Source organism: Staurois parvus, unplaced genomic scaffold, assembly GCF_062004578.1.
Source record: "Staurois parvus isolate SC_StPar_1 unplaced genomic scaffold, SC_StPar_1.0 ptg000769l, whole genome shotgun sequence".
NCBI lineage: Eukaryota > Metazoa > Chordata > Amphibia > Anura > Ranidae > Staurois > Staurois parvus.
In genome coordinates, this window is record NW_028318565.1 from 1257 (window position 1) to 73345 (window position 72089).

The 72089-nt window shown below is 49.0% G+C and overlaps 4 protein-coding genes across 4 annotated transcripts; 2 read left to right on the top strand and 2 right to left on the bottom strand.

Annotated features, from left to right (window-relative positions):
- Window positions 1–10090: 10090 nt before the first annotated feature.
- LOC149444813 (histone H2B 1.1) lies at window positions 10091–10547 on the bottom strand. Its single transcript, XM_089654427.1, has one exon. It carries the CDS (start codon window positions 10532–10534, stop codon window positions 10154–10156), a length of 381 nt encoding a protein of 126 aa, XP_089510553.1. The 5' UTR covers window positions 10535–10547; the 3' UTR covers window positions 10091–10153.
- Window positions 10548–10827: 280 nt separating this feature from the next.
- On the top strand, window positions 10828–12463 carry LOC149444814 (histone H2A type 1-like). Its single transcript, XM_089654461.1, has one exon. It carries the CDS (start codon window positions 10851–10853, stop codon window positions 11241–11243), a length of 393 nt encoding a protein of 130 aa, XP_089510587.1. The 5' UTR covers window positions 10828–10850; the 3' UTR covers window positions 11244–12463.
- A 117-nt stretch (window positions 12464–12580) lies between these two features.
- Window positions 12581–12911, bottom strand: LOC149444815 (histone H4). Its single transcript, XM_089654462.1, has one exon. It carries the CDS (start codon window positions 12907–12909, stop codon window positions 12598–12600), a length of 312 nt encoding a protein of 103 aa, XP_089510588.1. The 5' UTR covers window positions 12910–12911; the 3' UTR covers window positions 12581–12597.
- Window positions 12912–43783: 30872 nt separating this feature from the next.
- LOC149444816 (histone H4) lies at window positions 43784–44095 on the top strand. The gene has a single exon (XM_089654428.1). It carries the CDS (start codon window positions 43784–43786, stop codon window positions 44093–44095), a length of 312 nt encoding a protein of 103 aa, XP_089510554.1.
- The last annotated feature ends 27994 nt before the right edge of the window (window positions 44096–72089 follow it).

Genomic DNA, 72089 nt, shown 5'->3' on the forward strand with positions numbered 1-72089 from the left:
GGGAAGAAACTCGTCAGTTTCCCTGGTGATCCAGGGGTTTTGCGGCGGCGAGGCATGGCTGTGAAGGGTTGCACACCCTTCATGAGTGATCCGGTGATGCTCGGTATCCTCAGCTTTGGTGAGTGCCGCTATTTCACTGACGGCGGGACGGAGCGGGTCTCAGACCGTGACCATCCGCTTCGCCGGCCGCGCATGCGCCCTCTGTCTTTGTACTATCTTTAGAGCCACTGCTGCGTAAACTCCGTTCTAACCCAGATATTAAGGGTGTTTCCGCACCGGCTCAAGAGTATAAACTCGCCGCCTATGCGGATGACATTTTGCTGTTTCTAACGGAACCTCGGACCACCTTGCCCAATTTGCTTAAAGATTTCTCACTTTTTCAATACATGTCGAACCTTAAAATCAACCATTCAAAGTCATACGCCCTCAATGCCTCCCTCCCTTCTGACGTAGTCTCATTTTGCCGATCGCAGTTCCCGTTTGGATGGGAAAGTGAGACCCTCACTTACCTGGGCATTCAGCTTACATGCAACCTCTCTGACCTTTACGTCAAAAACTTTATCCCAGCACTTAAATCCATTCAGGAAGATCTCACTAAATGGCATCGCCCATGCTTTTCCTGGTTCGGCAAAGCTGCTATACTGAAAATGAACATTCTCCCCCGCCTCCTCTATTTATTTCAAACCTTACCTATCCAATTGCCACCCGCCTTTTCACTTCATGTAAGAGAATGTTCTCCCTCTTCCTTTGGAACCACAAGCGCCCGCGCATATCTTTCTGCCAATTGGTTCTCCCCAAATCTAGGGGTGGGATTGGGCTCCCAGACCTCAGGCTATATCATTGGGCCTGCCATCTTTGCAGAATTATAGACTGGAATATTCATTCGACTACCAAAGACTGGGTGCATCTGGAAAACTCCTTCTCCTGTAGCATCGATCCCGTGGCTCATGACCCAACATACCCCCCAGGCCCTTCTCACTCATCCACTGATTGGTCTTACCTTGAGCATCTTCCGCTTGACATGCAAGTCGGCCTCCATCTCGGATGCCCCCAACCCTTTAACCTCCCTTCGCTTAAACCCGGATTTTCCTCCGGGCATGCACAAGGCCTGCCTGTCGGAACATTGGCCGCATGGCCAGGTGAAAGCGGAACACTTTTTTCATAAAGGCCAATTGAAATCCTACTCCTCTTTGGCAAGCACCATGAAAGATCATACCTTCCCCTTTTGGGCCTACCTTCAAATCAGGCATTTTCTCACATCCTCTGCTCATCGCCACAAATGGACTCGTCCTCTCACCCCCTTTGAATCAATTTGTTCTAAGGCTGAACCCCAGCGGCATCTAATCTCATCCATGTACCTCCTTTTAACCGGTGATGGGAATCCTAACTCGCTCCCCGCTTGCCGAGCTTGGAGGAGAGACCTTTATATAGATCTTTCTTCCTCAGATTGGGACCAAATTTTTACGTACTCCCACAAATGTTCGCTGAATGTATCGACCCAAGAAAACGGATACAAGCTAGCTTCCCGTTGGTACATTACCCCATCCAGAACTCATCGTTTTAACCCCTCGCTACCCAATAACTGTTGGAGATGTGGAGCACCTGATGGGTCCCTTCTCCATATTTGGTGGTCCTGTCCTATCGTCCTGCCCTTCTGGCAGGAAGTCCACAGTATAACCTTGTCAGTGTCCACTTTACCTCTCAATTTCTCCCCGGCCCAATTTCTCCTCCACAATACACCGCTCCCCAAACGTCTATACTTCCAATCCTTAGCCATGCATATGATTAATGCTGCTAGACTCTGCCTTCCTGTGCTATAGAGATCTTCTCACCCCCCCCTCAGTAAAAGATTGGTTCACCCGTCTAGGAAGAATTGCAGAGATGGAGGAGCTGATTGCTTCCTCCCAAGATAACCCGACTAAATTTTCCCATATTTGGTCGTGTTGGATTCACTTCCAAACGACTCCCGAATACCAATCCCTCATGGGTCTCTCTACCTGACTCTGAGCCAGACCTGTGGCTTTATATTACACTCTGTATTGTATTGACTCCTCGACCCTTGCTAGGCTGTTGATAACACTTTTCTACTACATCCCTTTCACCGATTAGGGAGTGCGACACTCCTTTTCCCTGGTGCCCGATTGTCTGATCTATGTCTCTACCCCCTTGGGGATGAGCACACCAGCTCTGTCCTTGGAGCTTCCACTCATATGACATGTCTATCCATACCGCCCCCCCCCCCCCCTTAGTCTCCTTCCCCTCTGACCCTTAACCCCCCCCCCCTTTTTTTTTTGTTCTCCTTCTTTGGCTCTCTAGCTCCTCTAGCTTTTTATCCCCTCCTGACTCCTTCCTCATTGTGTCCTGTACTTGCCATTTCTGTCTTTCCTGTATTTCACATCTTCTCTACTTCATTTTTCCTTTTTCTTCCTACACATACGTTTATTTTTCTGTCCATAGGCAACCTAATCTCACACCCAGACTACACTTGCACATGTGCCTCTCCCAATCCACGGAGTTATTTTCCTACGCGTTGGCTACCTTTGAGTGGTACCTTTGTTGCTCCTCATGGATAGCACCGAGCTTTCTATATCTTCGCAACTTCTTCCTTGCACTAGAAGCCCAGCACCTTTAGCCCTCTCCCCTCCCCCCCTACTCTGCTACTCTACGATAAAAGATATATGGGGGAGCAAACAAATGACCCTGCCCGTTTGGTGATATTTCGTACGCTGTGTGGTTGTTGTGATTAGTGTTTGCCTTTTTTTTTTGCTGTGTTCTCGTGTTTTTTCTCCTAGTTCAACTAAATTATTGTTACCGGTGACACGAGATGGCTTTATAATTTTGTTCACTTGCGTATTTCTTATTGTTTGGCATATGCGTTTGGTGTTTCACCGCGTTTCTCTTTGGCACATTGTATTACTTTGTACAATTTATATGTTTTGAATTTTTCTCAATAAACTTTTTGGAACAAAAAAAAAAAATATCAAAGTGATTATTGGGTTTCAGGCTCCTTTATGTGGGTAGGCTCCCAAGAAGTCTCATACATGTGGTATCCCCATACTCGGTAGAAGTAGCAGAATGTATTTTGGGGTGTAATTCCACATATACCCATTGCTTGTGTGAGAAATATATTATTTCAATGACAACTTTTTTGGAAAATTCCATTTTTTAACACAATTTGTGGAAAAAATAAATCTTCCATGGACTCAATATGCCTCTCAGCAGATAGCTTATGTTGCCTACTTTCCAAAAAGGGTTAATTTGGGGGTGTTTGTACTGTCCTGATATTTTAGCACATTAGAAGTTTGATGGGCAGTCAGAAAGCAAAAGCTGTGTAAATTCCATTATCTATACCATAGTTTGTAGATGCTATAACGTTCACACAAAGCAATCAATATACAATTATTGGGATTTGTTAACCAAAAATATGTAACAGAATAAATTTTGGCCTAAATTTATGCCTACATTTTAGTTAATTGGATAGTTTTTTTTTTATAGAAATTAGAAAATATTTTTTTTTTTCTACATTTTCAGACTTTTTTTGTTTATTGCACAAAAAAGTGCACAGGTGATCAAATACTACCAAAATAAAAAGCTATGTTTGTGTGAAAAAAAGGATATACATTTCATTTATGTACAGCATTGCATGACCACACAATTGTCATTTAAACTAATGCAACTCTGTATAGCACAAAATGGCATAAATTGCAGTATGTATACCATAGATTGTAGATGCTATAACTTTCACACAAAGCAATCAATATACACTTATTGGGATTTTTTACCAAACACATGTAGCAGAATACATTTTGGCCTAATTTTATGACTAACTTTGAGTTTACTATATATTTATTTTATAGCTGAAAGTATTTTTTTTTTTTTCTAAATTTTCAGTCGTTTTTGTTCATAGCACAACAAATAAAAAGTGCACAGGTGATCAACTACCACCAAAATACAGCTCTATTTGTGTGAAACCAGTACGCACATATTGTTTTGGTACAGCATTGCATGACCGCGCAATTACCAGTTGAAATAGTGCAGCGCCGAATAGCAAAAATAGGCCTGGTCAGGAAGGGGAGTAAATCCTCAGGATAACAAAAAATCGTTACATCAATGTAATCCATCGGCAGTCACGTCGTCCGGTATTGCCCTGATGATGCCGATTTGCCAAATTAAAACAATTAAATTACGCCCGCCCACCTGTCTGCACCCGCTGAACACTCTTTGCAATAAGACAGGATGACAGTTGCCGGTCAGATGTAAACAATTGGGAAGAGAAGGTGGGGATGTCACCCATAGCTACTTCTTTTGTTTTGGTTTGTTTTAATTTTTGTGTGTCGGCGTCCTTGTGACAATGCTGGACCCCGAGATTGACAATAAATTACGATGGAGACATTTTTATTTTTGTTTTAAATTATTATTATAGGACTTGTCAAAATCGGTTTTGTTTTTGTTTCACTTAGAGGAATTTTTCAAAAGATTGGTCTTCTCAGAACCACCCACATCTACATACACAATTCTCTAAACCTCCTCTTTATCAACCGATTCAGTCTCAGGGAGGAAAATCAGGAGATAGGAAAAAGGAGGAAAGCAGGAACTGACCATAGTAGATGTATGGAGTGGGTCCTCCCCCAAGTCGATCATCCTCAAGTTATGTTGTTGCACAATCTAAAATAACTAACTTTTTGTATTGGTTGTTATAATTTAAATGATAAAATGGTATAAATATTTTATAATATATTATACATGTTAATTATGATGACAATTATACAATAATAATAGAAAATGCATTCAGTGTGAGACTCTGGGAAATGACATCTTATTCCAGGGACTGATCTTATCCGCCTTCCTTTAGCTGTGATGAGTTTCTCCTGAAGATCAGAGATCATTCAATATATACCGAACAACGATCCTCCCAACTGAGGGAACAGATCTCATCACCTCCTTCACACTCCACATAGAAAAAAAGATGTTTTACTATCTGAAATAAAAGTCTATAACTGTCATTGGATCCACTTTCTAATTGCTTCATTCAAATCTCCCGCCGGAATTCTATGTGACGTCACAGACAATCCGCCCTCTTACCGCCAAATCCGATACGGAGAACCGACCGCATCCATTTACCGGTTTATCTGGGAAGATCGATCAACCCTTCCATTCATTCCAGACTCTGCGATCAGTCAAAAATCATAACATTGCAAATATTCATCTAAAGCACATGTATTAAGATTTATTTTTGTATCACTCAAAACCCTCATAATACAAAATCCGATATATATATATATATATATATATATATATATATATGGGGCACAGTCTCTGATGGGGGTGCTGCTTCAGATTGAGTGCGGCTTAGAACGAGTGCATAGAAGAAGCAGTTAAACACAGCAGTTGAACTAAAGCAGGAGAACTTAAGCAGCAGGAAGACACAACAGCAAGAAGCCCTACTGCATGCTGGAAGACTGCAAGCAAACACCCTGGGAAACCTCTTACATGCCTGAGACCCACTCCATGTACCTTTATATAATACGCCCCTCTTCTCCTTATATTACTATCCTCTGTTCCCAAATCTCATTTCTTTACCCCTCTGCTCCACCCCACAACCTGTACATCTCCCCCTCACTGCTATCATCTCCCTACTATTGCTCTCTTCACCTCCCCAAAATGCCTCTTCCACTCCTCCTTCTCATTTTCCTCTCCTCCATTCCCAAAATCCATTCACTATATCCCTCTGCCCCTCCCAAACAAGTGTATATTGTGTCCTCACTGCTTCCTTTGCCCCTCTATGGCACCCACCACCTCCTCCTATTACTCCACTCTCCCACTGACCCAAACACCTCCACTAGTAGTTTCTCACGCTCCTGCACATCCCGCTCCCATGCCACCTTTCTCACCCTTCTCCTCCTCCTAGCCGCGGGGGACATCTCCCCGAATCCTGGCCCTCCACCTCCCTCACCCGCTCAACACCCTCCCACCTCCATGTCCTACTGCAACCCCCACAACTTAGTATCTGTCCCCCTGCTCCCTAAAATCTCCCCCCCGTTTTCATGTGCACTCCTGAACGCCCGATCGGTGTGCAACAAGCTTACCGCCGTCCACAACCTCTTTGTTTCCCGCTCCCTCAACCTCCTAGCGATCACGGAAACCTGGATCCAGTCCACTGACTCTACCTCCCCTGCTGCACTCTCCTACGGAGGTCTCACCTGGACCCACTCACCCAGGCCTAACGGTCGTAAAGGTGGTGGGGTTGGTCCGCTCCTGTCACCGCAGAGCACCTTCCGAGTCCTCCCAAACCCCCCCTCCCTATCCTTCTCCTCCTTCGAGGCCCACTGCGTCCGACTATTCTCCCCAAACCCCCTTAAGATTGCTGTGATATACCGGCCTCCTGGATCCATACCCCGCTTCCTGGAAGACTTCTCCTCCTGGCTACCCTTCTTCCTCTCCTCTGAGCTACCCACCATCATCCTTGGGGATTTCAACATCCCTGTCAACCTCGACAACCCGGACACAGCCCGTCTCCTCCACCTAACCTCCTCCTTTGCACTTGCACAGTGCATACAATCCACCACCCACTCCGACGGAAATATCCTGGACCTTGTCTTCTCCAACCGCTGCGCTCCCCACAACCTCACTAACACCCCCTTCCCTCTCTCTGACCACAACCTGATCACCTTCTCTGTCTCCTTGTCCTCCAACGCCTACCCCTCCAAATGTCACACTACTACCAGCCGTAACCTCCGCAACCTTAACCCTGCCCCCCTCCACTCTGCAGCTGATCAACTCCACGACCGCATCCTCCCCCTGTCCTGCCCCGACTTGGCTATGACCGCCTACAACAATGCACTCTCAACAGCCCTTGACTCACTAGCGCCTTTAACCACATGCAACATCAGACCCCGACCGCTCCAGCCCTGGCAGACTGATCACACCAAAACCCTCAAACGACAAAGTCGTGCCCTGGAGCGACTATGGCGCAAAACCAAATCCCAACAAGCCTTCACCCACTACAAATCTGCCTTCCACACCTACACCTCCTCCCTCCATGCTGCCAAACAGGCCTACTTCTTGACCCTCATCAAGGCCCTCTCCTCCAATCCTCGCCGACTCTTCTCTGCCTTCAACTCTCTACTCTCTCCACCCCCACCTCCACCCAGCACATCACTCACTGCCCTTGAGATTGCCAATCACTTCAAAAACAAGATTGACACAATTCGCAAGGACATTGCCGCAACTCACACACCCTCTCAACCCGTCCCCTCTCACACAGCTACCCCCTTATCCCCCCTCCCCCTCGACATAACCCGCAGGGACTTCGTCGCTGCTCAAACTCTATCCAACCCCTTCACACTCACTCAGCTACCCCCTCATCACTCCTCTCCCACGGCCCCACCTCTGCTCTGACCTCCTCTTCCACCCCACCCTACATTCCTCATACTGAAGCTCCCCCCACACTCCGCACCTTTGACCTTACTACCATCGAGGAAGTCTCCAAGATCCTCTCTGATGCCCGCCTCACCACCTGCCCCCTCGACCCTATCCCCTCACAACTCCTACGACCTTCCTCCTCCTCCATCCTACGCTCCCTCACCCACATCTTCAATCTCTCCCTCTCCTCAGGCACTTTCCCCTCCCCTCTGAAACATGCACACATCACCCCCATACTTAAAAAGCCCTCCCTGGACCCCAATGACCCGAACAACCTCAGACCCATCTCCCTGCTCCCATTTACATCTAAACTCCTCGAGCGCCTAGTCTACACCCGCCTATGCTCTCACCTCAACGACAACAACCTCCTCGATCCCCTACAGTCCGGCTTCCGTCCCCTACACTCCACCGAAACTGCCTTACTCAAACTCTCCAACGACCTGCTAACCGCCAAAGCTATTGGCCACTATTCAGTACTCCTACTCCTTGACCTCTTTGCGGCCTTCGACACAGTCGACCACCCCCTCCTCCTCAAAAAACTACACTCCCTCGGCCTCAGAGATTCTGCTCTCTCCTGGCTCTCATCCTACCTGTCACAACGCTCCTTCAGCGTTACCTATAATGCTACCACCTCCCCCTCACTCCCCCTCTCTGTTGGGGTCCCCCAAGGCTCTGTCCTCGGGCCCCTTCTCTTCTCCATCTATACCTCCTCCCTTGGCCAACTCATACACTCTCACGACTTCAACTACCACCTCTATGCCGACGACACACAAATCTATCTCTCAACCCCCCACCTCACCCCCTTGGTCTCAGCCCGAATCACACACCTACTGAGCGACATATCAGACTGGATGTCGCTCCACTTCCTTAAATTGAACCTCTCCAAAACTGAGTTTCTTGTCTTCCCCCCAGCCCGGACACCACCCTCCATTGATTTCTTTGTCACATCCAACAACGCTACCATCAAACCCACCCTGCAGGCCAGAGTACTTGGTGTCATTCTGGACTCCAACCTATCCTTCCAGCCCCAAGTCCAATCTTTAACAAACTCGTGCAGACTCCACCTCCGCAACATCGCCAAAATCGGCATGTTCCTAACCCCAGAAACCACTAAACAGCTCATCCACTCCCTCATCATATCACGACTCGACTACTGCAACTCCTTCCTCACTGGCCTGCCTCGCCGCTGGCTATCCCCGCTTCAGTCGATCCTGAATACGGCTGCCAGACTCATTCACCTTTCCAACCGCTCTGTCTCCGCCACCCCCCTCTGCCAATCCCTCCACTGGCTTCCGATTACGCAACGGATCAAATTCAAAATCCTAACACTGACGTACAAAGCTGTCCACCATACTGCCCCGAACTACATCACTGACCTAATATCCAAGTACCGCCCAGCACGCACACTCCGCTCCTCACAAGACCTCCTTCTCTCTAGTTCCCTGGTCTCCTCCTCCCATGCCCGCCTCCAGGACTTCTCCAGGGTGTCACTCATCCTCTGGAACTCCCTGCCCCAACCCATCAGATTATCACCTACTCTCCTCTCCTTTAGGCGCACCCTGAAAACCCATCTCTTCAGGGAAGCCTACCCCACCCCCTGCTAACTTGCCGACCTCCTCCACTCTTCCTACCACTCCATCCCCCACAGCTATCTCCTCCTGTGCCACCACCCCCTCCCTCCTAGATTGTAAGCTCGAAAGAGCAGGGCCCTCGAACCCCTCATGTATTACATTGTATTGGTATTGTTCTGTCCCCCTTTGTAATGTACAGCGCTGAGCGAACTATTGGCGCTTTATAAATACTGTATAATAATAATATATATATATATAGTAAGCCAATGTTTGTCCAGCTGATGGTCTGAGTCGTGTCTTCCTACGATTTAAGTTGGGTGGATGATGGTGTATATATGTCCCATAGTTAGACTCCCATGAATGTATGACAAAAGGGAGACAAATGACAGGGATGTGTCAGTAATAACTGGAAGCAGATGAGCCCTAAACTAATCCAAGTGTGTCCAGAAGTCCCCATCCTGACAATGTCCCCCATCCCCCAGCAGCATCCCCCTGTATACTGACAATGTCCCCCATCCCCCAGCAGCATCCCCCTGTATACACGTCTCCAGACATGAGCCTGCTCTGTGCATAGTCCTACATATGTCATCAAACACAAAGCGAACCTGTCTCCCCCCATGACCCCTATAGATCTATATTCCTGGATACTATAGGATCGCCCTCCATAGGATGGGAAATACTGACTTCTGTATCGGGGAAGATATACAATGCGATCGGGCGGTTTATTTTCCGGCTCCCACTAGCAGACAATATTTAATGTACAAATGAGAACCTTTACATCTCCAAGAGAGAAAACATCAGAAATTCCGGAATAAGGGGAATGTGGGACTCGGAAGGATTTCTTGTACCTAGAATACATCTTCAGATTTATACCTTCCAATCAGATTGTACAACAATGACCGATGTCATGACCCATGGAAGGCCGGCCATACATTCTACAACCTTCCTGTAGATTCCCCCAAACCAGGTGCCCCTCCAATGTGTATCCAATGAGGGAGGCCCTTGTACTACAGAATGACGAATGTCCAGTGTAAGTGTGACGTGTGTGGGACCTCTAGCGGCAATACAATGTGATGACAGCTCAGTGATTGGAATGGTGGGCGGCTCTTAGAAGAGCCTTTGTGTCCCCTTGTTGGGATGATGGGGCCCCGGCGGGGGGATTACTTGGCGCTGGTGTACTTGGTGACGGCCTTGGTGCCCTCGGAGACGGCGTGCTTGGCCAGCTCTCCGGGCAGGAGGAGGCGGACGGCGGTCTGGATCTCCCGGGAGGTGATGGTGGAGCGCTTGTTGTAATGAGCCAGGCGGGAAGCTTCGCCGGCGATGCGCTCGAAGATGTCATTGACGAAGGAGTTCATGATGCTCATGGCCTTGGACGAGATGCCGGTGTCGGGGTGGACCTGCTTGAGCACCTTGTACACGTAGATGGCATAACTCTCCTTCCTAGTCTTCCTCCGCTTCTTGCCGTCCTTCTTCTGAGTCTTGGTCACGGCTTTCTTGGAGCCCTTCTTGGGCGCCGGCGCAGACTTGGCTGGTTCAGGCATGATCCGGGTTCACCACTACTTGGCTGGCTGCGGGGAAAGTGTGCTGGAGCCGCCCTCATGTGCTGCTTTTATAGGCGGTCTATGCAAAGGAGCCTCATCCCTCCTCACTCTTTTATTGGAGAACTCTGTCATGTGATAGAGAGTGACGTCATGCTTTCAATCCTCGAGCACAGATTGGTTTAGAATCAACTCTGACCGCTATTGGCTGTACTGAAAAGCAACCAATCACAGCGTGTGACATCAGAGCATGGAGTGTATAAAGGAGAGGAAGCGGCTACTGGGCCCTATCTGTGTGTGATTCGTCAGTCATCCAATCATGTCTGGTCGCGGCAAACAAGGAGGCAAGACTCGGGCTAAGGCCAAGACCCGATCGTCCCGGGCCGGTCTGCAGTTCCCCGTCGGTCGTGTTCACCGTATTCTCCGGAAGGGCAACTATGCCCAGCGGGTCGGGGCCGGAGCTCCCGTCTATCTGGCCGCCGTCCTGGAGTATCTAACGGCTGAGATCCTGGAGCTGGCCGGCAACGCCGCCCGAGACAACAAGAAGACCCGCATCATCCCCCGACACCTCCAGCTGGCTGTCCGCAACGACGAGGAGCTCAACAAGCTGCTGGGCGGCGTCACCATCGCCCAGGGAGGAGTCCTGCCCAACATCCAGGCCGTGCTGCTGCCCAAGAAGACCGAGAGCCACAAGGCCGCCAAGAGCAAGTAATCCCCCCACAGGATCCCCTTCTATCCGCCAACACAACGGCTCTTCTCAGAGCCCCCCACATCTCCATACAAAGGGCGGACATACGGCTTCTATGGACATGAATCCCACACTCCTCTCTATCTCCCGCTTCTTTGGGATTCTCGGGGGTGGAGGAGGAAAGTCGGCGACTTCTTCCCTCCGTCCTGCTCTGTAGATGTCGGATTAGTAAAGGACGTTCTGGGATGGAAGCTGTCACGTGTTTGTAATGACAATTCGAAAAGGTGGAAATCCTTCCCGCCGTCCGGACAGTAAGTCTCCTCTACATCCGGGTGTCATCTCTGCTTCTCCATAGGAAGAGGTTTGGACGCCGGGAAGGATTTCTATGTTGAACTTTCTGGGGAGAAAGTGATCTCTCGGCGCCCCGGGATTGGGCGGGTTATTTGTAGCCGATAACCGGTTTTCACATCCGAATTCTAAAAGATAATTTTCTTAAAATCGTTTATCAATCCTGATCAGATAATTTACTACCAAACAATTTGTCTCTATTAAACGGTCATTGCTTCAATTGTATAATAAATTCCACTTTCCCGCCTTAGTTCTATGGACCGTTACAGACAATCTGCATCCATTGACAGTTATGTCCGGGAAGATCGATCAATCCTTCCATTCATTCCGAGCATTGCAGATATTCATGTGAAATGTTTTTGTACTGAAAACCCGACAAGATGGAGTTCTCAGTTTACTGATTTTGTTGAACTTCCAGCATTATATTTTTTTTTTTCTCGTAAGAAATGCTTTACTGGCTGATGGAGACAACGCCCACAGCTGTGATTGGCTCAGATTTCAAATTCTGCCGCCGGAATTGTGTAGATCGTTCCAGAGAAATTACAGTATTTATAAAGCGCCGATAGTTCACTCAGCGCGACAGAACAATACCAATACAATGCGATACACGAAGGATTCGAGGGCCCTGCTCTTTCGAGTTTATTATATCGCCAAATCCGAGCCGGAGAACAAAGATCATCAATGACATTTATTGGCGCACAAACACCACTTTCCTGACTAATCGATAAATCTGCTTGGAATGAAAGTCTGCAACTGGATTCTGGTTACCGAATCCTTTCAATATCAGATCTATTAAAGACTTGCAGCTGTTACAGGTCTCACATCTAGAATATTGACGAAATGATTGTTAGAAATAACTCCTAACACTGAAAAATAAATATGTACAATGAAAAGAAGGTTTGAGTTTCTAAATATTCCCCGAGAGATTGATGATTTCGAGGTTTCTATCAATAGCCCTTTGTATGAGAAGGTGGGCGGCCCTGAGAAGGGCCTTTGTGACGATGAAGGGGGGGGGGGCGGTTGTGAGGATTTATCCTCCGAATCCGTAGAGAGTGCGTCCCTGTCGTTTGAGAGCATAGACGACATCCATGGCGGTGACGGTCTTCCTCTTGGCGTGCTCGGTGTAGGTGACGGCATCGCGGATGACATTCTCCAGGAAGACTTTCAGCACTCCGCGGGTCTCCTCATAGATGAGGCCGGAGATGCGCTTGACTCCCCCTCTGCGGGCCAAACGTCGGATGGCGGGTTTGGTGATGCCCTGGATGTTGTCCCGGAGCACCTTCCTGTGACGCTTGGCGCCGCCTTTCCCCAGACCCTTCCCTCCTTTACCGCGACCAGACATGACGATTCTTCTCTGCTATAAACACCGACTGAGCTCTGGGCTGGGCCCGCCTTCCTTTTATAGAGCCTGAGCGGACCTGATGGGAACCTTCCTGGGAAGAGGAGGAGTCACACCCATTCTTTACACACAATACAATTGGATTCATTTGTAACCATGATACACATTTCAAATATATAAATCCATCTCCAGGAGAGAAATCTCTTCATTCTTCTCAACGGTTTTCTATTTCTTCCTCGGAGATTACACAGAAACATTCATTTCAGAACACAAACCATCACCAGTTACTATTGTTTATAATAATGTCAAATGTATAAAATAATACCGTGAACAGGAAACCATATTCTGATAACCCACGTGTCTGTTTATAATTCCGAGCGGACCTGATGGGAGACTGAAATAAATAGGCGGGGCCACAGCAATGCAGTCCTCTGCAAGGAAAATTACAGCTGTGGGCGTTGTCTCCATCAGCCAGTAATATTTGTCTTACGAGAAGTCCATAGAAATGTATCCGGAGATCTCGGTGTCGATGTTTCTAGTGCAGGAAGTGTTTTCTTGTTCTGTAGACTTTTCATTGATCTCTTCTCTACAACTAAATCAACAGACTAATAACTAGATCTTGTCGGGTTTTGTATTCTGAGGGATTGGAGTGACAATAACACATTTCATATGAGTATTTGTAATGCTCCTATAATGATTTTTGGCTGATCGCAGAGCCTGGAATGAATGGAAGGGTTGATCGATCTTCCCAGATAAAACGGTAAATAGATGCGGTCGGTTCTCCGTATCGGTTTTGGCGGTAAGAGGGCGGATTGTCCGTGACGTCACATAGAATTCCGGCGGGAGATTTGAATGAAGCAATTAGAAGGTTGATCCAATGACTGTTATAGACGTTTTCTTTCAGATAGTAAAACATTTTTTTTTCTACGTGGAGTGTGAAGGAGGCGATGAGATCTGTTCCCTTTCAGTCGGGAGGATCGTTGTTCGGTATATATTGAACGATTTCTGATCTTCAGGAGAAACTCATCACAACTAAAGGAAGGCGGATAAGATCAGTCCCTGGAATAAGATGTCATTTCCCCAGAGTCTCACACTGAAAACTGTTTCTATTATACTTTCTATTAAATTCATACAATTTTATAACGTAATTATATTTATAAATAAAATCCGTTATTTTAGATCTTGCGAGAACGTAAGGAAAGGATCTCCGACTTTAGGGGGGACATCACTCCACAGGACTTGGTGTACGAAGCATATATATATGGAGGGAATGGAGGAAACCAGTCACTGACCGATCCCAACATTCAACATTCAAACACTGAAAATACCGGCATTAACCCCCCTTCTTCCGGAGAACATCGATCATGAAGGGGCCCTTCATCTCGGGCAGTTTAATGGACCAAGAATAGGAAATCCGCTGGACATCTTCATGTCAGATCGGTTCCGGCTTCGATTTGTAATTCAGAATACAGAATCCGCCCCGCTATAGAGATCAATGGAAAGTCTACGGAACAAGTATTTTCTGGGCTGAAGACGGAGACAGATCTCAGGACTCCTAATTAGAAAGTTATTATTGGCTGATGAAGGGAACGCCCACAACTGTGATTGGCTCAGATTTCACATTTCTGCTTTCAGATTTGCCCGTCAGAATGGTATAGATCGTTACAATTAAACAGTCATAATTATTATACCGCCAAATCCGACCCGGATAAATATATACAATGGATTCATACAGAAAATGTCATGTCTGGAAAAGCAAAACATACCAGATCGTTCACCTATTTGTAACTAGAAATCAAGAAAATGTTTACAAGGCTCAAAGTAAGGGAATCTCTCTGCGGAATATTACATTGCTGTGACCCGCCCCTTTTAATGAGTCTTCCATCAGGTCCGTACAGGCATATAAACAAATTATTATTCTGGCCAATGAAATCAATGAATGCGGCTTTAGTCTCGTTGTTTAAGTTGTTTTTTTTTTTTAAACCAGGAGCAAAGGGGAGGGGGGAGAGGGAGTTCAGTGAGTATAAAGCATTTTGATCCCATCTAATGAATATACAGTCTTTAATTTAGCAAAAAATGTGTATACCGAAACAGTGTTTCCCATAGGAAAGCATTGAAACCAATTAATCTTATCCGAAGGTCAGAAAAAAGTAAATGCTATTAAACTACCATATAAGTTATTTTATTAAATCATGCGGTATTTTAGTAGTGACAACCATGTGTTAATGTTTCAGCTTTCAGTGGGGTTCCCCAATGACAGCTGAATGTAAAAGAATTGCGGGCAATTAAAAAAATAATTTAAAAAACGGCGTGGGGTTCCCCCTTCCATCCATACAAAACCCCTTGGGTCTGGTATGGATTTTGAGGGGAACTCCCACGCCAAAATGAAAAAAATAAAAAAAGGCATGGGGGTCACCCCCAAAATCCATACCAGACCCTTATCTGAGCATGCAGCCCAGCAGGTCAGGAAATGGCGGGGGTGTGAGCGCACTCCCCCCCCCCCCCAACCATACAAGGCCACATGCCCTCAACATGGGGTTAAGGCGCTTTGGGGCAGCCCCCCCAGAGCACCTTGTCCCCATGTTGATGGGGACAAGGGCCTCTTCTCAACAACCCTGGCAGGTAGTTGTGGGGGTCTGCGGGTAGGGGGCTTATCAGAATCTGGAGGTCCCCTTTAACAAGGAGCCCCCAGATCCCAGCCCCCCCCCCCCCCAAATTGATTGAGTACGGAGTACATGGTCCCGATACTCATTAAAAAAAAAAAAGTGTTGTGTGAAAAAAAGACAGGACACCGTCTTTGACAAGTCCTTTATTAAAAGAAAAAACTAGGTGGCACATGGTCAGAGGCTGAAGATTGCGGTCGCACATTGACCTCACTCTGCTTCTCCGCTCTCTCTTCCAGCTCCTCCAGAGCTAACATTAGCTAATTACAGCAGAGGAGCACAGGTACCGGACTCCGTATCACTTGCAGATCCCCATGGGCAAAATTGGCCTTCACAAATACCCTCCATCACCCGCCAAGCATTTGCAGCCTACACATATGGATAAAGAAGTGTCACGAGCCACATCCCTGGCCTCGAGGGACCACACAATCCCAGCGGCAGAATCGGCTGATCCGGCAGGTCGTGATGGCGGAGGTAACACATCACATTGCTCTATATCCCCCTTCTCCTATCCCCTACCTTACAGCAGACATTCTGGATGATAAGTTACATGGTCTTCTGCAGGGTTTGCCCCATACTATTTCTGTGGCAGTGGGGAAAATAGCTCAAGAACTCAGAGGGGAGATAGCATTGGTGCAAGAACGTACAAATCACCTAGAAACCAAATTTGATGACATGGTGCAGTATGTACACGTACTGGAGGAAGACAATCATACTTTGAAACAACAGATTTCCCAGCTACAATCCCTACAAGAAGATTTGGAGAATAAGGAGTGGAGACAAAATCTCTGTAAATGTGGTGTTCCTGAATCAATAGGAGACGCAGATCTGCAAGATTATTTACAGGGGCTGTTCATCGCATTGACCCCGACGGTTCTGGACATAGATTGGAGAATGGATAGGGCCCACCGCTCTCTTGCCCCCAAACCTCCATTGGGTGTGAGACCTAGAGACTTCATTGTCTGGTTTCATTACTATTATAGTAAGGAATCTCTGCTAATTCTACAATTAACAATGTCTTGGTTGACTTTAGAGGGGAAAAAATTCAAGTCTATAGTGATTTGTCCTCTATCACACTGTCTAAGAGACATGTCTAATCTCCTACTTCAGAAGCATCACATCCTTTGCTTTATTTATTTTTTTTGTGGGGGGGGGGGTCTCTTTGCTGGATGGGCTGTCTCTTCGCTGGACAGGCTGTCTCTTTGCTGGATGGACTGTATCATTGCTGGATAGGCTTTCTCTTTGCTGGATGGGCTGTCTCTTTGCTGGGGGAGTTGTCTCTTTGCTGGGGGAGCTGTCTCTTTGCTGGATGGGATGTCTCTTTCCTGGAGGAGTTGTCTCTTTGCTGTATGGGCTGTCTATTTGCTGGATGGTGTCTCTTTGCTGGATGGGGCTGTCTCTTTGCTGGATGGGGCTGTCTCTTTGCTAGATGGGCTGTCTCTTTGATGGATGGGCTGTCTCTTTCCTGGGCGGGCTGTCTCTTTGATAGATGAGCTGTCTCTTTGCTGGACGGGCTGTCTCTTTGCTGGAGGGGTAGTCTCTTTGCTGGATGGGGTGTATCTTTGCAGGACGGGCTGTATCTTTGCTGGAGCAGCTATCTCTTTGCTGGATGGGTTGTCTCTTTATTGGACATTCTTTGCTTTATTTATTTTTTTTGTGTGGGGGGGGGTCTCTTTGCTGGATGGGCTGTCTCTTCGCTGGACAGGCTGTCTCTTTGCTGGACGGGCTGTATCCTTGCTGGATAGGCTTTCTCTTTGCTGGATGGGCTGTCTCTTTGCTGGGGGAGTTGTCTCTTTGCTGGGGGAGCTGTCTCTTTGCTGGATGGGATGTCTCTTTCCTGGAGGAGTTGTCTCTTTGCTGTATGGGCTGTCTATTTGCTGGATGGGGCTGTCTCTTTGCTGGATGGGGCTGTCTCTTTGCTGGATGGGGCTGTCTCTTTGCTGGATGGGCTGTCTCTTTGATGGATGGGCTGTCTCTTTCCTGGGCGGGCTGTCTCTTTGATAGATGAGCTGTCTCTTTGCTGGACGGGCTGTCTCTTTGCTGGAGGGGTAGTCTCTTTGCTGGATGGGGTGTATCTTTGCAGGACGGGCTGTATCTTTGCTGGAGCAGCTATCTCTTTGCTGGATGGGTTGTCTCTTTATTGGACATTCTTTGCTTTATTTTTTTTTTTTGTGTGGGGGGGGGTCTCTTTGCTGGATGGGCTGTCTCTTCGCTGGACAGGCTGTCTCTTTGCTGGACGGGCTGTATCCTTGCTGGATAGGCTTTCTCTTTGCTGGATGGGCTGTCTCTTTGCTGGGGGAGTTGTCTCTTTGCTGGGGGAGCTGTCTCTTTGCTGGATGGGATGTCTCTTTCCTGGAGGAGTTGTCTCTTTGCTGTATGGGCTGTCTATTTGCTGGATGGGGCTGTCTCTTTGCTGGATGGGGCTGTCTCTTTGCTAGATGGGCTGTCTCTTTGATGGATGGGCTGTCTCTTTCCTGGGCGGGCTGTCTCTTTGATAGATGAGCTGTCTCTTTGCTGTACGGGCTGTCTCTTTGCTGGAAGAGTAGTCTCTTTGCTGGATGGGGTGTATCTTTGCAGGACGGACTGTATCTTTGCTGGAGATGCTATCTCTTTGCTGGATGGGTTGTCTCTTTATTGGACAGACTGTATATTTGCTAGATTGGCTGTCTCTTTGCTTTACAAGTTGTCTCTTTGCAAGAGGTGCTGTCTCTTTGCTGGACAAGCTGTCTCTTTGTTGGAGGGGCTGTCATTTTGCTGTACGAATTGTCTCTTTGCGAGAGGTATTGTCACCTTGCTAGACAAGCTGTATCTTTGCTAGAGGGGCTCTCTGTTTCCTGGATGGGCTGTCTCCTTGCTGGATGGACTTTATCCTTGCTGGACAGGCTGTCTCTTTGCTGGAGGGACTGTCTCTTTGCTGTAGGAGCTGTCTCTTTGATGGAGGAGCTGTCTCTATGCTGGATGAACAGTCTATTTGCTGGACGGGCTGTCTCTTTCTTGTAGGAGCTGTTTCTTTGCTGGACTGGCTGTCTACTTGCTGTAGAAGCTGTCTCTTTGCTGTATGAGCAGTTTATTTGCTGGATGAGAAGTATCTTTGCTGTACAAGCTGTCTCTTTGTGGGAGGGGCTGTCTCTTTGCTGGACAGGCTGCCTCTTTGCTGGATTGCTGGCTCTTTGTGGGGGGGCTGTCTCTTTGCTGGACAGGCTGCCTCTTTGCTGGATTGCTGTCTCTTTGCTGGAGGGGCTGTCTCTTTGCTTGAGAAGCTTTCTCTTTGCTGGATAGCTGTCTCTTTACTGGAAGGGCTGTCTCTTTGCTGGAGAGACTCTTTGCTGGAGGGGCTGTCTCTTTCCTGGATGTACTGTCTCTTTTCTGGAGGAGCTGTCTCTTTGCTGGATGGGCTGTCTCTTTGCTGGAAGGGCTGTGTTAGGTACCGCCCGGCGGTATCTCTAGTGAACCACAGAACGGGATTCCCCAGGGCGCGGAGTCTAAGCCCCAGTCTGCTTATTCACCAGTGCCCCTGATGGTGGGGATGGACTTGGAGCAGAACTGAGACCAGGTCGCGGCCCCTGGGTACGCCCAACCATGGTATAGAGGACTGCCGGAGGTATGCACAAGAGGAGAGCCTGATGTGAAGAGGCTGGCAGGCCCTGGACAGTAGTGACTGGATCCAAGCGGTATGGATGGATGGGTGGATGACAGTATGGAGTATAGCTGGGTCAGACAAACCAGGTCGGTAACAGCAGAGGCAGAACGGTACAGGGCAGCAGGCAGAGAGTAACTGGGTCATGAGCAAAGGTTCGGCAACAGGAGGTCAAATAAGTCAGGAGTAGGCAGAAGAGTAATCAGGGACGAGTCAGGGATCAGAGCAGGAGAAGGGTAACGGATCAGGGTCAGCAACTAGCAATCTCTCAGGAGATAACACAGGATAACAGGAAAAGCAGGAAAGACCATACGGCAATTTGAGTATTGCCAGAGTCTGTTTAAATAGTGTGCCCTGTGCACTCATTGGTGCCAGGCTCGCGTCCGCGAGCAAGGTGTAACACCTAAGCTATTGTTCCAGTGTTTAGTTAGTTTTCTCAGTCTGTCTGTTCGTTTGCGGATAATATGCTGAAGAGAAGGACAGTTTGATTTCCAAACCTTTGCACAAGGCCTTCCAAAACTTTGAATTGAACTGGACTCCCCGATCTGAAATTATATTCTTCGGCACTCCATGGAGTCTCACTATTTCCTTAATGAATACTTGTGCCGTTTCGGAAGCAGACGGTGTACTTTTCAATGGGAGGAAATGAGCCATCTTAGAGAGACGGTCCACCACTACGAAAATCGCAGTATGATTCTGCGATGGTGGCAATTCCACAATAAAATCTATAGAGATCATGCTCCAAAGTCTGTTGGGTCCCGGCAAGGGTCGCAACCGACCCCAAACCTTGTCCCTGGTGGGTTTGTTCCGGTTGCAGATAACACAGATCTTAACGTACATCTCGCAGTCTTTGGCCATACTTGGCCACCAAAATGTACGCCGTACTAACTCTAAGGTCTTGTGTGTTCCAAAATGACCCGCCGATGGATGGTCGTGGCAATAGCCCAGGACCAGGGTCCGAGCTTCTTTGGGTACCAGGATCTGCTCCCTCCTCCACAAGAGACCTTCTCTGCTCTGTATAGAGACTCCAGGTAGGTTGGGGGCCCTTGTGGATGCAGCCTGTAACTTAGACAGGAGTTCAGACTGTAGCAATAAGAAACTACCTGCCGACAAGATGGTATCTGGCTTGGGCGTTTCTTCAGGGTCTTCAAACATCCGGGAGAGAGCGTCAGGCTTGGTATTCTTAGACCCAGGTCAGTAGGTTATATGCAGGGTGAATCTTGAAAAGAATAATGCCCATCTGGCCTGATGCGGTCTGAGGCATTTAGCTGTCCTCAGGTATTCAACGTTTTTATGGTCTGCGTAGACCAGAATGGGATGCGAGGCTCCCTCCAACAAGTATCTCCATTCCTCCAACGCCGTGTTGATTGCCAACAACTCCCAATCTCCGATGTCATCATTCCTTTCTGACGGGGTAAGCTTCTTAGAAAAGAAGGCCACCGGGTGCATAAGCTCCTTTACATCTACCCTTTGAAACAGTATTGCTCCCACTGCGTTTTATGACGTATCTACCTCTGAGATATAAGGCAGTGATGCATCGGGGTGGCTTAGGATAGGAGCTGCCGTGAACAGCTTCTTCAAGGACTCAAAGGTGGCCTGTTCCTCTGGGGTCCACTGAAAGCATACCCCCGTCTTTGTAAGTTGGGTGATGGGAGATACCAGGCCTGAGAAATTCTTAACAAATCTTCTGTAGAAATTGACGAAGCCAATAAATCACTGAAGCCCTTTCTTATCTGTGGGGACAGGCCATTCTAAGATTGCAGAGATCTTCTGGGGGTCCATAGCAATTCCAGTGGTGGAAATGATCAGCCCCAGGAATGGGATACTGTGCTGTTCGAAGATACACTTCTCGGCTTTGGCATCAAGCCCGTTCTGGCGAAGACGCCCCAGCACGCTCCTGACATGACCTCGATGCTCCTCCAGAGATGAGGAAAAAATCAGGATATCGTCCAAGTACACGATCACAAAGATATCCAAACAATCTCTAAAAATATTGTTCACAAAATGCTGAAAGGTGGCCGGTGCGATACATAACCCGAATGGCATAACTAAGTATTTGAAGTGCCCGAACCGAGTGCGGAAAGCGGTTTTCCACTCATCCCCTTCGCGTATGCGGACCAGATTGTAAGCACCCCTAAGATCTAGCTTAGTAAAAACAGATGCCGACTTTAACATTTGAAACAATTCTGAGACTAAGGGAAGGGGATAACGGTTCTTAACTGTAATTTTGTTCAGATCCCTATAGTCAACACAGGGCCTCAAGGACTGGTCCTTTTTTTCCACAAAAAGATTCCGGCCCCAGCCGTTGATGTGGGAGGACGGATTAATCCCTTTCAAAGGCTTTCATCAATATATTCCTTCAAAGCACCCAAATCCTGCTCTGACAAGGGAAAGATTCGGCCAAAGAGAATCTCAGATCCGAAAGAAGGTCAATGGGACAGTCATAAGCCCCGTGCGGAGGGAGAATGTCTGCTCCACGTGGACTAAAAACGTCAAGGTAATGGTGATAAGCAATAGGAACAGTTTGAGCTAGCTCAGTGTCGGTATTCACACATAACAGAGTCGGGGTGTCTAGTGGTGGCCTTAGAAAGCAATGCTCCTGACAGTAGGGTGAATGGAACTGGACAGACCCTGTTCTCCAGTCAATTTGGGGATCGTGTGCTCGTAGCCAGCGGAGCCCCAAAATGACTGGAAATAAAGGGGACGCAATGGCGTCCAATGGGAGGAGTTCTTGATGATGACCGGCCACTGTGGTGCGTATAGGAGGGGTCTCCCGATCTACCAACCCGGACTTAATTCGAGACCCGCCGGCCAGGAAGATGTTCAGGCCCTGCTCTTTAGACAGTAACAGAATCTGCTGTTGGGCTGCAAAGCTAAGGTCTATGAAGCAGCTGCAGGCCCCTGAGTCAATAATGGCCGTCACTTGTACGATTCTTTCGGGGAGCTGGAATGAGATTGGCACGGCTAAATGAGTTGGGTTATCTAGGCCAGCAGGAGACATAGCAAAAACAGAACAAGAGTACTTACATAACTTCTCCGGACAGGAGCGCACCATATGACCCACTGATCCGCAGTAGAGGCACAGATTGTTTATCAGGCGTCTCTGGCGTTCTTCCACCGTGAGAGAAGGCCGCATTAGTCCAAGCTGCATGGGTTCAGTCCCGTCTGACGGTTCTGGATTCCGATTACTGACTGCGGGATTCGGCAGGACCGGCACCCGTGGCAGCATCCATGTTGATTTTGGCCCTTGGCTGGACCTTTCTTGCCACCGTTCCCACAACCTGTGGTCGATCTGGATGGCCAGGATGATCAAATCAAAGCTTTCTTATTGTCTTCCTGAGACTTTGCAACTGTCTCCTGTAACACCTTGTTATTGGACAAAAAGAAATCCAGTGTATCCTGAGCGGCAGGGACCGAAGTTTCCGGAATCAGATCAGGCAGGAATGTAGGATGGAACCTGTCAGGAATGGAATATTTTTTTATTATGTATTGATGTCATACATATCCAGCAAACTTATATATCAAAAGTAAAATTTAAATAAATAAATACAAAACTCAACAGAAAGGAAACAAAAAGTCCCAACAGTCCCTGTGGGGAAAAAAAATCAACCAAATAATAAGCTTAGCCTTAGCCTTGCAAACGTAAAGTCCAGCTCCTGTAAATAAACCACAGAAATATATACATGCATACATATATACAACGGCCTTTACGGCCAGAAACTAAGGAAGTCCCAAGTCCCTGGGGGAAAAAAAAAACTCAAACATAACCTGAACATCTCATAAATAAAATTCCCTAACCTAAAAAGAAAAACCAAAACTATATACAGTATTTACAAGGCCTTTATGGCCGAGACCATATGAGTAGGAGCCTTTATGGCTCAGACATAAACAAAAACCATAAACCATATGCAATTCCCATATTCAAACCTGCGGCTTACGGCCTATATGGCCTAAACTATATACAAAAAAAAAAATCAAAACCTAACCACACTATTATACACTACGGGGGAGGGCTAAGGAACCCGCAGGCCTTCCACGTCTGACCCCTACAACCTACCATGCAAAAGGCTACCAAAAGGATCCAAACGCAAAATCTAGGGAGTGCAGAAGGCAGAAACTAGGGACAGATCCCACCACCCAAGATCAACAGACCGCAGCAACAGGCTTGATGTTCCTCCACGCCTCCATCCAAGCTCTGCGTCGCAGCCTGTCTGTCTTTCTCAAGACCCCAAATTTTCCCCACCTCACCAAGGATGTCATTCATCACCACCTGGACAGGGAGGACCTTCTGCCGAATGGAGACCTGACACCGTGCCATCCAGGTGTATTAACGGACAACTAAGCTGACTAAAAACAAGGTGTCCAAATCAAAACTCATGCAACGCTCGAATGCTCCGTACACCTACTCCGCATACGACATGCAATGGAGGAAAGGAACACCCTGAGCCCCTCCCACCTGCTTATACACCTCCACGTTAAAGGGGCACTGAAGCAAGAAGTGGTCCATAGTCTCTACTTCACCCCCACACTCCGATCTGGGACAACCACGGTCATCCAGAGGACGGTACTTCAGGTTACCCCTCACAAAGAGACTGCCGTGGAAGGCGAGCCAGGCCTGGTCCTGCAAATTCAGGGGGATCTGCCCCAGATTTATCAACCGCAAACCCTCCCTCATAACATGGCCCGGGCAATCTCTCAAGGCCAACGGTGCATGGAAAGCAGATGCCACAATCCTCTCACCCAGGAGCCTCCTAGGGAGGGACAAGTCCTCCTCCGCAGTCACATGCTACCGCTGGAGTAACTTCAGGCATGGGGCCACATAAGCCGAGAGCTCACCATGCTTGACCCGCAGGCTTCTCACTGGCCCGCCACTCTCCCAACTGCGCAAAAAGAGTCCAAACCAGATCAGGAACAGTCCCACCTATGCAGGCGGTCTCTCTGCCAACATGTTACCAAAGATATGTTTCAAGAACATCAGAGAGAAAAAGACCACCGGGTTGACTATACCTAGGCCACCCTCCCGCCCGGATGAATATGTCACGTCCCTCTTGACGAGGTTCAGTCGATTCCCCCATTACATCTGGAAGAAACAGCTATAGATCCTCGTATAGAGCGATTCTGACAAGAGGCAAACAAAGCTGACGTACAAAAAGACGGGGAGCAGGAAAGTCTTGATCAAATCAACCCTTTCCCTCAAGGAGAGCAGCCACCCCTTCCAGCATCTCACTTTGATCTCGGCATCCGACAGCTTGGATTCCCAATTTTGCTTGCTGTAATCAGCAGGGCCAAAATTGATGCCCAACACTTTGATGTTCGGCTGAGGCACTGGGAAGGCGTCCGGGAGTGAAAAGCTCTCACCCTCCCTGCCCATCCAGAGAACTTCACACTTGTCCTTATTGACCTTGGAACCTGATGCCTCGGCATACTGATCCATTACTGAAACCACCTCCTGCGCCTTCTCTAGTCCAGAAATGAAAACAGAAATGTCATCAGCATAAGCCACAACTCTCAAAGGCGGATCTCCAGTGGCACCCATCGGCACCCCACTCACCGCCCCGCCATTTAGCCTCCTAACGAAGGGGTCGATGGTAAAGGCATAGAGCAAGGGACTTAGCGGGCACCCCTAGCGCACCCCAGATCCAACCTTAAAGGGCTGCCCAACCCAACCATTCACCAACATGAAGCTTTCAGCCCCTTGGTACAATGTCTTCAACCAGCCAATGAACCTTCCCTCCAAACCATACTGGTCCAGGAAATGCCAGAGGTACTTGTTATCAACTCGATCAAAGGCCTTTGCCTGATCCACCACCAGCAAGTACTTTCCCCATCCTTCAGCCTTACATCGCTCCAGAGCCTCCCGGACAGATAACACCGCTGTAAAGGTACTCCTGCCCTGAACCGAGCAATGCTGCTGACGAGAAAGCAAACTGCCACTGACCACAAGCGCCAGAACAAGATCTTCACCAGAACCTTTCTTTCCACATTGAGGAGGCTGATGGGGCACCAATTCTCAATAGCTGAAGGATCCTTACCCTTTGACAGGAGGATAACTGCAGACTGTCTCATGGAAGGAGGGAGAGATCCCTCATCCAGACAGCTGTTATACACTGCTGCGAGACGAGGTGCCAGGCAGGATTTAAAAGCCTTAAAGAATTTGGTTGTCAGACCGTCTGGCCCAGGAGTCTTTTTAATGGCCAGACTATCAATCGCTCTGGACACCTCTTCTGCAGTAATCTCCCCAGTCAAACCTGCCAGAGGGATATCACTGTCCAGACCAGGCGTGGTTTCCAAAAAGCTTGACATCCCTGTCCGGTCAAGGTGCCTCTCACTCAGTAAATCCGCATAAAAGGACCTGGAGACCTCCAGAATCCCCGACCTGGATTTAGTCAGGGACTATCCCTCAGAGCAGAGATTGTCTTAACTGCTGCACTCTGTTTGCAATTCTGGAAAGGGTCGGGTGAGTGGTATTTCCCATAATCCCTCTCCAGAACCAAAGAGGCACGACGATCATACTGGAGTTTCCTAAGGAGAAGCTTTACCTCCGAGATTGCCCCCAAATCTCCACCGCTAGATACAAGGCGGTCAAGCTTCTTCAGTAACCGCTGGTAGGCGTTATACTGTTTAAACTGCCGTCTCTTACCAATGGCCTTGAAAAACCTGTTGATCCACACTTTGGTGAGCTCCCACCTCTCAGACTTACTGCCGCAAAAATCCAGCACCGTCTCCTGCGCTTGAAAGAACTCCTCGAAAAATCGTCTCACCTCCTCGTCCTCCAGCAGAGACAAGTTCATCCTCGAGATGCTCTTTACTCTCAGCGGCGTGTCTGAAATATTCAAGGTGACAGACAGCATAAGGTGATCGGAAAACTCCACCGCCCGACACTCAGGTGCTGAGAAGGCAGAGTTCTCCTTCAAAAAAAACCTGTCTATCCTATTCTGGCAGTTACCTCTCCTATAGGTGAAACCCGTGCCGTCTGGGACACTTTGAATCCAAGCATCAACGACCTGCTTCCCTGACTATAGCATTTAGAAAAATGCTGTCATATCCCAGCCTGTCAGTGAAGCCTCTCCTGTCCTTGGGCCTAGCGATGGTGTTAAAATCACCTCCAAAGACCACCAGCCGAGATGTAAAGAGGTAAGGTTTAATCCACGCAAAGAGGTTCTTCCTGTCCCACTTGGACTGTGGGCCATAGATATTAATGAGACAGAGCTCTTGCCCCTTTACGAGAACATCCAGAATCATACATCTTCTGATCTCTACCTCAATTATCCGCCGACACGTTACCATGCCGGTAAAAAGCACCACAACTCTGCTGTAAGACTCATCCGCAAGAGACCAGTAGGAGGTCCCACGCCTCCACTCCCGCTTGGCCAGATGGACATCAGCCAAGCTAGATAACCTGGTCTCCTGCAAAAAGAAAATATCAGCTTCTATCCCACTGATCAAAAATAAGGCTGTTTCCTTTGCTCTTAGAAACCGTAGGCTGGCATCATTAATGGTTGCCACCTCTATCGGAGCGGGAACTGCCATTAAGATAATTGAGAGGGACGTTTCTTAACCTTAATCCTAACCCTTTTGGAAGGATCCCTCCCTCTTTTGAGAGACCCCCCCCGCATCCTCATCCTCCATCGGGGTGGCATGACCACTGGACATTTCCTCCTCCCCCCGATAGAGCCCCAAACTGATTTTCCAAGGCCACTTCCCCCACCTCCAGTGAGGAAACTGACCCCGCTGAAGACAGAACAGGCTTACGGTGCCTTCCACCGGACACCAGGGACCATCCCTCCTCCACCTGAACCCCTCCCGGGATGGGATCTTGGGGCCCCTGGGACCCCACACCTGCCTTCTCCCTCCGCAGCGGTAAGAGCACAGGGGGAGCTGTCATAGCTAAACTAGACCCGCTTACAGCCTCCCTCTCCCCAGCCCCCTTAGCAGCTTCCTTAAGCAAGTTTCTCTTAACCCTGGGGGAGGGGAATAGGCCCACCTGAGGGGGGGACAGGAGATACAACCAAGCCAGATGGGGCAGAGGCAGCTGCAGCTTAAGCAGACCCGACCTCCCCTACAAGGGTTGCCACAAGCGTTGTGGCCTTAACCAGCGCTTCACTCGCCTCCTCGGCATCCATCCTGTCAAACTCCTCAATCAGCTCCCTCTCAGGGAGATTGTGCAAAGCCTCCAGGCACCTGTTGTACTAGTGGCCCACCTTTCCACAAAGATTGCACTGTATGACCGTGCAGTCCTTCGCCAGGCTCCCAATTTCTTGGCACAATGAGCAGTGCTGTACCGGGCAGGTGGCCGCAAAGTGCCCTTTCATCCCACATCTGTGGCATAGTCTGGGTTGGCCCGTGTAAAATATGACCAGCCGGTCTTTACCCAGGAAGGCGGAAGAAGGGACGTGCTGTATAGTATTACCCTCCACCTTCAGGCGGATGGTGGTAGTCCACCCACCCATCCAAATCCCCCTGTCATCAACCACTTTATGCAAGGGCCCAAGCACCTCCCCAAACCGGCCTAACCACACCAGGATGTCTGCTGCTGGGATAGATTCATTCCGAACCAGTATAGTTATTTTCTTTACCAATGACTGGCGGGACATAAGCTTGGGGGATAAGCTGGCCCACCTGGGGCTAGAGGTATAGGCAGCCTCAAACCTCTGCCAAAATAGATCCAAGTGTTCCGGCTTCACAAAGGAGACATCATACTCCCCTGTTCCCACAGGGACTATAAAAGCAAAGATTTCCCTTGCTTTGAAACCCATTTCCAGGATTCTGCCTACCACTTCCCTGCTCCCCAAGGGGGGGGGGCCCTCCTCCCCTGTCCATTTTATCTGGACCACGTTGCGGCGAGCCGCAGAGGTGGGTAAGTTACCCGCCCTCACCCTGGCAGACCCCATTGGTCCCACAGTACCCCTAACCGCTGCTGAGTAACTTATAGCAGCACCAGACCCAGGGGCACTTGCAGGGGGAGCCAAAACTGAAGGGACCCCCACACTACCACCAGGAGCAGGGGAAGCTGAAACAGAGGGCACGGGACCTGAGACTGTGGAGCCCCAACCGGAGGGACAGAAACCTCATGAACTCGGCCTTATGGGGCCTGACCCTGAAGATCGGAGACCCCAACACAGGAACTTGCCCAACAAATCCCCTAGCAGGGGCTTCCCAATCACCAAGGGGGTAGAGCCCCACGGGACTACCTCCGGGGAAGACACCTCATCCACCCAGGCCACTGGGTCAACCTGCGCCACCATCCCACCCTCAGGTGCGCTGCCCGCTGCCCCAGCGCCCAAAGTCACCTCACCCGCATGAATAGCAGAGTCCGGTCCATTATCACCAGGCAGTTCACCAGCCTTGGTCAAACACATCCTTAGGGATGCGCTCAAGCCTCACGTATGCGGCGCGGTCCCGCCCCGCCATCTTGGCCGGCTTCTTGGGAATGACGTCACTTCCTCTTTCCTCCTCTGAGTTTTCCAACGTGAACCAGAAGTCCGATTCACGGAGCTCTGGTTCTTCCCTTGACACGAACTGGAGCTTTCCTGCTTACTCCGCCTCCTCCACTTGGGTCCCCCAATCCACGGGTTGCTGCCCTGGCGGGAGGGACTCCTGCGATCCCGCGCCCATGCAATCCTGCACATTAGCAGACGCCATGTTTCCTTCCATCAGAGCAGATGCATCCTGCCTTTGCTCCTTCTCTCCTTCCACCAGCTGCTCCTCTGATAGGTCTTCTATTGAGGAGACCCATTCTACTGGCCCCCGCAATGCTGCCACACTGTGGCCTCTTGCGGCCTTAAATATAGCCTCGTGTAGGTATTTCTCTGACAAGGCCCCACTCTTCCGCTGCAGTGCAGCAACGTAACGTCCCTGCTGGGAGACCTGGAGCTCCAGGGCCTCCAGGCCAGGCTTCATGGCCTGCCTTTTGTTAGACCAGACCCGGGCATAAGAGGCCTGGAACTTTTTTAGCTCTAATGAGAGCTTTTGCAACTTAGCTTTTTCCCTCTCGATCAGCCGGGCCCGAGCAACCACACGGTCCCGATAAGCGGCATAGGTTTCCCCCTTCTTTGGGGCTGTTCCCAGGTCCTCCACTGCTGGGATTCAGAGGCTGGTACTAGGTCCCTCTGGGGTACTAACCTTGCTGGACCCAGACCCAGGTCCCTCCTTCCTGCCTGGGCCGAGCAGGGCACTTGGGGTCCCAGGCTTTGGGTCCTTCTTCTCTCCAGGACTAGGCCCAGGGCCTTCCATCCTGTCCAGGCCGGATAAATCACCTGAGGTCCCAGGCTTTGGGGCCATCAGGCCAGTAGAACCAGACCCAGGGACCGACATCCCACATGGGCTGGGTTGGGGAAGGCAAGACCCAAGCTTTCCAACCTTCCTGGAACTCACAGAGCAGCCATCCACACAACCTCTCTCAGGAATGGACTCACCACAGGTTGTGCCGTGGCTCACTTGCCGTGTGGTCTGCAGTACCGGTGCTTGCCAGCGGGTGCTTTCAGCAGCCAGGATATCACTCCTGCAATCAAGCCATCACTTGAGGCTGATTGCAGGAGGTATATTTAAGCAGGACCAGGCCTGCAATCAGCGCCTTGGCGTTTTCCCATGAGCCCCTGTATCTTGTTCCTGTGTTCCTGATTGTCCTGTACTTCTGACTGCCTTGTTGCCGACCCAGCCTGATCCTGATACTGTTGTCTTCTCCTGCTCTGACCCTTGGCTCGTCCTGACCATTCTCTGCCTGATCCTATTGCCTGACCTCCTGTTGCTGAACCCGGCCTGTGACTTAATTATTCTTTGCCTGCCGTTCTGTACTGTCAGCTCCGCTGTTACCAACACGGCCTGTCTGACCACGTTATACCTCTTCACATCTGGCTCTTAACTTCTATACCCCGTTGATGACTACCTTTACCACTGCTGGTGTTACTCGTGGGTCACAACCTGGTCTCGGGCTGCTTCAAATCCATCCCGACCATCAGGGGCTCTGGTGAACCAGCAGACTGAGGCTTAGACTCTACGCCCTGAGGGACTCTGGCCTGTGGGTCGCTAGAGGCTACCGTCAGTCGGCTCGTGACAGAACCATAAGGCCTGCCTGATCATTCCACCTCTCCAGCCCTGACTACACCTGTATTCCTGAACATATTGATATTAGTGTAAGGTTGGTTTTGTTTACTGTGCGTTTTGTATATTTGGGCGGCTAATAATAAATTATATTATTATTACATCATTCCTGAAAGCTGCTACTTCCCTGTGTCAGTCCACACATTTCTGGTCATACCTGGATCCCTGACAGAACCCATAATTGGCAAAGAACGGGGATTGCTTAGTGGCAGAGTGACTCACATTATTGTAGGCAAATTCTGCTAAAGGCAGGAGTGCCAGCCAGTTATCCTGGAGGAAAGAAATGTAACACCTGAGGTATTGCTCAAAGGTTTGGTTGGTCCGTTCGGTCTGCCCATTTGTCTGTGGATGGTATGCGGAAGAAAAGGATAGCTTGATTTCTAAGATTTCACACAGGGCTCTCCAAAACTTCGAGGTTAACTGAACCCCTCGGTTCGAAGCAATATCCCTAGGCACCCCATGGAGCCTTACAACTTCCTTGATAAAGATCTGTGCAGTTTCTGGCGCTGAAGGTGTATTCTTTAATGGTAGGAAGTGGGCCATCTTGGACAGACGATGCACTACCACGAAGATCGCAGTGTGATCCTGGTGTGATCATGCTGCTTGCAACTTGGACAGGAGTTCAGACTGCATCAATAAAAATTCCCTGCAGGCAGGATAGTGTCAGGTTTAGAGATTTCCTCTGGGTCCTCGAACATGCGAGAGAGAGCATCGGGCTTTGTGTTCTTAGACCCCGGTCTATAGGTTATGTGAAAAATAAATCTCAAAAAGAACAGCGCCCATCTGCCCTGACGTGGTCTCAGGTGCTTAGCTGTTCTCAAATATTCCAAATTCTTATGGTCTGTGTAGATTAAGATTGAATGCATGGCCCCCTCCAGCAGGTACCTCCATTCCTCCAGTGCCATCTTGATGGCCAAGAGCTCTCGGTCTCCAATGTCATAATTTCTCTCCTCTGGTGTGAGTTTTCTGGAAAAGAAGGCTATGGGGTGCATAAGCTCCTTAAGGCCCTTCCTTTGTGACAGGACTGCCCCTACTGCGTTTACCGACGCATCTACCTCCAGTATGTAGGGCAAGGAGGAATCCGGGTGACTTAAGATGGGAGCTGCTGTAAACAGCTTTTTCAGGGTCTCAAAAGCCACCTGCGCCTCGGGAGTTCACTGGAACCAAACCCCTATCTTCGTGAGTTGGGTGATGGGAGACACAAGGCCTGAGAAGTTCTTGATAAACTTTTGATAAAAATTGCCGAAGCCAATGAACCGCTGTATACCCTTCTTATCAGAGGGTGCCGACCATTCTAGGATTTCAGAAATCTTCTGAGGATCCATGGGAATTCCTGTGGTGGATATGATTAATCCCAGGAACGGGATGCTGTGCTGCTCGAAACTGCTCTTATCTGCTGGCAAAGTCGCTCCAGCACGCTCCTGACATGACCCCAATGCGCCTCCAGGGATGGAGAAAAAATCAAAATGTCATCTAAGTAAATGGCAACAAATACATCAAAATAGTCCTTGAATACATCATTAATGAAATGCTGAAATGTGGCGGGTGCGTTGCACAACTCGAACGGCATGACTAGATACTTGAAGTGGCCGAATTGGGTGCAGAATGTTGTCTTCCACTCCTCCCCTTCTCGTATGCGGACCAAGTTATAGGCACCTCTCAGATCCAGCTTGGTGAAGACAGATGCCATCTTCAGCTTCTGGAACAGCTCGGGGACTAAGGGAAAGGGATAGCGGTTTTTCAGTTACCTTATTCAACTCCCGATAGTCCACACAGGGTCTCAGGGACTTGTATTTCTTCTCCACAAAGAAGATTCCAGCTCCAGCTGGTGACGTGGAAGGACGGATAAAACCTTTTTGGAGATTCTCATCTATGTGGACCTTCAATAACCCCAACTCCCGATCCGATAAAGGAAAGATTCACCCGAAGGGAATCTCAGACCTCGGGAGGAGGTTGATCGGGCAATCATACATTCGATGCGGAAGAAGAATGTCTGCTCCCCGTTTGCTGAACACATTGAGGTAGCCATGGTAAACCAAAGGAGTGGCTTGAGTTAGCTCAGCATCAGCGTACACACATAAAAGGATCCGTGGGACCGAAGGCGTCTTGGGACAACAATGTTCTTGACAGTAAGATAAACAGAATTGGATCTCCCCTGTCTTCCAATTGATTTGGGGTTCATGCGCCAGGGAAGCCCCAAAATGACTGGGAATAAGGGGGACGTGATGGCATCCAAGCGAAGGAGTTCCTGATGGTGGCCGTCAACCGTAGTACAGATCGGTGAGTTCTCATGGTCTACCAACCTGGATTTGATACGGGACCCATCAGCCAGGAAAATGTTTAGACCCTGCTCCTTCATCTGTAGGGGGATCTGCTGCTGGGTTGCAAAGTTCAGATCTATAAAACAGCTGCAAGCTGTCACTGACACGGTTCTTCCGGGGAGCTGGAACTTGATAGGCACAGCTAGATGATTTGAGTTGTGGATACAAGCTGGAGACACAGCAGAAGAGATAGGGGCACACTTAATCAGCTTCGCCGGACAGGAACGCACAAAGTGTCTCCTTCCCCACAGTAAAGACAGAGGTTATTTGTTCGACGTCTTTGGCGTTCCTCAAATGTCAGTGAAGGTCGAATCTGTCCCAGTTGCATTGGCTCAGGTATGTTGTCTCAGGATTCTGGTTATTAACAAGGGAATTTGACTGGACCGGGAACCGAGGTAACACCCATGTCGGTCTCTGACCTTGGCTTGACCTTTCTAGCCTACGTTCCCACAGCTTGCGGTCAATCTGAATGGCCAGGGTTATCAGATCTTCCAAGGAGTCGGGTATGCCCACTCTGGCTAGCTCATCCTTAAGCAGTTCAGACAGGCCCAAGCAAAACTGATTGTGCAAGGCTGCGTCATTCCATTTGGTGTCGCCACTCCAACGTCTGAATTCAGAGGCGTAGTCTTCCGCCGCTCGGCGACCTTGTCGGAGCGAGTGCAGGGCCGCCTCAGCAGAAGCTGCCTGCTGCGGATCGTTGTATAACTGTGCCATTGCCTCGAAGAACGTAGATACCAAATTTAGTTGCGGATGGTGGGCTTCCAGTAGACGGTGGGCCCAGTCCTGGGGTTCATCTTGCAGTAGGGATATGATGAACCCAACTTTCACAGATTCTGAGGAAAACGTCCGCAGCTGCAGGTCGAAGTATAACTGGCATGAGTTCCAAAAAGCCCTGAATCTCCTTCGATCCCCATTGAAACGCTCCGGAATCGGCACGCAGGGTTCAGGCGGAGGGAATGTGACCACCGCTCCGGTGGAGGGTTCCGCGGATTTCCTGGCTGGAGGCGGAGAAGCCGGATCCGGAGGTATGGATGCCGGTGAGACTAGCGTCTGAATACGTCTTTCCAAATGCGTATATCCCTCCTGTAGCGTCTTGACTGCTTGGCTGATGCCAGATGTTGGCACATCTCATCCAGAGGGGATGGTCCTCTTCCAGGCTCAGACATGGCCGTATGATACTGTCAGGTACCTACCTACGGTAGCTCTAGTGCTCCACAGACTGGATTTCCCCAGGGCGTGGAGTCTAAGCCCCAATCTGCTTTTTGACCAGAGCCCCTGATGGTGGGGATGGACTTGGAGCAGATTGAGACCTGATCGTGGCCCCTGGGTACACCCAGCTGTTGTAGAGCGAACCGCCAGTGGCACGTAGCAGGATGAGAGCCTGATGTGAAGAGGCAGAGCGGTCCGTGCAGGATGGATGGACGGAACACACTGGAACAATAGCAGAGTCAGACAGGCTGGGTCGGTAACGGTGGAGGCAGAGCGGTACAGAGCATTAGGTAGAGGATCGTCGGGTCACAGGCCAGGTTCAGCAGATAATTGGGAACAGGCAGAAGAATGGTCAAACGAGCCAGAGGTCAGGGCAGGAGAAGGTCAGCAATAATCAGGATCAAGCAGGGTTCGGTAACAACGGAAAACTCTCACAGGAACAGGAACAACAAGGAACAAGTCCATATGGCAAATTGAGCATTGCCAGAGCCGGTTTAAATAGTGCGCCCTGCGCTGTCATTGGTGCCATGCGCGCCTCTGCGTGCACGAGTGCGCATGCGCGGCCACAGTTGTTGCCGCGGGCACCAATATCCTAGCGTCCACACGCTTGTCCGCATCGGGATTCTGTGCATGCGCAGACCCGTGCGCAGCGGCAAAACCTCAGAATCCCTGACAAAATGTATTATACCCTAGGTCCCTTAATGGTTAGTATTAAGGTTTGGGATCAGGTGTTCATAAGCAGAGAGTGGGATATTAATTTGAAGTTTGGGAGAGGAATAGGGCAGTGAGTTCAAGCCTATTATCCAAGCTTCCAATGTTGCGGTAATAGATGGTAAAAATGTAGTTAAAATTTTAGGTGATACCGATCTAGCTAGAAGTAGGGCCCATAGGTCTTTATTAGGGATCACATTATGTTCTATTTGCACCCATAATTTGTCTGTAGGGACAAACCACGCTGGAAGTTGGTCTAAGATTGTAGCATAATAATACATAGATAAAACAGGCAAGCCCATTCCTCCTTTTGATTTGTGTTTGGTGAGGGCCAGGAACGGGATCCGCGTTGTTTTCCCCTTCCAGATAAATCTTTTTATGGCCACCTCTAATTTATGGAAATAGGCGTGGGGAATGAGAATTGGGATCGTTCTTAAATAATACAATATCTTGGGAAAGATTAACATCTTAAATGCTGCTATTCTACATATCCACAATGTTTCAAATTTGTCGAGCCTTTGCATTTCCATCAAGGTGGATTGGTACAGTTTTTCAAAGTTATTTTTGAAAGTATGGGAGGACGGGGCAGATATGCAAATACCAAGGTAGTCTAATTTCTTATTGGTCCATTGATAAGGAAAGTTATCCTTGAGAGAACACAGGGGACCTTTCATTATTGCAATTGGGAGGCCACAAGATTTGGTGATGTTGAGTTTATAGTAAGATACTTCGCTAAAAGACTGCAAGGAAGCAGACATTTCTGTGAGAGACTGCATCTGGTTAGTGACAGTAAGGATTACATCGTCTGCAAACAGTCCAATTTTATGAGAGGTAAACGCTACTTGGATACCTGATATCCATGGGTTGGTTCTGATCTCGGTTGCTAGGGGTTCCATCACCAACGAAAAAATGATGGGAGATAAAGGGCATCCCTGTCTCGTACTGTTGGTAATATTAAAAGGAGCACATAAACGTACTAAAAATGACCGTGTTACCCAAACTGTTATACCTGTTTGCGACCCTCCCCATTCCCGTTCCTATGTCCAAACTTCACTCCCTCCAGAAATCTTTCCTGCATTTTATTTGGCACAACAAGCGGCACAGGATTGCACGTTCTGTTTTGCTTTCTCCGCGTTCTAGGGGGGGCTTGGGGGCACCGGATATAATAACATACTACTATGCAACTCACCTTCGTTTTCTCATGTCATGGTCTACTCACTATCCTCCCAACACATGGGCTGAGATCGAATCTTTACAACTGTCTCCGGCTCATCCATGCTCCCTCCTTTGGTCGACCTCAGCAGTCCCATGCACTTTTCTCTGACTGTTTGGCAGAAATGTAAGGCTAAATTTACACTGGCCTCTGATTGCTCCCCACTGACAAATATCCTCTATAACCCTAATCTTACAGATAATATGGCCATGTCCCGGATGTCTCTTTGGGTAGTAGCTAACCTTTTTCAATTGTGTCACTTGGTACACCCGGTGACTCGTAAGTTACACTCATTCTCAGATCTCCAGAAAAAAGCTCTTCTACCTTCTCAACACCTATATATTTACCTTCAAATACGCCACTTCTTTTCCACCTTATCACCCTCATTAACCCTGGGGAAGCCTACTTCCTTCGAACGTTTATGCATGCAGGGTCCCCACCAAAGGGGTATTATTTCTAATACTTATTAACTACTTTTGGATGCCCCCTCCAAAGAAGCATTCCTATGTGTTGGTTGTCTTCTACTCCTCCTTCAATGATGATTCTGTACAAACGTATTGCTGATGTTAGACAGATGGAATACTTGACTGCACTACATAATTGTTTGTTTGCTTTGTTCGAGATGATTTGACTCCCATGGGATACCTTCATTTCCTCTATGCCGGCCCAAAATGAAAGGTCCTGATAACCTTCACACTGTTATTTTATGTTTTTGTTGGTCCTGTCCTTACGCAGTTTTGCCATCAATGTACCTTTCTGTTTTGCTTGTTTTCTTTTCTTATCCTTTTTTTTTTTTAAACATACTGTTTGTATATTCATGAAAATCAATAAAAATGGTTAATAAAAAAAAAAAGGAGCAGATAGGGCATTAGAGGTGAACACCTGGGCAGAGGGAACAGTATATAATGCCATGATGGCCAACTTTATGAAGCCAGTGATCCCAAATTTGGTTAGGGTAGCATCCAAATATTGCCAGTGAACCCTGTCAAATGCCTTCTCGGCATCCAATGCCAAGAACACAGCCTGGAGTCCCTTGGATTCAACTAAATGCATCAGGTTGAGTGTCCTATGGGTGCCATCTTCGGCCTGTCGGCCTTTTACAAAACCTACCTGGTCAGCCTGAATAAGAAGGGGAGTAATATTTAATAGACGATTAACTACGATTTTAGCATATATTTTAAGATCTGTTTTTAAAAGTGAGATTGGCCTAAAATTTTGAAGGCGATCAGGAGCTTTCCCTGGTTTGCGCAGAGTAACTATAATAGCCTTTAACATTTCAGATGGGAATGTGGATTTAAGCACTACTTCATCTTAATTTCTTTTGAGGTGGGGTACTAAAATGGATCGAAACTCTTGATAGCATTCCGCTGTTTAACCATCCGCCCCTGGGGATTTCCCTTTATGTAAGGCCTTAATAGCCTACTTATCTCACTTTCCAAGATGGGTTGATTGAGCCCTTCCAATTTTTGACTTGATAAACTAGACAATGATAATTTGTCTAAAAATGTATGTATAGGCTCTGGGGTAGATTGAGGAATGGTAGGGTCCTCCTTAAGGTTATATAGTTGGGAATAATAAGAGCAGAACACAGACGCTATTTTATTGGAATGATACGTAGGTTTAGCCGATATAGAATCCACAATTGACGCTAATTTAGATTTAGACTGTCTAATGGCAAGATATCTTGCGAGCATCTTAGCCGCTTTATTCCCTTGGGTGTAAAAAGTAGTTTTTGCTTTTTTCAAGTTTCCAGCATGACGCCATGACATAAGGGTCCTAAGTTCAAGTCTAGCTTTTTGGAAGTCCTGCAGAACACTGGGAGATAAGGATTGTTTATGGAGATGTTCTAGTCTAGCTATCCTGTCAACCGTTTCTGAAAAGGTTTTGTTCCTATCTCGCCTTGCCTGTGAAGACAATTTCAAAAGAAGACCTCTACAGTATGCTTTATGGGCGCACCACATACTGAATACATTTGTAGTAGGAGAAGAATTGATATCAAAGAATTCTTGTAAAGCAGTAGTAAGAGTGGAACAAAAAGCAGGGTTATAATACATAGAAACATTAATACGCCACAAGAACACTGGAGAAAATGTTAAAGATTCCTCAATACTCAGAGGGATAGGTGTGTGATCTGACCATATCATTGGATGAATTTCTGCACGTGAGACATTTTGTAAAAGTTGAATATTCGTCAAAAAGAAATCTATTCTTGAGTAGGAGTTGTGGGGTGCAGAATAGTGCGTATAGTCCCTTTCAGAAGCATGTAGACATCTCCAGGGGTCATACAAATTAGCCTCGGAAAGCACATTAGCAAGAGAATGTCTCAGACTGCGAGAAGAGTGTGAAACATCCAAGGAGTTATTTATGATACCGTTAAAGTCTCCACAGAAAAGTAGGAAGCCCTTCTGGATTTTTGCCACTTTTTTCAGCAAGGAATTTAGAAAGTAGATCTGATGAACATTGGGGGTGTATAGATTGACAAAAGTATAAGTAATATTATGAATTTCACAGACAATAATTAGGTGTCTACCCGTGCGATCAGATTCTTGGGATAGCAACGAAAATGCAACAAACTTACGAATGGCTATAAGGACACCACATTTCTTATCTGGGCCAATGGACATTTATACAAGTGGGAATGAACGATGTGAACAGAGTGGAGCTTTAGTAAAGGTGAAGTGTGTTTCATGATGCAAATCACATCACCGGCCAGCTGTTGTGCCTCTCTCCACATAGAATGGCGTTTAAACGGGCTGTTAAGGCCATGAGCTTTCATAGAAACTGTTTTCAGGACCATGGCGGATGTAAGATAAATGATGAAGGCGTGCCCTCAAGTGGTGTAAGTAAAAATTGCATAATGAAATTGGTGTTCCAGGTGGATAGGCTTACAGTGTCCGTAGAGAACCAGCAAGGATTAAAAAGTTGTTTCTTCATAACGATATGTTATGTTCCCATACTTTGCTAGTACCGATGCTCTGTGAGAAAAAGGTTTAAAAAAGGGAAGAAAAAAATAGAAGAGAACAAAGATAGCAGTCAACAAGTAACTTTGTGTGAACTTAATCACTATAACGGATGGGGTTCAATGCCGAGAGGCGCAACTTAATGAGTGGCTGTCCAAGCGCACAGCGGGTAGGCAACAAAGAGCTAGGAGGCATGGGAGAGTGATTGGCGTGGTACATCATCCCGCTACTTGTTCCCAATCAGGGGGTAATTTCCTGAGAGAAGCTTTGGTAGGCACTGGACCGTCATCTGCTGGCAGGAGGCCGCACTGTCTAGCTCAGTGGTTCTTAACCTGGGTTCGATCGAACCCCAGGGGTTCGGTGAGTCAGTCTCGGGGGTTCAGCGGAGGTGACCCACACCCGACTCATATGATTTGTGATGACATGCCCCGCTTGTCCATCATTGGCTGCAGGTGGTCACGTAACAACGCTTAGCCCAGTGGTCGGCAAGCCGCGGCTCTTGTGTGCCGGGCGCCCGCTCCCCTCCCTCCTCTCGGGCGGCAGGGACTCAAATGCAATGATTGGCCAGTCTCGCTGCCACTCACATCCTGATAGCCAGTGATTGGCTGTCAGGATGTGTGTAGGCGGGGCAGCGTGACAAACGTGAGAGGAGCTAGGCTCCTCTCACAGTCCGCCCTGAAGACCGGAACGGCGCGGGAATACAGCGAGAGGAACGCGCGGAGCAAAGGTAAGTGAATTGACACAGGGGGGACTTGGGGACTTAATATGGGGGATGAATTAATATAGGGGGGATGAATTACTATATGGGGGATGAATTACTATATGGGGGATGAATTATGATATTGGGGATGAATTACTATATGGGGGATGTATTACTATATGGGGGATGTATTACTATATGGGGGATGAATTACTATATGGGGGATGTATTACTATATGGGAGATGTATTACTATATGGGGGATGAATTACTATATGGGGGATGAATTACTATATGGGGGATGTATTACTATGGGGGATGAATTACGATATGGGGGATGAATTACTATGGGGGATGAATTACTATATGGGGGATGAATTACTATATGGGGGATGAATTACTATATGGGGAAGGAATTACTATAGGGGGGATGAATTACTATATGGGGGATGAATTACTATATGGGGGGATGAATTACTATGGGGGATGAATTACTATATGGGGGATGAATTACTATATGGGGGATGAATTACTATGGGGGATGAATTACTATATGGGGGATGAATTAATATATGGGGGATAAATTACAATGGGGGATGAATTACTATATGGGGGATGAATTACTATATGGGGGATGAATTACTATGGGGGATGAATTTTCATACCGTTTGTTACAACATATCTTTGCGAGCAATCCTTTTCGAGGATGCTGGACATAAAGACGAAGAAAAGGAACAGACTTTGTTGCGAAAATGACATGAGAGTGGCACTTGCCAAGGTAATGCCGCGCATTTCTGAACTGGCCTCTGAAAGACAACAGCAGAAGTCACACTGATTTGCGGTAAATATTCATTATTTTGTTTTTGTGTGAAAATCATGTTTTAATGGTTTTGTTCTTTGTTCTTAATGGTTTTGTTCATTTTGTGCACCTATGTATAAATATATACCTATGTTTTGAATTTTAAAAATCATATTTTATTTTTCCAATTAAGAAGGGTTCGTTGAATGCGCATATGAAACTGGTGGGGTTCAGTACCTCCAAAAAGGTTAAGAACCACTGGTCTAGCTAGTTGGAAACCTTCCGCTTCAGATCTGACCGTTATCACACGGTTGTCTTTAGTGATAAGCAGTTTAGTAGAGAAGCCCCACTGATATTTGATATCATGGTTTCATAGCAATTTCGTAAAGGAGAGCAGTTTCTTACGGGCTAGTATGGTATGTTGGGAAAGGTCAGTGAATAGGGAGATCCCAGTATAAGGGTCTGGGAGCGGGTTATTTTTCCGAGCAAATAGCTCCTCCTAAAAGTGGTAAAAGTGAATTCTCGCTATAGTATCTCTTGGAATGTGATCAGGAAGAAACAAGGGTTTTGGCAGTCTATGGGCCCTGTCCACTACTACTTCTCTATTCGGAGTGTGAGATAACAGCGCAGAGATCATTTGTTAAATATATTTGTGTAGATCCGCAGCAGGAACGTTTTTGCCAATACACCTGAATTTTACATTATTCCTGCGGGAACGGTCTTCCAGGTCCACCAATTTCGCTTTTAAAGCTGTTAAGTCTTCTTTTGCTTCATTATGTGCATCAACTAGTTCGTTGTGAGCTTTAGCGAATTCATCCATTTTAGTTTCCACGTGCGTTACCTGGTCTCCTAGACATTCAACATCCTTGTTAACTTACGATAAAAAGCCCATCATATCTTTATGCAAGGAGCCTTTAAGTGTAATTAACATATCTTTCAATACTGCTGCAGTAAGGGGTAGGGACTCTGCAGGGTAGTCCTCCAGATGTTCTACAAACTCAGCAGTGGAATTATGTAAGAATGAATTCTACTGTTGTTCTCCCCCAGGCTGTACATCTGGAGAGCAGTGTTGCCTGTGTTTCTGCGGGCTATTTGTGGGAGAGGACCATGCAGAGCCTGCAGTCGCTGCTGGGCTGGATGTGTGCAGGGGAGAGATTTGGCCATCCCTCCTCACGTGTCCCTGTAGCTCAGGAGAGGGACAGTGACCAGCGCCATATTGAGGGGAGGGGCCTCCCGCCGGAGTAAAAAACTCTGTTAATTTGTGGGGCTCCTCCTTATTTTTCCTCCTCCCCATTGTGCCTCCTTGATGCCCCCCTCTTTCTGAAGGCTTTCTGTGAGGTTGGCGGGTGTCCCCGCTGACACACTTCGCTGTGCTAGGCTGCGGATCTCGGTGGCTCCCGGAGCTCTCCTACAGAGCTGCCATTTCCCTCCGCAGCCGGCCACGCCCCCCTTCATTTTCTTTCTTCATTTTCATAAAACTTGTGGCAACGATCGAGATCTGCAAAATACTCACCATGCTTCTTAACAAATTCCTTGGGGTGACCAGTAAAGAGGCCCTGCTCAACTCCACCTGTAAAAAAACATCCCTTGAATTCAAAGGGGAAAAACTCCAGATCTTCAGCAACTTATCCCCTCGAACTTTGGCCAAGAGGCGCTCCCTGAGACCAGTTACAGCTCATCTTCAACAGCATTGTGGGACGCTAATGCTAGATGAAGTCGCCGGAGACACTAATACAGTGATCAGTAAAAAATCTGTACACTGTACTAAAGATACTGACAGGGGAGTGAAGGGATTAACAGGGGGAGATCAGGGGGATAAATGTGACCTAGCTGTGCTTTTACTGTAAAAGTGTAATACTTCTGACCCACGTGGATCTGCTTTCTTCTCTCTCTGGAATGGAATGTGCCCAGGGAGAGAAGATTGCATCATTTCCTGTACCTGTGTAAGTGTAACCAAAGGTACAGGAAGATCACTGATAGGGCAGGGAGCAATCAGCAAATCCATCCTGAACATCACTGGCCCGAATCTGCTGATTGATCGGTTGGGCACGGAACCACGGCACCCCTGGGTTGGTAGGCACGTGCGTCCATGGACTGCGATCAAGGCGGGAGCACAAGTCATGTATATATACATATGACTGTGTGCAGGGAGCCCTCCCTGTAGTAGTAATTCTGCTTTATGGGGGAGCTGAACCGGTTTTTAAAGTCCTGCGGCGTGTGTCTTCCCCATGTCAATTATCCTCAAGTTATGTTGTTACAAAATCTAAAATAACTGACTTTTTTAAAAATGTGTTTTTATAATTTACATGTTATAATTATTTTATAATACCATATTATACATGTTAATTATGATGACAATTATACACTTATAACAGAAAATGCTTTCAGTGTGAGACTCTGGGGAAATGACATCTTATTCCAGGGACTGATCTTATCCGCCTTCATTTAGTTGTGATGAGTTTCTCCTGAAGATCAGAGATCGTTCAATATATACCGAACAACGATCCTCCCGACTGAGGGAACAGATCTCATCACCTCCTTCACACTCCACGTAGAAAAAAAGATGTTTTACTATCTGAAGGAAACGTCTATAACTGTCATTGGATCAACTTTCTAATTGCTTCATTCAAAACTCCCGCCGGAATTCTATGTGACGTCACAGAAAATCCGCCCTCTTACCGCCAAATCCGATACGGAGAACCGACCGCATTCATTTACCGTTTTATCTGGGAAGATCGATCAACCCTTCCATTCATTCCAGGCTCTGCGATCAGCCAAACATCATTATAAGGACATTGCAAATATTCATATAAAGAACGTTTATTAAGATTTATGTTTTCCCTCCAATCCCTCAGAATACAAAACCCGACAAGATCTAGTTATTAGTCTGTTGATTTAGTTGTAGAGAAGAGATCAATGAAAAGTCTACAGAACAAGAAATCACTTCCTGCACTAGAAACATCGACACCGAGATCTCCGGATACATTTCTATGGACTTCTCGTAAGACAAACATTACTGGCTGATGGAGACAACGCCCACTGCTGTGATTGGCTCAGATTTCAAATCGCTGTCATCACATTCTGCCCGCCGGAATTGTGTAGATCGTTTAGATAAATATTCCGCCCGATTATACCGCCAAATCCGAGCTGAGAACTGATCAGATGAGACATTTATCCGAGAAGTATTATCATCGCTTTCATCCCAAGTATTGTTTATTTCCAAGTCATTTTTATCAATATTAAATTGCTGCTAACAATAGTAACTGGTGATGATGGTTTGTGTTCTGAAATGTGAAAGATGAATGTTTCTGTGTAATCTCCGAGGAAGAAATAGAAAACCATTGAGAAGAATGAAGAGATTTCTCTCCTGGAGATGGATTTATATATTTGAAAACCGCAGAATGTGTATAATGGTTACAAATTAATCCAATTGTATTGTGTGTAATGAATGGGTGTGACTCCGCCTCTTCCCAGGAAGGTTCCCATCAGGTCCGCACATGCTCTATAAAAGGAAGGCGGGCCCACCCCAGAGCTCAGTCTGTGTTTGCAACAGAGAAGACTCGTCATGTCTGGTCGCGGTAAAGGAGGGAAGGGTCTGGGGAAAGGCGGCGCCAAGCGCCACAGGAAGGTGCTCCGGGACAACATCCAGGGCATCACCAAACCCGCCATCCGCCGTTTGGCCCGCAGAGGGGGAGTCAAGCGCATCTCCGGCCTCATCTATGAGGAGACCCGCGGAGTGCTGAAAGTCTTCCTGGAGAATGTCATCCGCGATGCCGTCACCTACACCGAGCACGCCAAGAGGAAGACCGTCACCGCCATGGATGTCGTCTATGCTCTCAAACGACAGGGACGCACTCTCTACGGATTCGGAGGATAAATCCTCATAACCGCCCCCCCCCCCCCCTTCATCGTCACAAAGGCCCTTCTCAGGGCCGCCCACCTTCTCATACAAAGGGCTATTGATAAACATCGAGATCATTAAGGGGAGATGATCCGAATGTGAATGTTTAGAAACTTATCTTTTCATTGTACATATGTGTTTGGCAGAGTCACGAGTTTTCTACAAATCATTTCACCATTCTGGATGTGAGATCTGTAACTGCTGCAAGTCTGATATATTCAAAAGATTCATTAACCAGAATCCATTTGTAGACATTCCTGATTAATCGATAAATCTGCTTGGAATGAAAGTGTTGGCGATTGTTCGCCGATAAATGTCTCATCTGATGATCTCCTTTGTTCTCCGGCTTGGATTTGGCGGTATAATCGGGCGGAATATTTCTCTGGAACGATGTATACAATTCCGTCGGGGAGAATTTGAAATCTGAGCCAATCACAGCTGTGGGCGTTGTCTCCATCAGCCAGTAATGCATTTCTTACGAGAAGTAAAAACAAGTATTCGGAGATCTCTATTCCTAGTGCAGGAATGTCTCCATCTTGTCGGGTTTTCAGTACAAATAAAACATTTCACATGAATATCTGCAATGCTCGGAATGAATGGAAGGATTGATCGATCTTCGCAGATAAAACGATAAATGGATGCAGATTGTCGGTAACGGTCCATAGAACTCCGGCGGGAAATTGGAATGTATTAGACAATTGAAGAAATGACAGTTTATTATTCAAATAAGACAAAAAACAATGTGGGGAGGAAATGATCTGATCAGGAAATGTGATAATCTCACTGAAATCCTTTTCTATTTTTACCTTTTAGAATTCGGATGTGTAAACCGGTTATCCGCTACAAATAACCCGCCCAATCCCGGGGCGCCGAGATATCACTTTGTCCCCAGAAAGTTCAACATAGAAATCCTTCCCGGCGTCCAAACCTCTTCCTATGGAGAAGCAGAGATGACACCCGGATGTAGAGGAGACTTACTGTCCGGACGGCGGGAAGGATTTCCACCGTTTAGAATTGTCATTACAAACACGTGACAGCTTCCATCCCAGAACGTCCTTTACTAATCCGAGATCTACAGAGCAGGACGGAGGGAAGAAGCCGCTGACACTGAGCTGTCATCACATTGTATTGCCGCTAGAGGTCCCACACACGTCACACTAACACTGGACATTCGTCATTCTGTAGTACAAGGGCCTCCCTCATTGGATACACATTGGAGGGGGCACCTGGTTTGGGGGAATCTACAGGAAGGTTGTAGAATGTATGGCCGGCCTTCCATGGGTCATGACATCGGTCATTGTCGTACAATCTGATTGGAAGGTATAAATCTGAAAATGTATTCTAGGTACAAGAAATCCATCCGAGCCCCACATTCCCCTTATTCCGGAATTTCTGATGTTTTCCCTCTTGGAGATGTAAAGGTTCTCATTTGTACATTAAATATTGTCTGCTAGTGGGAGCCGGAAAATAAACCGCCCGATCGCATTGTATATGTTCCCCGATACAGAAGTCAGTATTTCCCATCCTATGGAGGGCGATCCTATAGTATCCAGGAATATAGATCTATAGGGGTCATGGGGGGGACAGGTTCGCTTTGTGTTTGATGACATATGTAGGACTATGCACAGAGCAGGCTCATGTCTGGAGACGTGTATACAGGGGGATGCTGCTGGGGGATGGGGGTCATTGTCAGTATACAGGGGGATACTGATGGGGGACATTGTCAGTATACAGGGGGATGCTGCTGGGGGAGGGGTGAAATTGTCAGTATACAGGGGGATGGGGGTCATTGTCAGTATACAGGGGGATGCTGATGGGGGACATTGTCAGTATACAGGGGGATGCTGCTGGGGGAGGGGTGAAATTGTCAGTATACAGGGGGATGGGGGTCATTGTCAGTATACAGGGGGATGCTGATGGGGGACATTGTCAGTATACAGGGGGATGCTGCTGGGGGATGGGGGACATTGCCAGGATACAGGGGGATGCTGATGGGGGACATTGTCAGTATACAGGGGGATGCTGCTGGGGGATGGGGGACATTGTCAGTATACAGGGGGATGCTGCTGGGGGATGGGGGACATTGTCAGTATACAGGGGGATGCTGCTGGGGGATGGGGGACATTGTCAGGATGGGGACTTCTGGACACACTTGGACTAGTTTAGGGCTCATCTGCTTCCACTTATTACTGACACATCCCGGTCATTTGTCTCCCTTTTGTCATACATTCCTGGGAGTCTAACTATGGGACATATATACACCATCATCCACCCAACCTACATCGTAGGAAGACACGACTCAGACCATCAGATGGGCAAACATTGGCTTAATATATATATATACTATTATTATTATTTATTTTTTTATTTTTTGTCGGATTTTGTATTATGAGAGTTTTAAGTGATACAAATACATTTTAATAAATGTACTTTAGATGAATATTTGCAATGTCCTTATAATGATGTTTGGCTGATCGCAGAGTCTGGAATGAATGGAAGGGTTGATCGATCTTCCCAGATAAAACGGTAAATGGATGCGGTTGGTTCTCCGTATGGGATTTGGCGGTAAAAGGGCGGATTGTCTGTGACGTCACATAGAATTCCGGCGGGAGATTTGAATGAAGCAATTAGAAAGTTCAGTCAATGACAGTTATAGACGTTTCCTTCAGATAGTAAAACATCTTTTTTTCTACGTGGAGTGTGAAGGAGGTGATGAGATCTGTTCCCTCAGTTGGGAGGATCGTTGTTCGGTATATATTTAGAGATGAGCGAATCGAAGTATCCGAAGTGGAATTCGAGTCGAATATCGGAAAAATTTCGATTCGTGCCGAATCCGAAAAACAGCCTAATTCGGACGCGCGAATCGAAATTTTTCCGAAAATGGCGGCTGACATGTGCGGCGACGGAGCGGGGATGTCGGGGAAGGCGCGCAGACAAGGCGCGCTGCCCCATAATGCATTCCTCAACGACATGTGATCGCATCAGCCAATCAGCAGCCAGCCAGCCAGCACTGTGTAATGGTCGAGGTATATATAGCGGCCATTTTGGAAATCTTCATTTGCCTGCAGTCATTGAACAGAGGCAGACCGCTCTGTACTAGGGACAGGGACAGAGTTAGGGCCACAGAAACGAGAATTGGGGACAGAGAGAAGTTACTTAGGGACAGAGAACCATTACTCAGGGACACAGACTTGTTAATGAGGGCCACAGAATCGTTATTTAGGGACAAAGAAACGCTAGTTAGGGCCACAGAATTCATACTCAGGGACAGACAGAATTGTTACTCAGTGCCAGAGAATTGTTACTTAGGGCCACAGAAACGTTATTAGGGCCACAGAATTTTTACTCAGGGACAGACAGAATTGTTACTGAGTGCCAGAGAATTGTTACTCAGGGACAGACAGAATTGTTACTGAGTGCCAGAGAATTCTTAGGGCCACAGAATTCATTCTCAGGGACAGACAGAATTGTTACTCAGGGACAGACAGAATTGTTACTGAGTGCCAGAGAATTGTTACTCAGGGACAGACAGAATTGTTACTGAGTGCCAGAGAATTGTTACTCAGGGACAGACAGAATTGTTACTGAGTGCCAGAGAATTGTTACTCAGGGACAGACAGAATTGTTACTGAGTGCCAGAGAATTGTTACTCAGGGACAGACAGAATTGTTACTGAGTGCCAGAGAATTGTTACTCAGGGACAGACAGAATTGTTACTGAGTGCCAGAGAATTGTTACTCGCACAGACACAAAATTGTTACTTGCACAGACACAGAATTGTTACTCGCACAGACACAGAATTGTTACTCAGGGCCACAGAATTCATACTCAGGGATAGACAGAATTGTTACTGAGTGCCAGAGAATTGTTACTCAGGGACAGACAGAATTGTTACTGAGTGCCAGAGAATTGTTACTCAGGGACAGACAGAATTGTTACTGAGTGCCAGAGAATTGTTACTCGCACAGACACAAAATTGTTACTTGCACAGACACAGAATTGTTACTCGCACAGACACAGAATTGTTACTCAGGGCCACAGAATTCATACTCGGGGACAGACAGAATTGTTACTGAGTGCCAGAGAATTGTTACTCAGGGACAGACAGAATTGTTACTGAGTGCCAGAGAATTGTTACTCAGGGACAGACAGAATTGTTACTGAGTGCCAGAGATTTGTTACTCGCACAGACACAAAATTGTTACTTGCACAGACACAGAATTGTTACTCGCACAGACACAGAATTGTTACTCAGGGCCACAGAATTCATACTCAGGGACAGACAGAATTGTTACTGAGTGCCAGAGAATTGTTACTCAGGGACAGACAGAATTGTTACTGAGTGCCAGAGAATTGTTACTCAGGGACAGACAGAATTGTTACTGAGTGCCAGAGAATTGTTACTCAGGGACAGACAGAATTGTTACTGAGTGCCAGAGAATTGTTACTCAGGGACAGACAGAATTGTTACTGAGTGCCAGAGAATTGTTACTCGCACAGACACAAAATTGTTACTTGCACAGACACAGAATTGTTACTCGCACAGACACAGAATTGTTACTCAGGGCCACAGAATTCATACTCAGGGACAGACAGAATTGTTACTGAGTGCCAGAGAATTGTTACTCAGGGACAGACAGAATTGTTACTGAGTGCCAGAGAATTGTTACTCAGGGACAGACAGAATTGTTACTGAGTGCCAGAGAATTGTTACTCGCACAGACACAAAATTGTTACTTGCACAGACACAGAATTGTTACTCGCACAGACACAGAATTGTTACTCAGGGCCACAGAATTCATACTCAGGGATAGACAGAATTGTTACTGAGTGCCAGAGAATTGTTACTCAGGGACAGACAGAATTGTTACTGAGTGCCAGAGAATTGTTACTCAGGGACAGACAGAATTGTTACTGAGTGCCAGAGAATTGTTACTCGCACAGACACAAAATTGTTACTTGCACAGACACAGAATTGTTACTCGCACAGACACAGAATTGTTACTCAGGGCCACAGAATTCATACTCAGGGACAGACAGAATTGTTACTGAGTGCCAGAGAATTGTTACTCAGGGACAGACAGAATTGTTACTGAGTGCCAGAGAATTGTTACTCAGGGACAGACAGAATTGTTACTGAGTGCCAGAGAATTGTTACTCGCACAGACACAAAATTGTTACTTGCACAGACACAGAATTGTTACTCGCACAGACACAGAATTGTTACTCAGGGCCACAGAATTCATACTCAGGGACAGACAGAATTGTTACTGAGTGCCAGAGAATTGTTACTCAGGGACAGACAGAATTGTTACTGAGTGCCAGAGAATTGTTACTCGCACAGACACAAAATTGTTACTTGCACAGACACAGAATTGTTACTCGCACAGACACAGAATTGTTACTCAGGGCCACAGAATTCATACTCAGGGACAGACAGAATTGTTACTGAGTGCCAGAGAATTGTTACTCGCACAGACACAAAATTGTTACTTGCACAGACACAGAATTGTTACTCGCACAGACACAGAATTGTTACTCAGGGCCACAGAATTCATACTCAGGGACAGACAGAATTGTTACTGAGTGCCAGAGAATTGTTACTCAGGGACAGACAGAATTGTTACTGAGTGCCAGAGAATTGTTACTCGCACAGACACAAAATTGTTACTTGCACAGACACAGAATTGTTACTCGCACAGACACAGAATTGTTACTCGCACAGACACATAATTGTTACTCAGGGCCACAGAATTCATACTCAGGGACAGACAGAATTGTTACTGAGTGCCAGAGAATTGTTACTCAGGGACACCTAATCGTTGAATTAAATAGTATGTCAGACAACATGCAGAGGAGTGGCAGAGGAGGCAATGTTTTAGGAGCGAGCAGACGTGGCAGCAGAGGAAGGGGTCGAGGCAGCAGTATTCGCAGCCAGAGGCCAGTGCTCCCGGTGTCATCCAGCGGTCGTGTCTCCACCGACAACCCTGCCGTCATTGATTGGTTGGCTCGGTCGTCTTCCTCTTCCCAGGTCACCTCTGACACCTACAGCCAACGGTCGGTGGGTACGTCAGACACAACCGTTAGTTGGCATGGCCCGGGACCAAGCCCACTGAAATCACGTGTCCTCTACCTGCCCCTGTCCTTTGCTGTTCCCTCACCAAGCGAAGTATCGCATGCTGTGGGCTCAGCCCCACTGTACAGTGAGGAAGAGCTAACAGAGGGCGGTCAGGAACGGGGGGAGACATCGGCCTTTTCAGCAGCCAAGCGAACAAGTACTGGCGAGGAGAGTGGCTCGGTAGCCGGTCTAGAGACAGGTCTGTCTCCTGACCCAGACGCAGCCGAGGGGGCTAGTAGTGAGGCGGAGACCCTACTTGATGATGAGGAGGTTGATCGCACTTGGCAGCCTCGTCGTCATCAGGCAATTTCTTCCGCATCATCAGGAGAAGAGGGTGGCAGCTTGGCAGCGAGCAAAACAGTCGGTGGGTTGCCCAGGAGACAGCAGCAGGGTCGCATCAGTGTCAGTGGAGCCAAACGTCCACGGAGTAGAGCACCAGCTCCACTGCAGCCTACCACCACGGCCAGTAGTGGTGCCGTTGCGCACGGAGGAAGTAGCAGTCAGCCAGTGAAGAGTAGCGGGGGCAAAGTTTCCTACTCGGTGGTGTGGCAATTTTTCCTCAAGCCGCCCGAGGAAGTAAACGTAGCCGTATGTCGACTATGTGGCCAGAAATGCAAGCGTGGCCAGGGGGCCCATGTTGGGACTACAGCGTTGCGTCAGCATATGCAGCGTCACCATTCGGTGGCCTGGGAAAACCGTGATAAACATACGGCGGTTCTGCCTGCCCCAGCCCCCGCTCCATCACCCGCTCCGTTACTTGCTCCGTCACCCGACGTCGTCAATCGCCCTCTATCAGCCAGTCAAGGCTCCAACACCTCTGCTGAGGGGAGTTGTCGCTCATTGGCATCTTCCGCTCGTTCAGATGCTCCTTCTCCTGCTACTCCTCTTCTCGGATTCCGTCAACAGTCTTTCTTGGAATCCGTATCCAAGAGACAACAGTTTGCGAGCACGCACCCGACGGTGCAAAAGCTGAACGTCCTCCTGTCCAAGTTGCTGGTGCTGCAGTCCCTCCCTTTCCAACTGGTGGACTCAGCACCTTTCCGAGAAATGATGGCTTGTGCCGCGCCGCGGTGGAGAGTGCCAAGCCGTCATTTCTTTGCCCAAAAGGCAGTGCCAGCCCTGCATTCACATGTAGAAGAGATGGTGGGCCAGTCTTTGAGCATGTCGGTCTCTGCCAAAGTGCACGGCAGCGCCGACGTGTGGAGCTGTAACTACGGTCAGGGACAGTACATGTCATTTACGGCCCACTGGGTGAACGTGGTGCCGGCACAGCCGCACCAGCAACTTGGACAGGTCACGACGCTTTTGCCTCCACGTTTGCACGTCCTTGGTCCAGCAAGCATGTCCGCCTCTACCACCTCTTTTTCCGCCGTGTCCTCAGCCGCCACCCCCGTGCCAAGTCCCATTACCCGACCGGCATATCACATGTGCAGGGCGCAACGGTGTCACGCTGTGCTGCACCTGGTATGCCTTGGCGAACGTAGTCACACAGGGGAGGAACTGCTGAGTGTAATGAACAGAGAAATCGACAGATGGCTGTCTCCGCGCAAACTAAAAATCGGAACCATGTTGACTGACAACGGAAAGAACATGGTGTCTGCTCTGCGTCAAGGAAGGTTGTGCCATGCGCCATGCATGGCTCACGTGTTCAATCTGGTTGTCAAGCGGTTCCTAAAATCCACCATCCCACTGCAAGACATCCTTAAAATGTCACGTAAACTGTGCATGCATTTCAGCCATTCCTACACCGCAAAGAACACCCTCATTGAGCTGCAGCGGCAGAACGGAATTCCACAGCATCGCCTGATCTGCGACGTTGCAACAAGGTGGAATTCAACCCTACACATGTTAGACCGCCTTTACGAGCAGCGAAAGGCCATCACCGATTTCCTGATGTTACAAGCGGATAAAGGTACTCCCCTGTGTAACTTCGATGTCAGCCATTGGCAGCTCATGCGTGACACCTGCCGCTTGCTCAGGCCCTTTGAGGAGGCCACGCTATTCGTGAGTCGGCAGGACTATGGGATGAACGACGTCATTCCTCTGTTGCACGTCCTGGAACAAATGCTGTTAACAATGGCTGGTCAGGGTGCGGTAGACGTGGCGCACAGATCTCAACGCCACATGACCCCTGTGGGGGCAGGACAGGAAGAAGAGGAGGAGGTAGAGGAGGACATTTGTGCTCAGGAATTATTGAGTGAAATGGGTGGTTTTTCCACTCAGCGGACAGGAGTGGAGGAGCAGGAGCATCTGGTAGAGGAGGAGGAGGAGGAGACAGAGGACCCAGACGCACCGTGGCAGTATGCTGTGGAGATGGAGGCAGGGAGTCCCTCGCATTCCTTGGCACAAATGGCCCATAGCATGCTCGGTTGCTTGCGTAGCGACAGCCGAATAATAACCATCAGACAGAGGGATGACTTTTGGCTGTCCACCTTGTTGGACCCTCGCTACCGGTCCAAAATGGTGGCCTTTTTCACACCTGCTGAGAGGGAGGCCAAAATTACGTACTATAAAAACCACCTATGTAGTCAGTTGGTCTCTGCCTTTGTGCGCCAACGTCCATCCTCAGACACTGTGGGCCCTGTGCGCTCGCGTTCCGCTGGCATGGCAGCAGGGGAGGGGTGGGGTGGTAGGAGCAGTGGCAGCTCCACCAGCAGCGGCTGCCTCAGTCTGCAGTCGATGATGAGTAGCTTTCTTCACCAGCGCAGTGAGGAAACTACTAACCAGCCGCAGCAGCAGCAGCAGCATCAGGTGGACCTGGAGCAGGAGCTCAAACAACAGGCTTGGGCCTACTTGGACAGCACCCTGCCAACCGAGGTAGACAATCCCCTTGACTACTGGGCAACGAAACTTGACCTTTGGCCCCAACTAGCTGAATTTGCCCTTGAAAGGCTGTCATGCCCGGCCAGTAGCGTGGCATCGGAGCGCGTGTTTAGTGCGGCAGGAGGTATTGTAACTCCGCGGAGGACACGACTGTCCACCCAAAGTGTGGAGAGACTCACGTTTGTGAAAATGAATCAGGCGTGGATTAGTCTGGATTTCAAACCACCAGTTCCTGACACAACTGACTAAATCCGCCATGAATCATGCCTCAAACATGTGCCACTTTCAGGTCTCCTCACACTGCTGGTGTGTTTAATTTTTTGACATAGGGTGCTGGCAGATTACGGGCCTCACATAGCTGCTACCAGGCCCCTAATCTGCCATAGGCCCCTATATACCGCCTCCTCATGCTGCTGCTAGGTCCAGAGTCTCTCATGGGTCCCTGTACGGCCTCCCATTGCTGCTGTCTCCATCGCCACACTCTGCTGCCATGTGCCACTTTCAGGTCTCTTCACACTGCTGGTGTGTTAAATTTTTTGACATAGGGTGCAGGCAGATTACGGGCCTCACATAGCTGCTGCCAGGCCCCTAATCTGCCATGGGCCCCTATATACCGCCTCCTCATGCTGCTGCCAAGTCCAGAGTCTCTCATGGGTCCCTGTACGGCCTCCCATTGCTGCTGTCTCCATCGCCACACTCTGCTGCCATGTGCCACTTTCAGGTCTCTTCACACTGCTGGTGTGTTAAATTTTTTGACATAGGGTGCAGGCAGATTACGGGCCTCACATAGCTGCTGCCAGGCCCCTAATCTGCCATGGGCCCCTATATACCGCCTCCTCATGCTGCTGCCAAGTCTAGAGTCTCTCATGGGTCCCTGTACGGCCTCCCATTGCTGCTGTCTCCATCGCCACACTCTGCTGCCATGTGCCACTTTCAGGTCTCCTCACACTGCTGGTGTGTAGAATTTTTTGACATAGGGTGCTGGCAGATTATGTGCCTCCTATAGCTGCTGCCAGGCCCCTAATCTGCCATGGGCCCCTATATACCGCCTCCTCATGCTGCTGCCAAGTCTAGAGTCTCTCATGGGTCCCTGTACGGCCTCCCATTGCTGCTGTCTCCATCGCCACACTCTGCTGCCATGTGCCACTTTCAGGTCTCTTCACACTGCTGGTGTGTTTAATTTTTTGACATAGGGTGCTGCAAGATAACGGGCCTCACATAGCTGCTGCCAGGCCCCTAATCTGCCATGGGCCCCTATATACCGCCTCCTCATGCTGCTGCCAAGTCCAGAGTCTCTCATGGGTCCCTGTACGGCCTCCCATTGCTGCTGTCTCCATCGCCACACTCTGCTGCCATGTGCCACTTTCAGGTCTCCTCACACTGCTGGTGTGTAGAATTTTTTGACATAGGGTGCTGGCAGATTATGGGCCTCCTATAGCTGCTGCCAGGCCCCTAATCTGCCATAGGCCCCTATATACCGCCTCCTCATGCTGCTGCCAGGTCCAGAGTCTCTCATGGGTCCCTGTACGGCCTCCCATTGCTGCTGTCTCCATCGCCACACTCTGCCATGTGCCACTTTCAGGTCTCCTCACACACTGCTGGTGTGTAGAATTTTTTGACATAGGGTGCTGGCAGATTATGGGCCTCCTATAGCTGCTGCCAGGCCCCTAATCTGCCATAGGCCCCTATATACCGCTTCCTCATGCTGCTGCCAGGTCCAGAGTCTCTCATGGGTCCCTGTACGGCCTCCCATTGCTGCTGTCTCCATCGCCACACTCTGCCATGTGCCACTTTCAGGTCTCCTCACACACTGCTGGTGTGTAGAATTTTTTGACATAGGGTGCTGGCAGATTATGGGCCTCCTATAGCTGCTGCCAGGCCCCTAATCTGCCATAGGCCCCTATATACCGCTTCCTCATGCTGCTGCCAGGTCCAGAGTCTCTCATGGGTCCCTGTACGGCCTCCCATTGCTGCTGTCTCCATCGCCACACTCTGCCATGTGCCACTTTCAGGTCTCCTCACACACTGCTGGTGTGTTAAATTTTTTGACATAGGGTGCAGGCAGATTACGGGCCTCACATAGCTGCTGCCAGGCCCCTAATCTGCCATGGGCCCCTATATACCGCCTCCTCATGCTGCTGCCAAGTCTAGAGTCTCTCATGGGTCCCTGTACGGCCTCCCATTGCTGCTGTCTCCATCGCCACACTCTGCTGCCATGTGCCACTTTCAGGTCTCTTCACACTGCTGGTGTGTTAAATTTTTTGACATAGGGTGCAGGCAGATTACGGGCCTCACATAGCTGCTGCCAGGCCCCTAATCTGCCATGGGCCCCTATATACCGCCTCCTCATGCTGCTGCCAAGTCCAGAGTCTCTCATGGGTCCCTGTACGGCCTCCCATTGCTGCTGTCTCCATCGCCACACTCTGCTGCCATGTGCCACTTTCAGGTCTCTTCACACTGCTGGTGTGTTAAATTTTTTGACATAGGGTGCAGGCAGATTACGGGCCTCACATAGCTGCTGCCAGGCCCCTAATCTGCCATGGGCCCCTATATACCGCCTCCTCATGCTGCTGCCAAGTCCAGAGTCTGTCATGGGTCCCTGTATGGCCTCCCATTGCTGCTGTCTCCATCGCCACACTCTGCTGCCATGTGCCACTTTCAGGTCTCTTCACACTGCTGGTGTGTTAAATTTTTTGACATAGGGTGCAGGCAGATTACGGGCCTCACATAGCTGCTGCCAGGCCCCTAATCTGCCATGGGCCCCTATATACCGCCTCCTCATGCTGCTGCCAAGTCTAGAGTCTGTCATGGGTCCCTGTACGGCCTCCCATTGCTGCTGTCTCCATCGCCACACTCTGCTGCCATGTGCCACTTTCAGGTCTCCTCACACTGCTGGTGTGTAGAATTTTTTGACATAGGGTGCTGGCAGATTATGGGCCTCCTATAGCTGCTGCCAGGCCCCTAATCTGCCATAGGCCCCTATATACCGCCTCCTCATGCTGCTGCCAGGTCCAGAGTCTCTCATGGGTCCCTGTACGGCCTCCCATTGCTGCTGTCTCCATCGCCACACTCTGCCATGTGCCACTTTCAGGTCTCCTCACACACTGCTGGTGTGTAGAATTTTTTGACATAGGGTGCTGGCAGATTATGGGCCTCCTATAGCTGCTGCCAGGCCCCTAATCTGCCATAGGCCCCTATATACCGCTTCCTCATGCTGCTGCCAGGTCCAGAGTCTCTCATGGGTCCCTGTACGGCCTCCCATTGCTGCTGTCTCCATCGCCACACTCTGCCATGTGCCACTTTCAGGTCTCCTCACACACTGCTGGTGTGTTACATTTTTTGACATAGGGTGCAGGCAGATTACGGGCCTCACATAGCTGCTGCCAGGCCCCTAATCTGCCATGGGCCCCTATATACCGCCTCCTCATGCTGCTGCCAAGTCTAGAGTCTCTCATGGGTCCCTGTACGGCCTCCCATTGCTGCTGTCTCCATCGCCACACTCTGCTGCCATGTGCCACTTTCAGGTCTCTTCACACTGCTGGTGTGTTAAATTTTTTGACATAGGGTGCAGGCAGATTACGGGCCTCACATAGCTGCTGCCAGGCCCCTAATCTGCCATGGGCCCCTATATACCGCCTCCTCATGCTGCTGCCAAGTCCAGAGTCTGTCATGGGTCCCTGTATGGCCTCCCATTGCTGCTGTCTCCATCGCCACACTCTGCTGCCATGTGCCACTTTCAGGTCTCTTCACACTGCTGGTGTGTTAAATTTTTTGACATAGGGTGCAGGCAGATTACGGGCCTCACATAGCTGCTGCCAGGCCCCTAATCTGCCATGGGCCCCTATATACCGCCTCCTCATGCTGCTGCCAAGTCCAGAGTCTGTCATGGGTCCCTGTATGGCCTCCCATTGCTGCTGTCTCCATCGCCACACTCTGCTGCCATGTGCCACTTTCAGGTCTCTTCACACTGCTGGTGTGTTAAATTTTTTGACATAGGGTGCAGGCAGATTACGGGCCTCACATAGCTGCTGCCAGGCCCCTAATCTGCCATGGGCCCCTATATACCGCCTCCTCATGCTGCTGCCAAGTCTAGAGTCTGTCATGGGTCCCTGTACGGCCTCCCATTGCTGCTGTCTCCATCGCCACACTCTGCTGCCATGTGCCACTTTCAGGTCTCCTCACACTGCTGGTGTGTAGAATTTTTTGACATAGGGTGCTGGCAGATTATGGGCCTCCTATAGCTGCTGCCAGGCCCCTAATCTGCCATAGGCCCCTATATACCGCCTCCTCATGCTGCTGCCAGGTCCAGAGTCTCTCATGGGTCCCTGTACGGCCTCCCATTGCTGCTGTCTCCATCGCCACACTCTGCCATGTGCCACTTTCAGGTCTCTTCACACTGCTGGTGTGTAGAATTTTTTGACATAGGGTGCTGGCAGATTATGGGCCTCCTATAGCTGCTGCCAGGCCCCTAATCTGCCATAGGCCCCTATATACCGCTTCCTCATGCTGCTGCCAGGTCCAGAGTCTCTCATGGGTCCCTGTACGGCCTCCCATTGCTGCTGTCTCCATCGCCACACTCTGCCATGTGCCACTTTCAGGTCTCCTCACACACTGCTGGTGTGTTACATTTTTTGACATAGGGTGCAGGCAGATTACGGGCCTCACATAGCTGCTGCCAGGCCCCTAATCTGCCATGGGCCCCTATATACCGCCTCCTCATGCTGCTGCCAAGTCTAGAGTCTCTCATGGGTCCCTGTACGGCCTCCCATTGCTGCTGTCTCCATCGCCACACTCTGCTGCCATGTGCCACTTTCAGGTCTCTTCACACTGCTGGTGTGTTAAATTTTTTGACATAGGGTGCAGGCAGATTACGGGCCTCACATAGCTGCTGCCAGGCCCCTAATCTGCCATGGGCCCCTATATACCGCCTCCTCATGCTGCTGCCAAGTCCAGAGTCTCTCATGGGTCCCTGTACGGCCTCCCATTGCTGCTGTCTCCATCGCCACACTCTGCTGCCATGTGCCACTTTCAGGTCTCTTCACACTGCTGGTGTGTTAAATTTTTTGACATAGGGTGCAGGCAGATTACGGGCCTCACATAGCTGCTGCCAGGCCCCTAATCTGCCATGGGCCCCTATATACCGCCTCCTCATGCTGCTGCCAAGTCTAGAGTCTCTCATGGGTCCCTGTACGGCCTCCCATTGCTGCTGTCTCCATCGCCACACTCTGCTGCCATGTGCCACTTTCAGGTCTCTTCACACTGCTGGTGTGTTAAATTTTTTGACATAGGGTGCAGGCAGATTACGGGCCTCACATAGCTGCTGCCAGGCCCCTAATCTGCCATGGGCCCCTATATACCGCCTCCTCATGCTGCTGCCAAGTCCAGAGTCTGTCATGGGTCCCTGTACGGCCTCCCATTGCTGCTGTCTCCATCGCCACACTCTGCTGCCATGTGCCACTTTCAGGTCTCCTCACACTGCTGGTGTGTAGAATTTTTTGACATAGGGTGCTGGCAGATTACGGGCCTCCTATAGCTGCTGCCAGGCCCCTAATCTGCCATAGGCCCCTATATACCGCCTCCTCATGCTGCTGCCAGGTCCAGAGTCTCTCATGGGTCCCTGTACGGCCTCCCATTGCTGCTGTCTCCATCGCCACACTCTGCCATGTGCCACTTTCAGGTCTCCTCACACACTGCTGGTGTGTAGAATTTTTTGACATAGGGTGCTGGCAGATTATGGGCCTCCTATAGCTGCTGCCAGGCCCCTAATCTGCCATAGGCCCCTATATACCGCTTCCTCATGCTGCTGCCAGGTCCAGAGTCTCTCATGGGTCCCTGTACGGCCTCCCATTGCTGCTGTCTCCATCGCCACACTCTGCCATGTGCCACTTTCAGGTCTCCTCACACACTGCTGGTGTGTTACATTTTTTGACATAGGGTGCAGGCAGATTACGGGCCTCACATAGCTGCTGCCAGGCCCCTAATCTGCCATGGGCCCCTATATACCGCCTCCTCATGCTGCTGCCAAGTCTAGAGTCTCTCATGGGTCCCTGTACGGCCTCCCATTGCTGCTGTCTCCATCGCCACACTCTGCTGCCATGTGCCACTTTCAGGTCTCTTCACACTGCTGGTGTGTTAAATTTTTTGACATAGGGTGCAGGCAGATTACGGGCCTCACATAGCTGCTGCCAGGCCCCTAATCTGCCATGGGCCCCTATATACCGCCTCCTCATGCTGCTGCCAAGTCCAGAGTCTGTCATGGGTCCCTGTATGGCCTCCCATTGCTGCTGTCTCCATCGCCACACTCTGCTGCCATGTGCCACTTTCAGGTCTCTTCACACTGCTGGTGTGTTAAATTTTTTGACATAGGGTGCAGGCAGATTACGGGCCTCACATAGCTGCTGCCAGGCCCCTAATCTGCCATGGGCCCCTATATACCGCCTCCTCATGCTGCTGCCAAGTCTAGAGTCTCTCATGGGTCCCTGTACGGCCTCCCATTGCTGCTGTCTCCATCGCCACACTCTGCTGCCATGTGCCACTTTCAGGTCTCTTCACACTGCTGGTGTGTTAAATTTTTTGACATAGGGTGCAGGCAGATTACGGGCCTCACATAGCTGCTGCCAGGCCCCTAATCTGCCATGGGCCCCTATATACCGCCTCCTCATGCTGCTGCCAAGTCCAGAGTCTGTCATGGGTCCCTGTATGGCCTCCCATTGCTGCTGTCTCCATCGCCACACTCTGCTGCCATGTGCCACTTTCAGGTCTCTTCACACTGCTGGTGTGTTAAATTTTTTGACATAGGGTGCAGGCAGATTACGGGCCTCACATAGCTGCTGCCAGGCCCCTAATCTGCCATGGGCCCCTATATACCGCCTCCTCATGCTGCTGCCAAGTCTAGAGTCTGTCATGGGTCCCTGTACGGCCTCCCATTGCTGCTGTCTCCATCGCCACACTCTGCTGCCATGTGCCACTTTCAGGTCTCCTCACACTGCTGGTGTGTAGAATTTTTTGACATAGGGTGCTGGCAGATTATGGGCCTCCTATAGCTGCTGCCAGGCCCCTAATCTGCCATAGGCCCCTATATACCGCCTCCTCATGCTGCTGCCAGGTCCAGAGTCTCTCATGGGTCCCTGTACGGCCTCCCATTGCTGCTGTCTCCATCGCCACACTCTGCCATGTGCCACTTTCAGGTCTCCTCACACACTGCTGGTGTGTAGAATTTTTTGACATAGGGTGCTGGCAGATTATGGGCCTCCTATAGCTGCTGCCAGGCCCCTAATCTGCCATAGGCCCCTATATACCGCTTCCTCATGCTGCTGCCAGGTCCAGAGTCTCTCATGGGTCCCTGTACGGCCTCCCATTGCTGCTGTCTCCATCGCCACACTCTGCCATGTGCCACTTTCAGGTCTCCTCACACACTGCTGGTGTGTTACATTTTTTGACATAGGGTGCAGGCAGATTACGGGCCTCACATAGCTGCTGCCAGGCCCCTAATCTGCCATGGGCCCCTATATACCGCCTCCTCATGCTGCTGCCAAGTCTAGAGTCTCTCATGGGTCCCTGTACGGCCTCCCATTGCTGCTGTCTCCATCGCCACACTCTGCTGCCATGTGCCACTTTCAGGTCTCTTCACACTGCTGGTGTGTTAAATTTTTTGACATAGGGTGCAGGCAGATTACGGGCCTCACATAGCTGCTGCCAGGCCCCTAATCTGCCATGGGCCCCTATATACCGCCTCCTCATGCTGCTGCCAAGTCCAGAGTCTGTCATGGGTCCCTGTATGGCCTCCCATTGCTGCTGTCTCCATCGCCACACTCTGCTGCCATGTGCCACTTTCAGGTCTCTTCACACTGCTGGTGTGTTAAATTTTTTGACATAGGGTGCAGGCAGATTACGGGCCTCACATAGCTGCTGCCAGGCCCCTAATCTGCCATGGGCCCCTATATACCGCCTCCTCATGCTGCTGCCAAGTCTAGAGTCTCTCATGGGTCCCTGTACGGCCTCCCATTGCTGCTGTCTCCATCGCCACACTCTGCTGCCATGTGCCACTTTCAGGTCTCTTCACACTGCTGGTGTGTTAAATTTTTTGACATAGGGTGCAGGCAGATTACGGGCCTCACATAGCTGCTGCCAGACATGTAATCTGCCATGGGCCCCTATATACCGCCTCCTCATGCTGCTGCCAAGTCCAGAGTCTGTCATGGGTCCCTGTATGGCCTCCCATTGCTGCTGTCTCCATCGCCACACTCTGCTGCCATGTGCCACTTTCAGGTCTCTTCACACTGCTGGTGTGTTAAATTTTTTGACATAGGGTGCAGGCAGATTACGGGCCTCACATAGCTGCTGCCAGGCCCCTAATCTGCCATGGGCCCCTATATACCGCCTCCTCATGCTGCTGCCAAGTCTAGAGTCTGTCATGGGTCCCTGTACGGCCTCCCATTGCTGCTGTCTCCATCGCCACACTCTGCTGCCATGTGCCACTTTCAGGTCTCCTCACACTGCTGGTGTGTAGAATTTTTTGACATAGGGTGCTGGCAGATTATGGGCCTCCTATAGCTGCTGCCAGGCCCCTAATCTGCCATAGGCCCCTATATACCGCCTCCTCATGCTGCTGCCAGGTCCAGAGTCTCTCATGGGTCCCTGTACGGCCTCCCATTGCTGCTGTCTCCATCGCCACACTCTGCCATGTGCCACTTTCAGGTCTCCTCACACACTGCTGGTGTGTAGAATTTTTTGACATAGGGTGCTGGCAGATTATGGGCCTCCTATAGCTGCTGCCAGGCCCCTAATCTGCCATAGGCCCCTATATACCGCTTCCTCATGCTGCTGCCAGGTCCAGAGTCTCTCATGGGTCCCTGTACGGCCTCCCATTGCTGCTGTCTCCATCGCCACACTCTGCCATGTGCCACTTTCAGGTCTCCTCACACACTGCTGGTGTGTTACATTTTTTGACATAGGGTGCAGGCAGATTACGGGCCTCACATAGCTGCTGCCAGGCCCCTAATCTGCCATGGGCCCCTATATACCGCCTCCTCATGCTGCTGCCAAGTCTAGAGTCTCTCATGGGTCCCTGTACGGCCTCCCATTGCTGCTGTCTCCATCGCCACACTCTGCTGCCATGTGCCACTTTCAGGTCTCTTCACACTGCTGGTGTGTTAAATTTTTTGACATAGGGTGCAGGCAGATTACGGGCCTCACATAGCTGCTGCCAGGCCCCTAATCTGCCATGGGCCCCTATATACCGCCTCCTCATGCTGCTGCCAAGTCCAGAGTCTGTCATGGGTCCCTGTATGGCCTCCCATTGCTGCTGTCTCCATCGCCACACTCTGCTGCCATGTGCCACTTTCAGGTCTCTTCACACTGCTGGTGTGTTAAATTTTTTGACATAGGGTGCAGGCAGATTACGGGCCTCACATAGCTGCTGCCAGGCCCCTAATCTGCCATGGGCCCCTATATACCGCCTCCTCATGCTGCTGCCAAGTCTAGAGTCTCTCATGGGTCCCTGTACGGCCTCCCATTGCTGCTGTCTCCATCGCCACACTCTGCTGCCATGTGCCACTTTCAGGTCTCTTCACACTGCTGGTGTGTTAAATTTTTTGACATAGGGTGCAGGCAGATTACGGGCCTCACATAGCTGCTGCCAGACATGTAATCTGCCATGGGCCCCCGTACCGACTCCTCATGCTGTGACGTTGCAACAAGGTGGAATTCAACCCTACATATGTTAGACCGCCTTTACGAACAGCTAAAGGCCATCACAGATTTCCTGATGTTAAAAGCGGATAAAGGTACTCCCTGTGTAACTTAGATGTCAGCCATTGGCAGCTCATGTGTGACACCTGCGCTTGCTCAGGCCCTTTGAGGAGGCCACGCTATTCGTGAGTCGGCAGGACTATGGGATGAATGAGGTCAAATCGGCCATGGGCCCCCGTACCGCCTGTTCACGCTGATGCTGGTCCCACAGTGTGACCTGGGTCCCTGTACGGCCTTCCATTGCTTCCACTCTGCCATGTGCCACTTTGAAATCTCCTCACACTCCTGCGGTTGTCCATTTTGTCATAGGTTGCTGGCAGATTACAGGCCTTCCATAGGTGCCACCAAGCCCCATATCGGCCATGGGCCCCCGTACCGCCTGGTCACGCTGCTGCTGGGCCCATAGTGTGACCTGGGTCCCTGTACCGCCTCCCATTGCTCCCACTCTGCCATGTGCCACTTTCAGGTCTCCTCACGCTCCTGCTGGTTTCCATTTTGTCATAGGTTGCTGTATGGCCTCCCATTGCTGCTGCCTCCACCGCCACACTGTGGCTCCAAACACTGGTTTTGGCCCCGTGACTGGCCAAAGGAGTGAAGTGTGCAGTGATTCTAAGATCGACGGCACTCATCTGCATGTCATACTGACAGACAGTATTATTTCTCTTCCCCAGCAGACTCCAAGGGCATTTAAATTAAAGGTACAGTGTTCTGCACTAATATTAAGTCTCTCTGAAGCCTAGAAACACCCTTTTTTAAGTTAAATTCACAGCGAATTTATTCGACTCGAATCGAATATTGTCCACGAATTCGCCGAATCAGTCGAATCGAATTTTTCATTTCTTCGCTTATCTCTATATATATTGAACGATCTCTGATCTTCAGGAGAAACTCATCACAACTAAAGGAAGGCGGATAAGATCAGTCCCTGGAATAAGATGTCATTTCCCCAGAGTCTCACACTGAAAGCATTTTCTATTATTAATGTATAATTGTCACCATAATTAACATGTATAATATATTATAAAATATTTATACCATTGTATCATTTCATTTATTATTATTATTATTATTATTATACAGTATTTATAAAGCGCCAATAGTTCGCTCAGCGCTGTACATTACAAAAGGGAGACAGAACATGTGACAGAACAATACCAATACAATGCAAAACATGAGGGGATCGAGGGCCCTGCTCTTTCGAGCTTACAATCTAGGAGGGAGGGGGTGGTGGCACAGGAGGAGATAGCTGTGGGGGATGGAGTGGTAGGAAGAGTGGAGGAGGTCGGCAAGTTAGCAGGGGGTGGGGTAGGCTTCCCTGAAGAGATGGGTTTTCAGGGTGCGCCTAAAGGAGAGGAGAGTAGATGATAATCTGATGGGTTGGGGCAGGGAGTTCCAGAGGATGGGTGACACCCTGGAGAAGTCCTGGAGGCGGGCATGGGAGGAGGAGACCAGGGAACTAGAGAGAAGGAGGTCTTGTGAGGAGCGGAGTGTGCGTGCTGGGCGGTACTTGGATATTAGGTCAGAGATGTAGTACGGGGCAGTATGGTGGACAGCTTTGTACGTCAGCGTTAGGATTTTGAATTTGATCCATTGCGCAATCGGAAGCCAGTGGAGGGATTGGCAGAGGGGGGTGGCGGAGACAGTGCGGTTGGAAAGGTGAATGAGTCTGGCAGCCGTGTTCAGGATGGACTGAAGAGGGGATAGCCAGCGGCGAGGCAGGCCAGTGAGGAGGGAGTTGCAGTAGTCGAGTCGTGATATGATGAGGGAGTGGATGAGCTGTTTAGTGGTTTCTGGGGTTAGGAACGTGCGGATTTTGGCGATGTTGCGGAGGTGGAGTCTGCACGAGTTTGTTAAAGATTGGACTTGGGGCTGGAAGGATAGGTTGGAGTCCAGAATGATACCCAGTACTCTGGCCTGCAGGGCGGGTTTGATGGTAGCGTTGTTGGATGTGATGGAGAAATCAATGGGGGGTGGTGTCCGGGCTGGGGGGAAGACAAGAAACTCGGTTTTGGAGAGGTTCAATTTAAGGAAGTGGAGCGACATCCAGTCTGATATGTCGCTCAGTAGGTGTGTGATTCGGGCTGAGACCAAGGGGGTGAGGTGGGGGGTTGAGAGATAGATTTGTGTGTCGTCGGCATAGAGGTGGTAGTTGAAGCCGTGAGAGTGTATGAGTTGGCCAAGGGAGGAGGTATAGATGGAGAAGAGAAGGGGCCCGAGGACAGAGCCTTGAGGGACCCCAACAGAGAGGGGGAGTGAGGGGGAGGTGGTAGCATTATAGGTAACGCTGAAGGAGCGTTGTGACAGGTAGGATGAGAGCCAGGAGAGAGCAGAATCTCTGAGGCCGAGGGAGTGTAGTTTTTTGAGGAGGAGGGGGTGGTCGACTGTGTCGAAGGCCGCAGAGAGGTCAAGGAGTAGGAGCACTGAATAGTGGCCATTAGCTTTGGCGGTTAGCAGGTTGTTGGAGAGTTTGAGTAAGGCAGTTTCGGTGGAGTGTAGGGGACGGAAGCCGGACTGTAGGGGATCGAGGAGGTTGTTGTCGTTGAGGTGAGAGCATAGGCGGGTGTAGACTAGGCGCTCGAGGAGTTTAGATGTAAATGGGAGCAGGGAGATGGGTCTGAGGTTGTTCGGGTCATTGGGGTCCAGGGAGGGCTTTTTAAGTATGGGGGTGATGTGTGCATGTTTCAGAGGGGAGGGGAAAGTGCCTGAGGAGAGGGAGAGATTGAAGATGTGGGTGAGGGAGCATAGGATGGAGGAGGAGGAAGGTCGTAGGAGTTGTGAGGGGATAGGGTCAAGGGGGCAGGTGGTGAGGCAGGCATCAGAGAGGATCTTGGAGACTTCCTCGATGGTAGTAAGGTCAAAGGTGTGGAGTGTTGGGGGAGCTTCAGTATGAGGAATGTAGGGTGGGGTGGAAGAGGAGGTCAGAGCAGTGGTGGGGCTGTGGGAGAGGGGTGATGAGGGGGTAGCTGAGTGAGGGTGAAGGGGGTTGGAGAGAGTTTGAGCAGCGACGAAGTCCCTGCGGGTTATGTCGAGGGGGAGGGGGGATAAGGGGGTAACTGTGTGAGAGGGGACGGGTTGAGAGGGCGTGTGAGTTGCGGCAATGTCCTTGCGAATTGTGTCAATTTTGTTTTTGAAGTGATTGGCAATCTCAAGGGCAGTGAGTGAGGTGCTGGGTGGAGGTGGGGGTGGAGAGAGTAGAGAGTTGAAGGCAGAGAAGAGTCGGCGAGGATTGGAGGAGAGGGCCTTGATGAGGGTCAAGAAGTAGGCCTGTTTGGCAGCATGGAGGGAGGAGGTGTAGGTGCGGAAGGCAGATTTGTAGCGGGTGAAGGCTTGTTGGGATTTGGTTTTGCGCCATAGTCGCTCCAGGGCACGACTGTGTCGTTTGAGGGTTTTGGTGTGATCAGTCTGCCAGGGCTGGAGCGGTCGGGGTCTGATGTTGCGTGTGGTTAAAGGTGCTAGTGAGTCAAGGGCTGTTGAGAGCGCATTGTTGTAGGCGGTCAAAGCCAAGTCGGGGCAGGACAGGGGGAGGATGCGGTCGTGGAGTTGATCAGCTGCAGAGTGGAGGGAGGCAGGGTTAAGGTTGCGGAGGTTACGGCTGGTAGTAGTGTGACATTTGGAGGGGTAGGCGTTGGAGAACGAGGAGATAGGTTTCCGTGATCGCTAGGAGGTTGAGGGAGCGGGAAACAAAGAGGTTGTGGATGGCGGTAAGCTTGTTGCACACCGAACGGGCGTTCAGGAGTGCACATGAAAACGGGGGGGGAGATTTTAGGGAGCAGGGGGACAGATGCTAAGTTGTGGGGGTTGCAGTAGGACGTGGAGGCAGGAGGGTGTTGAGTGGGTGAGGGAGGTGGAGGGCCAGGATTCGGGGAGATGTCCCCCGCGGCTAGGAGGAGGAGAAGGGTGAGAAAGGTGGCATGGGAGTGATCTCCCCCATGAGCTGATCTAAATTTATAGGGAGATGCTCAAATGAGCATTCAACTCCACCCCAATTAGAAGCTGATAAAGATCACATGAGGAGTGGGGGATGATTCTCTCAGGAAACAGACACTAGTCGTAAAACGGGTGCAGCTGAAGGTGAGAGCTGGTCAATATATACAAAAATATAAATACACCATTTGTTCTGAGTATAGCAGGAGTCAATGCGTTTTGGAGTTAAGAGTGGAGGTAGGAGAGAGGTGCATTTACCCAGGAGGAAGGCAGCAGGAGTCAATGAGTTTTGGAGTTAAGAGTGGAGGTAGGAGAGAGGTGCATTTACCTGTGAAAGTAGAGAAGGCATAATTAGATTGCTGCGTTTAACTGCTTCTTCTACGCACTCGTTCAAGCCGCACTCAATCTGAAGCAGCACCCCCATCAGACTGTATTTATAACAACCAATACAAAAATATTAGTTATTTTAGATTTTGCAACAACATAACTTGAGGATGATCGACTTGGTGGAGGACACACGCCATACATCTACTATGGTCGGTTACTGCTTTCCTCCTTTTTCCTATCTCCTGATTTTCCTCCCTGAGACTGAATCGATTGATAAAGAGGAGGTTTATAGAATTGTGTATGGAGATGTGGGTGGTTCTGAGAAGACCAATCTTTTGAAAAATTCCTCTAAGTGAAACAAAAACAAAACCGATTTTGACAAGTCCTATAATAATAATTTAAAACAAAAATAAAAATGTCTCCATCGTAATTTATTGTCAATCTCGGGGTCCAGCATTGTCACAAGGACGCCGACTCACAAAAATTAAAACAAACCAAAACAAAAGAAGTAGCTATGGGTGACATCCCCACCTTCTCTTCCCAATTGTTTACATCTGACCGGCAACTGTCAGACCTGTCTTATTGCAAAGAGTGTTCAGGGGGTGCAGACAGGTGAGCGGGCGTAATTTAATTGTTTTAATTTGGCAAATCGGCATCATCAGGACAATACCGGATGACGTGACTGCCGATGGATTACATGGATGTAATGATTTTTTGTTATCTGAGGATTTACTCCCCTTCCTGACCAGGCCTATTTTTGTTATTCGGCGCTGCACTATTTCAACTGGTAATTGCGCGGTCATGCAATGCTGTACCCAAACAATATGTGCGTACTGTTTTCACACAAATAGAGCTGTATTTTGGTGGTAGTTGATCACCTGTGCACTTTTTATTTGTTGTGCTATGAACAAAAAAGACCGAAAATTTAGAAGAAAAAAAAATACTTTCAGCTATAAAATAAATATATAGTAAACTCAAAGTTAATCATAAAATTAGGCCAAAATGTATTCTGCTACATGTGTTTGGTAAAAAAATCCCAATAAGTGTATATTGATTGCTTTGTGTGAAAGTTATAGCGTCTACAATCTATGGTATACATACTGTAATTTATGCCATTTTGTGCTATACACAGTTGCACTAGTTTAAAAGACAATTGTGTGGTCATGCAATGCTGTACATAAATGAAATGTATATCCTTTTTTTCACACAAACATAGCTTTTTATTTTGGTAGTATTTGATCACCTGTGCACTTTTTTGTGCAATAAACAAAAAAAGTCTGAAAATGTAGAAAAAAAAAAATATTTTCTAATTTCTATAAAAAAAAACTATCCAATTAACTAAAATGTAGGCATAAATTTAGGCCAAAATTTATTCTGTTACATATTTTTGGTTAACAAATCCCAATAATTGTATATTGATTGCTTTGTGTGAACGTTATAGCATCTACAAACTATGGTATAGATAATGGAATTTACACAGCTTTTGCTTTCTGACTTCCCATCAAACTTCTAATGTGCTAAAATATCAGGACAGTAGAAACACCCCCAAATTAACCCTTTTTGGAAAGTAGGCAACATAGGCTATCTGCTGAGAGGCATATTGAGTCCATGGAAGATTTATTTTTTCCACAAATTGTGTTAAAAAATGGAAATTTTCCAAAATAAGTTGCCATTTAAATAATATATTTCTCACACAAGCAATGGGTATATGTGGAATTACACCCCAAAATACATTCTGCTACTTCTACCGAGTATGGGGATACCACAAGTATGAGACTTCTTGGGAGCCTAGCCACATAAAGGAGCCTGAGGGGCGCATGCGCGGCCAGGATCGATGGCGGCCGCACTTTAAGTGAGCTCCGCTCATCCCCGGCCAGTAAAGACTCACCCGACAGCCGCTTCCACTCCTCTTCAGCTGTGGGTGAGTCCTACGTACCCCGCACCTGGCCCGGCACTTGAGGAGACTTGATGGGGAAGATAGGGCGCTGGAGGCCCCCCTCCCTGCAGTCACGTGACCCGCGGCCGTCGCCGCTCCGGCGGTTCCTCTCCAGGCCGCAATCCCCGGCCTCTAGTATGGCTGGGAGCCCAGGAAGGGATCGCGGCCCCCCGGTGGTCGCAGAGGGTACTGCACCCACGGATGTTCCAGCCTCTGCCCTGACACAATCACTGCTGGAGGACTATGAGCCCCAGCATGCTACTGGGGGGGTTGCGGAGCAGTCTGCATCAGGGAAGCATCCTCCCTCCATCCAGGCACCTCAGCAGGCCACCTCATCAGCTTCCCTCACATTGTCGGCGTTGGATGATAAGTTACAAAATTTTTTGCGCAACATTACTGCGTCCATATCCACGGAGGTGGGAAAGCTGGCCTTGGAGCTTAGAGGGGAAATTGCCCAGATTGGAGACCGCACGGACAGATTGGAAAACGAGTTTGATAATTTGGTACAATACGTCCACGTACTGGAAGAAGATAACGCTTACCTGAAGCACTCCATGTCCCAAATGCAGCTCCAGCAAGAGGACCTGGAAAACAGGGAACGGCGCCAAAATATCCGTATTCGCGGTATGTCCGAGTCTATTGCAGATGCACAGCTGCACCGTCATCTTCTGTCCTTCTTTACTGCCACTGCCCCCTTAGTTCCAGTAGCAGATTGGCGTATGGATAGGGCTCACCGCTCCTTGGGCCCAAAACCTTCTGAAGGCACCAGACCACGCGACGTTATTGTTCGCTTTAATTTTTTTCAAAGCAAAGAAGCTCTACTTTCTGCTGTTCGTCATAAATCATCGCTGGATTTTGAGGGTGACAGACTCCAACTCTTCTGCGACCTGTCCCCGATTACGCTGGCTAAGCGACGAGACCTGAAGCCGATTACCATGCACCTTCAACAACACCATGTCCCTTACCGTTGGGGGTTTCCCTTTCGGTTGGTCGTAAATAGGGACAATACCCAAGTTGTGCTCCTTGATCTTCATGAGGCGGACTCCTTCCTAAAACGCCTGGGACTTCCGCCTCTGTCAGAGGATGGGTCCTCTCTGTCACCAACTCCGTCTCGTCCGTCCGCCACCCCCAGCGGGATTTGGACCCCGGTTCGCAGAGGTCGGAAGAGACCTTCACGTACCCCACAACGTCCGCGCCATCCTCGGTCAACTGATCCACCTGCTTGACGAATCTCTGGGGCTACCTTCTGGATCTGGTGATGAACCTTTTCCTCCTGGGTTTTTGGTTCTCTCTTGCACTTTTTTTTTTTTTTTCTCTACATAATTTTCCCACGGGTTTCCCTTATCTGTCCGGCCAAATTGTGTTGGGTGCTTTTTTCATTTTTGATTACTTTTTCTTTGCTGGCCGGGTTTGACGTCCTCTCCGATGTTCTGGTTGTCGTGCTGCTCCCGATTTTGTCTAGCCATAGGCCTAGACGACTTGGGTCACATTGTTGCTCCCGAGTTTATATCCTTGCGGATACTTATTTCTCAGTTTTTTGTTCTTTACACTATTGCCTTGCAAAGTATTGTGTTCAACTGTTTGATGTTTTTTGTTTTTTACTGTATTACATCGATGGTATTCCATTTATTTTTCATGCTATTACATGTAAAACCGTTGTCGTTATTTTATAATGGCTTTGCGGTTTCTGTCATATAACGTCAAGGGCCTCAACTCCATTCATAAACGGTGGATGGCTTTGAAGGAATTCCGATCCTCAGGAGCATACATTATTTTTGTCCAAGAGACCCATTTCAAATCGACTTGCTCTTTCCGTTTTGCCTCGAGATTTTTTTCCCAAGCGTACTCGGCCTTTGATCCCTCTGGGAAGGCCGGGGTGGCAATCCTTATTGGGTCACACTGCTCCCTTCGGGTTGTTTCCTCCAAAGTTGACCGTCAGGGTCGTTATATTATTTTAGAGTGTATGCTCGGCGAGACTCCCCTTGTTCTGTTGAATTTATATGCTCCCAATACAGGTCAACTGCAATTCCTGTCCCAAACACTCGCTAATCTGGATTCCATTACTACCTCACAGGTGATTGTAGGGGGTGATTTCAATCTGATTGTTTCCCCTCATAAAGATAGGAAGGTGCTTTTTGAGTCCACCCCCTCGAAGCGGCAATGCTCCTCTTCAAAATCATTTCGTAAATTGATTAGGGAGCATCGTCTCTTTGACGCTTGGCGGATTAAACACCCTCTTCATAAACAATTTACATTTTACTCCAACCCTCACCGTAGCTATTCGCGCCTAGATCATTTTTTCATCTCTGCCTCTTTGCTCCCACTTCTGGTTTCCTCTGAAATCAATCCCATCACTTGGTCTGACCATGCCTCTTTGACCTTAAATCTTTTTTTTCCCCCTGCTGTGTCCAAACCGTGTCACTGGCGCCTTAATGAGACATTTCTTTCCACAGATCATCTTAGGGATGAATTGTCACGGGGACTCGATTCATATTTCACTCTTAATGTCGGTTCCGTAGCTTCTTCTTCATCTCTGTGGGAGGCCCACAAGGCGGTTTTTCGTGGACTTTGTATTTCCATGGGTTCTCGTTTAAAAAAGTCCTCGGCGAGTGCTAGGGCCTCTCTCATACAACAGCTCTTGGTGGCCGAACGTCGGTTACTGAATAGGCCATCTATTTCGGGGCTTCAGAGGGTGGCATCTCTACGTGCCCAAATTAAAGCTTTTGACTCCAGTAAGACTGCACAGTCTCTCCTTTGGGTTAAACAGAAATTTTACGAATTTTCTAACAAGCCACACCGTATGTTAGTCAACCGTCTCAAAACTCAGTCCCCTTCTACGATGCCCGATCTTCTAATACAGCCAGATGGAAGCCCTACTTATGACCCTCGGGCCATGGCAACACTTTTTGGCTCATTTTATGGGAAATTATATAATTGTCTGACCCCGGACCTTCACCCGTCTCTCACACAGTCATCATTTGACAATTTTTTTGACCCCTTGTCACTTCCGAAAGTAACATCCTCAGACATGGACGCCCTTAATGCAGACATTACTCTAGAGGAATTATTGGACACAATCAAACACCTCCCTT

Coding starts and splice junctions, on each gene's coding strand:
- LOC149444816 (XM_089654428.1), top strand. CDS start 43,784: ATGTCTGGTCGCGGTAAAGGAGGGAAGGGTCTGGGGAAAGGCGGCGCC.
- LOC149444815 (XM_089654462.1), bottom strand. CDS start 12,909: ATGTCTGGTCGCGGTAAAGGAGGGAAGGGTCTGGGGAAAGGCGGCGCC.
- LOC149444813 (XM_089654427.1), bottom strand. CDS start 10,534: ATGCCTGAACCAGCCAAGTCTGCGCCGGCGCCCAAGAAGGGCTCCAAG.
- LOC149444814 (XM_089654461.1), top strand. CDS start 10,851: ATGTCTGGTCGCGGCAAACAAGGAGGCAAGACTCGGGCTAAGGCCAAG.